At 42.4% G+C, this 72,089-nt stretch overlaps 1 protein-coding gene and 2 long non-coding RNA genes across 3 annotated transcripts; all 3 read right to left on the reverse strand.

The window, feature by feature from the left end:
* Positions 1-12,371: 12,371 nt before the first annotated feature.
* On the reverse strand, positions 12,372-43,646 carry LOC140693299 (uncharacterized). Its single transcript, XR_012069019.1, has 6 exons — positions 43,521-43,646; positions 36,018-36,170; positions 35,153-35,260; positions 15,992-16,051; positions 14,021-14,093; positions 12,372-12,644 (listed from the first exon to the last, which is right to left on the reverse strand). It is a non-coding gene; the product is annotated as an uncharacterized lncRNA (long non-coding RNA).
* Positions 43,647-51,371: 7,725 nt separating this feature from the next.
* LOC140693300 (uncharacterized) lies at positions 51,372-57,435 on the reverse strand. Its single transcript, XR_012069020.1, has 4 exons — positions 57,307-57,435; positions 56,863-56,925; positions 54,556-54,640; positions 51,372-51,642 (listed from the first exon to the last, which is right to left on the reverse strand). It is a non-coding gene; the product is annotated as an uncharacterized lncRNA (long non-coding RNA).
* A 1,849-nt stretch (positions 57,436-59,284) lies between these two features.
* Positions 59,285-68,831, reverse strand: LOC140693204 (N-acetylated-alpha-linked acidic dipeptidase 2-like). Its single transcript, XM_072957220.1, has 9 exons — positions 68,698-68,831; positions 67,123-67,208; positions 66,535-66,655; positions 65,842-65,880; positions 65,173-65,238; positions 64,310-64,373; positions 62,872-62,939; positions 60,786-60,917; positions 59,285-59,392 (listed from the first exon to the last, which is right to left on the reverse strand). The coding sequence occupies exons 3-8, from the start codon at positions 66,649-66,651 to the stop codon at positions 60,870-60,872; spliced, it is 402 nt and encodes a 133-aa protein (XP_072813321.1). The 5' UTR covers positions 66,652-66,655; positions 67,123-67,208; positions 68,698-68,831; the 3' UTR covers positions 59,285-59,392; positions 60,786-60,869.
* Positions 68,832-72,089: the final 3,258 nt, after the last annotated feature.

Raw genomic sequence — 72,089 nt, forward strand, 5'->3', positions numbered from 1 at the left:
GCACTCCCGCCTAGGCTAGCCATCAGTGAAGACAAGTTAATGGATTGTATTAGAACCCAGGCCCTGCTGTCAGTTGTAGGTGCCTCCCCACACTCAGGAAACCTCAACCCGTCTTCGTGTGTGTGCTGGAGTTGGGGAAACAGAGTCGACGCATTTCTTGGGGGGCACATTTGTTCCAAGTTTGGGGATGTATTTTAAACAACTCCACTGCCCATAGAGAGGAACTCGCTATTACTAGTTTTTAGTGCCCAACACCCAACTTCGCTCACAGCCTGGCCAATTGAAACACTCAGGGAAAGCAAGCCAAATGATATTATAAGTTCCCAGTTGCTGATGTCATCAGGAGGTGCCTACCGACACTCAGTATACCAGAACTATTCCTCGTGGGTGTGCTGGAGGTGGGGAAAGAGAGACCACGCATTTATATGGGGGGCAGGTGTTTAAAGGTTAGGGATGTAGTTTTAAAAACCTCCATGCCCATAGAGAGGCACTCGCTATTACTTGGCTTTAGAGTCCAACCCCCACCTTCGCTCCCATCCCGTCCTTGGAAAACACTCAGGGAAGATAACCTAAGGGATCCTATTAGATCCCAGATGCTGCTGTCAGTGGGAGGTGCCTCCCCACACTCAGGATACCAGAACAATTCTTCATGTGTGTGCTGGTGGTGGGGAAACAGAGACCACGCATTTTTCAAGGAGCACAGGTATTCCCAGGTTGTGGGATTTTGGTGAATAATTTCCTCTTCCCATGGAGAAGCACTCGCTAATACTTGGATTTGCAGCCCAACTCCCAATTTCCCCCACACTCCGCCCTTGGCAAGCCATTATTGAAGACAAGTAAATGTATTGTATTAGAACCCAGGCGCTGCTGTTAGTTGGAGGATCCTCCCCACACTCAAAATATCTGAGCCAGATATCGTGTGTGTGCTGGAGGAGGGAAACTGAGTCCACACATCTTTATGGGGGCACAGGTGTTCCCAGCTTGGGGATATACTTTAACCACCTCCACTGCCAAAAGAAAGAAACTCGCTAATACTTGGTTTTAGAGCACATCCCATATCTTCGCTCAAAACCCGGCCAAGGAAAATACTCAGGGAAGTCAATCTAATGGATCCAATTAGATCCCAGGTGCTATTGTCAGTTGCAGGAGCCTCCCCACTCTCAGGATACCAGAACACCACATCGTGTGTGTGCTGAAGGTGGGGAAACAATGTCCTTGCAACTTTCAGAGGGCACAGGTATTCCCAAATATTTGGTTGTAGGTTAAACCACTTCAAATCCCGTGGAGAGGCACTCAATAATACTTGGTTTTAGAGCCCAACCCTCACATTCCCCCGCACTCCCGCCTAGGCTAGCCATCAGTGAAGACAAGTTCATGGATTGTATTAGAACCCAGGCCCTGCTGTCAGTTGTAGGTGCCTCCCCACACTCAGGAAATCTCAACCCGTCTTCGTGTGTGTGCTGGATTTGGGGAAACAGAGTCGACGCATTTCTTGGGGGGCACAGTTGTTCCAAGTTTGGGGATGTATTTTAAACACCTCCACTGCCCATAGAGAGGCACTCGCTATTACTAGTCTTTAGTGCCCAACACCCAACTTCGCTCACAGCCTGGCCAATGGAAACACTCAGGGAAAGCAAGCCAAATGATATTATAAGTTCCCAGTTGCTGCTGTCATTTGGAGGTGCCTACCCACACTCAGTATACCAGAACTTGTCCTCGTGGGTGTGCTGGATGTGGGGAAAGAGAGACCACGCATTTATATGGGGGGCAGGTGTTTAAAGGTTAGGGATGTAGTTTTAAAAACCTCCATGCCCATAGAGAGGCACTCGCTAAAACCTAGCTATAGAGACCAAACCCCACATTAGATCAAAGCCTGGCCTATGTAAACACTCAGGGAACACAAGCTAAGGGATTCTAATAGAACCCAGGTGCTGCTGTCATTTGGAGTAGCCTCCCCATGCTCAGGATTCCAGAAAACTTCTTCGTGTGTGTGCTGTTGGTGGAGAAACAGTGTCCACGCATATTCCAGGGGGCAAAGGTATTCCCTTGTTGGGGGTTGTTGGATAAACACCTCAACTTCCCATTGAGAGGCACTCACTAATACTTGGATTTAGAGCCCAAATCCCACTTTCAACCGCACTCCAGCTTATGCAATCCATCAGGGAAGAGAAGCTTAAGGATTCTACTAGAACACTGGCACTGCTCTCAGTTGGAGGAACTTTACCACTCTCAGAATTCCGGAAGCCAACCTTGTGTGGCGGGGAGATATGGAGCCACAATCCAAGTAGATGAATGGGGTCACACTTGTTTCCCATTAGGGAGAAGTCCTCTAAATAATTCCATATTCCATCGGGGGGCAGTTGCTGCTACTTGGCCTCCAAGCCAAACTCCCAGATTTCCCTCTCAGCCCGGCATAAGGAAACACTCAAGGAATACAAGCTAAGGGATTCTATTAGAACCCAGGCGCTGCTGTCATTTGGAGGAGCCTCCCCACAAACAGGATACCTGAGCACGTCTCCGTGTGTGTGCAGGAGGTGGGGAATCAGAGTCCACGCAGCTTTATCGGGGCACAGGTGTTCCAAGGTTGGGGAAGGAGTTTCAAATCCTCCACTGCCCACAGAGATGCACTCGCTTATTCTTGGCTTTAGAGCCCATTCCCCACCATCGCTCACTGCTAGGTCTAGGAAAAAACTTAGGGAAGACAAGCTGAGTTATTCTATTAGAACGCAGGCGCTGCTGTCATTTGGAGGAACTTCCACACACTCAGGATTCCGGATCCCAGCCTTGTGTGTGGGGGAGGTGTGGATACCCAGTCCACACAGATGAATGGGGGCACAGGTGTTCCACATTAGCGTGAAATCCTCTAAGTACTTCCTCAGTAAATCGGGGGGCACTCGTTGCTACTTGGACTTCAAACCCAACCCCCACTTTCCCCCACTCTCCAGCCTAGGCATGCCATCAGGTAAGAAAAGCTGAGGGATTCTTTTAGAACCCAGGAGCTGCTGTCAGTTGGAGGAGACTACCCACACTCAGGATACCTGAATAAGTCTTTGTGTGTGTGCTGTTGTTCGAGATACATAGTCCACGCAAATCTATGGGGGCACAGGTGTTCCCAGGGAGGGAATGTACTTTAAAAACCTCCACTGCCAATAGAGAGGCACTCGCTATTACTTGGCTTTAGAGCCCAACCCCCACCTTCGGTCCAATCCCGTCCTTGGAAAACACTCAGGGAAGATAACCTAAGGGATCCTATTAGATCCCAGATGCTGCTGTCAGTGGGAGGTGCCTCCCCACACTCAGGATACCAGAACAATTCTTCATGTGTGTGCTGGAGGTGGGGAAACAGAGCCCACGCATTTTTCAAGGAGCACAGGTATTCCCAGGTTGTGGAATTTTGGTGAATAATTTCCTTTTCCCATGGAGAAGCACTCGCTAATACTTGGATTTGCAGCCCAACCCCCAATTTCCCCCACACTCCACCCTTGGCAAGCCATTATTGAAGACAAGTAATTGTATTGTATTAGAACCTAGGCGCTGCTGTTAGTTGGAGGATCCTCCCCACACTCAAAACATCTGAGCCAGATATCGTGTGTGTGCTGGAGGAGGGAAACTGAGTCCACACATCTTTATGGGGGCACAGGTGTTCCCAGCTTGGGGATATACTTTAACCACCTCCACTGCCAAAAGAAAGAAACTCGCTAATACTTGGTTTTATAGCACAACCCATATCTTCGCTCAAAACCCGGCCAAGGAAAATACTCAGGGAAGTCAATCTAATAGATCCAATTAGATCCCAGGTGCTATTGTCAGTTGCAGGAGCCTCCCCACACTCAGGATACCAGAACACCACATCGTGTGTGTGCTGAAGTTGGGGAAACAATGTCCTTGCAACTTTCAGAGGGCACAGGTATTCCCAAATATTTGGTTGTAGGTTAAACCACTTGAAATCCCGTGGAGAGGCACTCAATAATACTTGGTTTTAGAGCCCAACCCTCACATTCCCCCGCACTCCCGCCTAGGCTAGCCATCAATGAAGACAAGCTCATGGATTGTATTAGAACCCAGGCCCTGCTGTCAGTTGTAGGTGCCTCCCAACACTCAGGAAATCTCAACCCGTCTTCGTGTGTGTGCTGGAGTTGGGGAAACAGAGTCGACGCATTTTTTGGGGGGCACAGTTGTTCCAAGTTTGGGGATGTATTTTAAACAACTCCACTGCCCTTACAGAGTCACTCGCTATTACTAGTCTTTAGTGCCCAACACCCAACTTCGCTCACAGCCTGGCCAATGGAAACACTCAGGGAAATCAAGCCAAATGATATTATAAGTTCCCAGTTGCTGCTGTCATTTGGAGGTGCCTACCCACACTCAGTATACCAGAACTTGTCCTCGTGGGTGTGCTGGATGTGGGGAAAGAGAGACCACGCATTTATATGGGGGGCAGGTGTTTAAAGGTTAGGGATGTAGTTTTAAAAACCTCCATGCCCATAGAGAGGCACTCGCTAAAACCTAGCTATAGAGACCAAACCCCACATTAGATCAAAGCCTGGCCTATGTAAACACTCAGGGAACACAAGCTAAGGGATTCTAATAGAACCCAGGTGCTGCTGTCATTTGGAGTAGCCTCCCCATGCTCAGGATTCCAGAAAACTTCTTCGTGTGTGTGCTGTTGGTGGAGAAACAGTGTCCACGCATATTCCAGGGGGCAAAGGTATTCCCTTGTTGGGGGTTGTTGGATAAACACCTCAACTTCCCATGGAGAGGCACTCACTAATACTTGGATTTAGACCCCAAATCCCACTTTGAACCGCACTCCAGTTTATGCAATCCATCAGGGAAGAGAAGCTTAAGGATTCTACTAGAACACTGGCACTGCTCTCAGTTGGAGGAACTTTCCCACTCTCAGAATTCCGGAAGCCAACCTTGTGTGGCGGGGAGATGTGGAGCCACAATCCAAGTAGATGAATGGGGTCACACTTGTTTCCCATTAGGGAGAAGTCCTCTAAATAATTCCATATTCCATCGGGGGGCAGTTGCTGCTACTTGGCCTCCAAGCCAAACTCCCAGATTTCCCTCCCAGCCCGGCATAGGGACGCACTCAAGGAAAACAAGCTAAGGGATTCTATTAGAACCCAGGCGCTGCTGTCATTTGGAGGAGCCTCCCCACAATAAGGATACCTGAGCACGTCTCCGTGTGTGTGCTGGAGGTGGGGAATCAGAGTCCACGCATCTTTATGGGGGCACAGGTGTTCCAAGGTTTGGGAAGAAATTTCAAATCCTCCACTGCCCACAGAGATGCACTCGCTTATTCTTGGCTTTAGAGCCCATTCCCCACCATCGCTCACTGCTTGGTCTAGGAAAAAACTTAGGGAAGTCAAGCTGAGTTATTCTATTAGAACGCAGGCCCTGCTGTCAGTTGGAGGAACTTCCACACACTTAGGATTCCGGATCACAGCCTTGTGTGTGGGGGAGGTGTGGATACCCAGTCCACACAGATGAATGGGGGCACAGGTGTTCCACATTAGCGTGAAATCCTCTAAGTACTTCCTCAGTAAATCGGGGGGCACTCGTTGCTACTTGGACTTCAAACCCAACCCCCACTTTCCCCCACTCTCCAGCCTAGGCATGCCATCAGATAAGACAAGCTAAGGGATTCTATTAGAACCCAGGTGCTGCTGTCAGTTGGAGGAGACTCCCCACACTCAGGATACCTGAACAAGTCTTTGTGTGTGTGCTGGAATTGGGGAAACAGTGTCAACGCATATTTCAAGGAGCACAGGTATTCCCAGGTTGTGGGATTTTGGTTAATAATTTCCTCTTCCCATGGAGAAGCACTCGCTAATACTTGGATTTACAGCCCAATCCCCAAATTCCCCCGCACTCCAACCTTGGCAAGCCATCATTTAAGACAATAAATGCATTGTATTAGAACCCAGGCGCTGCTCTCAGTTGGAAAATCTTCCCCACCCTCAGGATATCGGAACCCCGTCTTGTGAGGGGGTATGTGTGGAGCCCCATTCAACGGATATGAATGGAGGCACAGGTGTTCCCAGTTAGGGTGAGGTCCTCTAAGTACTTCCTCATTGCATCGGGGACCACTCGATGCTACTTGGCCACCAAGCCGAAACCTCAGCTTTCCCTCAAAGCCCGGCCTCGGAAACACTCAGGGAATACAAGCTAAGGGATTCTATTAGAACCCAGGCGCTGCTGTGTGTTGGAGGAGCCTCCCCACTCTCTGGATAACTGAACACGACATATTTTCTGTGCTGAAGGTGTGGAAAATTGTCCAAGCATCTTTATGAGGGCACAGGTGTTCCCAGTTTGGGTATGTAGTTTAAATAGCTCCACTGCCCATAGAGAGGCACTCGCTAACACTTGGACTTAGAGCACAACCCCAACATTCGCTAACCCTGCGGCCTTGGAAAACACACAGGGAAATCAACCTAAGAGATACAGTTAGATCCCTGGTCTTGGTGTCATTTGGCGGAGCCTCAACAAAATCAGGACACCAGAACACTTCTTCGAGTGTTTACAGAAGACAGGGAAACAAATCCCACAAATCTTTAGCGGGATACAGGTATTCCCAGGATGAGTGTTGTAGGTTAAACACCTCCACTTCGCATGGAGAGGCTCTCGCTAGTACTTGGATTTAGAGCCCACAGTCCACTTTTCCTCGCACTCCGGTCTAGGCAAACCATCAGGGAAGAAAAGCTAAGGGATTCTATTAAAACACAGGCGCTGCTGTCAGTTGGAGGAATTTCCCCACACTCAGGATTCTGGAACCCCCCCTTGTGTGGGGGTGTGTGGAGACACAGTCCTCGCCCATGAATGGAGGCACAGGTTTTCTCCGATAGGGAGAAGTCTTCTAAGTACTTAATCAGTCCTTCCGGTGGCACTAGCTGCTACTTGGCCTCCAAGCCCAACCCCCAGCTTTCCCTTGCTGCCCGGCGTAAGGAAACACTCAGGGAATACAAGCTAAGGGATTCTATTAAAACCCAGGGCCTGCTCTCAGTTGGAGGGGCCTCCAAAAATTATGATACTTGAACACGTCTTCGTGTGTGTGCTGGAGGTGGGGAAACAGAGTCCACGCATCTTTATGGGGGCACAGGTGTTCCCAGGTTGGGGAAATACTTTAAACACCTCCACTGCCAAAAGATAGGAACTCGCTAATACTTGGTTTTAGAGCACAACCGCCAACTTCGCTCACAACCGGGCCAAGGAAAATACTCAGGGAAGTCAATCTAATGGATCCAATTAGATCCCAGGTGCTACTGTCAGTTGCAGGAGCCTCCCCACACTCAGGATACCAGAAAACTTCGTGTGTGTGCTGGAGGTGGGGAAACAAAGCACACGCATTTTTCAGGGGGCACAGTAATTCCCAGGTTGTGGGTTGTAGGTTAAACATCTCCACTTCCCATGGAGAGGCACACGCTGATATTTGGATTTAGAGCCAAAATCCCACTTTCAACCATACTCTGGCCTAGGCAAACCATCAGGGAAGACAAGCAAAGAGATCCTATTAAAACCAAGAAGCTGATGTCACTTGGAGTTACTACCCCACCCTCAGGATTCTGGAACCCAACCTTGTGTGGTGGGGAGGTGTGGAGCCCCACTCCACGCAGATGAATGGGTGCTCAGGTGTTTCCCTTTAGGGATAATTCCTTTAAGAACTTCCTCAGGACATCGGGGGGTACACACTGCTACTTGGCCTCCAAGCCCAACCCCCAGCTTTCCCTCATGGCCCGGCCTAAGGAAACACTCAGGGAACACAAGCTCAGGGATTCTAATAGAACCCAGGTGCTGCTGTCATTGGAGTAGCCTCCCCATGCTCAGGATTCCAGAAAACTTCTTCGTGTGTGTGCTGTTGGTGGAGAAACAGAGTCCACGCATATTTCAGGGGGCACAGGTAGTCCCTTGCTGGGGGTTGTTGGTTAAACGCCTCCAATTCCCATGGAGAGGCACTCACTAATACTTGGATTTAGAGCCCAAATCCCACTTTGAACCGCACTCCAGCTTATGCAATCCATCAGGGAAGAGAAGCTTAAGGATTCTACTAGAACACTGGCACTGTTGTCAGTTGGAGGAACTTTCCCACACTCAGGATTCCGGAAGCGAGGCTTGTGGGAGGAGGGGTTTTGTGTATACCCACCCCACGTAGTTTGATGTGGGCACAGGTGTTCCCCTTTAGGGAGAATTCATCTAAATACTTCCTCAGTCCATCGGGGGGCACTCGCTACTATTTGGCCTCAAAGCCCAATCCCCAGCTTTCCCTCAGAGCCAGGCCTCGGGAAACACTCAGGGACTACAAGCTAAGTGATTCTATTAGAACCCAGGCGCTGCTGTCACATGAAAGTGCCGGCCCACACTCAGGATACCTGAGCACGTCTTCGTGTGTGTGTTGGAAGTGGGGAAACAGAGTCCATGCATCTTTATGGGGGCACAGTTTTTCCCAGGTAGATGATGTAGTTTAAACACCTTCACTGCCCATAGAGAGGCACTGTCTATTACTTGGATTTAGAGACCAACCCCCACCTTCGCTCAAAGCCCGGCCTAGGAGAACACTCAAGGAAGTCAAGCTAAGGAATTCTATTAAATCCCTGGTGCTGCTGTTAGTTGGAGGAGCCTCCCCACACTCAGGAAAGCAGAACACTTCTTCACACGTGTGCTGGAGGTGTGGAAACAGAGTCCACGCATTTTCCTTGGGGCACAGATATCCCTAGGTTAGAGGATGTAGGTTAAACACCTCCACATCCCATGGATAGGCACTCGCTAATTCTTCGCTTTAGAGCCCAACCTCCAATTTCCCCCGCACTCCTGGCAGGGCAAGACATCAGGGAAGACAAGCTAAGGGATTGTATTGAACCCAGTTGCTGCTGTCACTTGGAGGAACTTCCCAACACTCAGGACTCCGGAGACAGTCTTGTGTGTGGGGGAGGTGTGCAGCTCCAATCCACGCAGATGAATGGTGACACAGGTGTTCCCCGGTAGGGGTGTTCCCTAAATACTATCTCAAACTGTTGGCACAAGCTGCTACTTGGCCTCCAAGCCCAAACCCCAGATTTCGCTCGCAGCCCGGCCTAGGGAAACACTCAGGGAATACAAGCTGAGTTATTCTATTAGAACGAAGGCACTGCTGTCAGTTGGAGGAACATCCACACACTCAGGATTGCGGAGTCCAGCCTTGTGTGGGGAGGAGTTGTGGAGACCCAGTCCATGCAGATGAATGGGGGCACAAGTGTTCCACTTTAGGAGTAAATCCTCTAAGATCTTCCTCAGTAAATCGGGGGCACTCGTTGCTACTTGGACTTCAAGCCCAACCCCCACTTTCCCCCACTCTCCAGCCTAGGCATGCCATCACGGAAGACAAGCTAAGAGATTCTATTAGAACCCAGGCGCTGCTGTCAGTTGGAGAAGTCTCCCCACACTCAGGATACCTGAACAATTCTTTGTGTGTGTGATGGTGTTGGGGATACATAGTCCATGCAAGTTTATGGGGGCACAGGTGTTCCCAAGGAGGGAATGTACTTTACAAACCTCCACTGCCCATAGAGAGTCACTGGCTATTACTTGGCTTTAGAGCCCAACCCCCACCTTCGCTCCCAGCCTGTCCTTGGAAAACACTCAGGGAAGTCAACCTAAGGGATCCTATTAGATCCCAGATGCTGCTGTCAGTGGGAGGTGCCTCCCCACACTCAGGATACCAGAATACTTCTTCATGTGTGTGCTGGAAGTGGGGAAACAGAGTCCACGCATCTTTAAAGGAGCACAGGTATTCCCAGGTTGTGGGTTTTTGGTTAATAACCTCCAATTCCCATGGAGAAGCACTCGCTAATACTTGGTTTTAGAGCCCAACCCCAACCTCCTCCCACACACCGTATCAGGCAACCCAACAGGGAAGACAAGGTAAGCGATTTTATTAGAACCCAGGCCCTGCTGTCAGTTGGAGGAGGCTGCCCACTCTCAGGATAACTGTGCAACTGTTCGTGTGTGTGCTGGAGGTCTGGAAACAGACTCCACGGATCTTTATGGGGACACAGGTGTTCCCAGGTTAGGGATGTAGTTTAAACACCTCCACTAAACATAGGGAGGTACTAGCAAATACTTGGTTTTGGAGCCCAAATCACACTTTCCCCCGCACTCCCGCCTAGGCATACCATCAGGGAGGACAAGCAAAGGGATTCAGTTAGAACCCAGGCGCTGCTGTCAGTTGGAGGAACTTCCCTGCACTCAGGATTCCGGAACCCATTCTTGTGTGGGGGGGGGAGTTGTGCAGCCCCACTCCACCCAGATGAATTGGTACAAAGTTGTTCCCTTTAGGGAGAAGTCCTCTAAGTACTTCCTCAATCAATCAGGGGGGATTCACTGCTACTTGATCTCGAAGCCCAACCTCCAGCTTTCCCTCACATCCCGGATCAGGGAATCACTCATATTACAAGCTAAAGGATTCTATTATAACCCAGGCGCTGCTGTCAGTTGGAGGAGGCTGCCAACTCTCAGGATAACTGTGCAAGTGTTAATGTGTGTGCTGGAGGTATTGAAACAGACTCCACGGATCTTTATGGGGGCACAGGTGTTCCCAGGTTCGGGATGTATTTAAAACACCTCCACTAACCACAGAGAGGTACTCGCAAATACTTGGTTTTGAAGCCCAAACCACATGTTCCCCTGCACTCCCGCCTAGGAATACCATCAGGGAAGACAAGCAAAGGGATTCAATTAGATCCCAGGCTCTGATGTCAGTTGCAGGATCTTCCCTGCACTCAGGATTCCAGAACACATTCTTCTGTGTGTGGGAGTTGTACAGCCCCACTCCACCCAGATGAATGGCGCCAAATGTGTTCCCTTATGGGAGAAGTCCTCTAAGTACTTCCTCAATTGATCAGTTGGCACCCACTGCTACTTGGACTCGAAGCACAACCCTACGAATTCCGTCACATCCTGGACCACGGAAACACTCTTATTACAAACTAAGGGATTCTATTAGAACCCAGGCGCTGCTGTCATTTGGAGGAGCCTCCCCACAATTAGGATGCCTGAACACGTCTCCGTGTGTGTGCTGGAGGTGGGGAAACATATTCCACAAATCTTTATGGTGGCACAGGTGCACCAAGATTGGAGAAGCAGTTTGAAACACTCCACTGCCCACAGAGATGCACGCGCTAATGCTTGTCAAACCCTAACCCGAACCCGAACCCTAACCTGAACACTAACCCTAACCCTAAACCTAACCGAAAACCGAACCCGAACCCTGACCGTAACCCTAACCCGAAGCCTAAACCGTAACCTAAACACTAACCCTAACCCTATCCCGAACCTGAACACTAACCATAACCCTAACCCTAAAACTAAACCATAACCCTAACACTTAAACTAACCCAAAAACTATCACAAACTCCTAAACCTAACCGTAAACCTAACACTAATTCTTACACTAAACCCTAACCCAAACCCTAATCCTAACCCTAAAGTTAAACACTAAGCCTAACCCCAACCCTAACTCTAACCCTAACTCAAATTCCGATTTGGAGTCAATGGATTCCTAGTCTGTGATATAGACTTGCAAGTTTTCCAACAGGGTGAATGAATGCCATATTCTACCCTACGTCAAAGAGAAATGGCATAAGACTATAACAAAATGTAGCTCTGTAAAAGTGTACTAAGAGCAAAAGAGACAGAATGTAAAGTGCACATTGGGGTTGGTTTCATTTCTAGGAATTTCAGCCCCCATGAAACCAATGGATCCATGTCCTGAGAGTGCGGGTGTTTCAGCAGAAATCAGGCGACGCATATGTATTCCGGGTGTACGGATATTATAGGAACATAAGTCTCCTTTAGTGGGTCTCTGTGTACTGTGAACTGTTAGAAAGTTGAAAGACGTGTGAAACCATCAACTGAAAATGGACACACTTCCCTCCGTTGGTACTGTGCATACAGATCTGAAGAAAAGGAAAGAGGGAAGAACAAAGGCACATGGGACGCTAGTGTGTAGAATCACATTTAGCTAAGGAACCTCTCGTCGGATGCAGCCCCTCCCCCAACACTGACAAGATGCGGCAGCCATTGGGGATGGCAGTTACCGGTTGGATTCCAGGTGGAATGTTGGTGTGTAACGCGAGGCTTTTTGTGGCCGGTGGATCCTAGGTAACCGGGCAGAGTTCAGTGGGTGGATCAGTGTGATGGAGGGGCTGCCGCCCTCTGTGGAGCTTGGCTTAGGTGTTTGGTCCGGGAAGCTGTGTAAGTTCGAGATACTGCTGCTGCCCAAAGACCTGAGTTCACGGGTCAGTTTCCAGAACCTGAAAGGGCAGACAGTGAAAGATCTGCCTGTCATCAGCTTACTGGTGAGACTCCGAGGTAATTTCAGACTTGCCCAGTCCTGTTGAAGTCGACTTTATGGGAGACACGAAGAGAAGCTGGCCGAAAAGCTGGCTGCACGGATTGAGGAGAGATGCGAACACATTGATGAGAGATGTTCTGCTACAAAGGAGAATACTGGCCTGGAGACAGCTGTAGAGTATACCAGGCTCAAAAGACATTCATGAGACATATTGAACCTCGCTGATACTGGCAGAAACATACGGAGTGCCAACGTGGACTTGAGGAAGTTCCTCAATTCCCTGCTCCAAGAACGGGTCCAAGATCCCTGACGTCTAAAAGAGAAGAGATGGCAGAGGTGATCAAAATGCTCATGTTCTTGGAAGAGTTCTTGAGAATCCACACGTCCCAAGGGGCATTTCCAAGCCATTCAGACCAAAGTGCACCAAGCCCAGGTAAGCCTTTTCCCTGGTATGCGCCAAGCTATCAAGTAAAGCTCTTCCCTCACCTCCACTCAGGCATCCATTTTGAAGGATCAGTACCTGAGCTGCAATGAAGCCAGTACGAGAAGGGCATGCCCCTCCTCGAATCAGAGTTCCCCCAGCTTCACACTCTGTGAACAACAGTGAACTCTTTAAAGTTCAAATAGTCTCGACTGAAATAGATAGGAATTGAATACTTAGCTCACACAAAGAAACGATGGACTTCCGCTAGATTCAGCAAATGCTGGGTTTGTGTCTTCTCTGGGGTGAAGGGAGTGTGGTAAGTGAGGGGAATCTTTGACTGAACTTGAATATGTATCAGGCCTCAGTCTTTCAAGACAGTATAGGTAAATACTATAAGTCAGATAGTGAACTGAACTGTAAAAGTCGCCAATGACATTAAAGACACAGCTTATGTGGACCGTCTTTCACTTGAGTCAAGCCCCCGGGGGCAATCTATCATGGGGGTGCAGACTTGGTTGCATTCAAGTGCTTTACCCAACATGATCGGATGATTAAGCGTTCTCATCACTGATAGAAGAACACCTGGTTCTCAATAGCCTAGCATAGTTGCAGCACGGTTCTCAAAGCTATAATGCCTCTAGGTGCTTTTGGATTCAAGCCTAAATGTATATATTTGGTTTGTTTTCTCTTGTATTTTCCTAGAGAGGGATGTTACCCCTTGAAATGCCAACATTGGCCAGTAGGTGTCATTGGGAGTAAAGGGCACCACATGCACAAGTGAATCCAAGGTTGGGGGTTATTTCATGTTTCCAATAGATATTTCATGATTCCTGTTGGTTTTGGAGGCTTCAACAGGAAAGAGTTGACATGACCCCTTTTACAGTTTGGACTGCTACTTTGCATTCTATCTGTCTATGTTTTCCTTAGAGCTGACAAAATGTTACCGAAATTGACAAGTCTGGCTTCTAGGTCGATTTAGTATGTTTCAAAAACTAACTTCATTTTCGTATAGCTCCCAAAACATGGAAATCAATTCTATTAAACTTTTTAAAGACTGCAAATGAGATATCAACACAATGTCAAAACTGGAGTCTTTGGACAATCCCTCCCACCACGGCTGTATAGAAACCAAGAGGTAAACAAAAATCACATATCTGGGAAGTGTATCTGGAAAGTGTTGATTCATCGATGCCCAGTTGGCAGAGGAGCAGTGCAAACTGCGCTCACTCGCTCCCATGTACACAGCAATGGAAACATCCACTCACCCAGCCCTTGGCATAGGACACTTGCCGAAGAGAGGTCTGTTACTTCCAAAGACAGGATGAGGCCTCAGAACACCTGGAAGCAGGAGAAGGCAAAGCAGGGAATGGAAACCAGTGCAGGGTCTGGCCCCTGGTGATGGAGCAGCAAAGTTGAAACTCTCTTGAACTTGGACGCACACTCTCAAGCAGACAGGAGACATGGAATTGAAGGTGATGCGCTGAGTGTTAGAAGAGTGCACAGCAGATGCTTGGCTGACAGAACTCAAAGAAACCAGCACAAAATATCCCCACACTTGATTCTGAGACCAAGATCTGAGCTTCCAAATTTGAGGTAGCAGAGTCAGCGGTCAGGGAGGGATAGGGCTACGGATGATGGCACACGCTGTGTCTCAGGGACCTGGAGTGCATTGTGGGATGTGGTGGGTCCTATCAAGAGAGCAAACCGACCTGTGACCCCAATGAGAAAGCAACCACACTGGCGCGCGAGGTTGAGATTATCGATATGTCCCATGGCCACACCCAGTGCATCTGCAAGACCAGGGAACAATTTGGCATTTTGCCAATAGAGCACTGTGGGGCTGAATCAGAGATATCGTGCATTTGGTCTGAAGGATCCAGGGGGCCTTGGTTTTGATATCAGAATGAAAAGCCTTAGGATCTGCTACATTCATAACCTGGGCTGGGATTATGGTTTGGTTTGAGGCACAGGATGCACAACAGCTCTGTGGTTGTCTTCGTGCACCTGTGCCACAAGAATGAGAGGACAAGGAAGAGTGGTCCAAGTCCACAGCATGAGAAGTTGAAGCATTTCCTTCAGCATTATCTCCAGAATGAAGCTGCTACATTTTGGATGGCACGGTACGGCACCGAGGACACCAAGGTCGGTCTGCGGGATCATTCCAGCAGGCCCTGATGTGTGACATCCATGGATGTGCTTCCACTGGTGTTTCAGTAGACAGAGAAGCTCTGGGAAGCACTGGTTTCATTGGGACATTCCCGTGGCACTACAAAGCACAAGCGCACTCTCAGTTTGCTGTTTAGGAAACACTCCAAAGTGACATAGAGAAGAATGCAGAGCTGAGAACTTTTTGAAGCTTCATTTCCACAAGAGAAAGTGTCCTGTGCACGTTCAGAATTGTGAGATAAGCGTAATCAAAATGAGGTTATACTAATCGAAATAGTACGGGTTGTTCATCACAGCAAAGGCAACACCAGCAATTGGAGATATACCAGACAACACACACAGGAACAGGACATGGCATCAGTGTCTAGGAGAAATTGTCCTCACAGTAATCCCATGGAATTGCATAGAGCCAAGGGTCTAAACTTTTCACTTAACAAAGCCCTTGAAGTCTACATTAGATGCCTGATATTACTTGACCAGTTGAAATGTAGAAGTACAGTAAAAGAAACAGGAAGTACCATTTTCAGTTCCATAGGGATTGAAGGCCCAAAAGATAAGCTTTCAAACAACTAGACTGCAAAATGCTACCAGGGCTAGTATTGAAAACGGAGATGAGGGAAACACTGAAGCACAACCGTGTCTCAGAATCACAAAATCAGAATACCAGAAATGTGGAAGATAAAGTCTAAGGACGAGCCAAATTATATCAGAAATCTCAATGGATGGGATAATATCAGGGTTAAATTCAGTCCTAAGTTGACTAGATAATGCAGAGGGACACGTGAATGAATGTGAATACAGGGGAACAGAAATCCCTAAGTCAGAAGCAGACATAGATAAGCAAGTTGAATACAATGAAAACATTGCTGTTGAGTCCTGGGTTAAGTAAAGCATGTAAGACTAGGATTCATAAGAGTCCCAGATGGAAAAGCAAGAGGTAAAAAAAAAAATTCTGAAAAGATATCTGTAGATAAATTTGACTGAACCTTCCTGAAAACCAAGATAGAATCATGTATATGAATTCAGGAAGTACACAGCATCCAACGGAATTGAAATCCCAATAGACTTACCAGCAGCCAGATGATTCTAATCAACAAAGTTCATGAGCATCCATGTGATTTAAAATGCACCTGGAGGAAAAAAAATGAAAAAAATGCACTTTGAGGAAAGCAACATAATCACAAGGGAACCTCCAGAGCGCTTTCAGCTTGTATCTCAGCAGTAATATTTCAGGAAAGGGAGAAGTGCCAGGATTTAGACCATATCCTGAATGGGAAAATGCTGCCATCTAGGGTAGCCTATGCCACATGACCGCCATTTTTAATAACGGCAAAGCTAGAGAATTCCACAGACCGGCACATCTTAAAAGAATTCAGCAGTTCAAAACTTATCCTAAAAGAATGATTGAGAATTCTTCGCTGATTAGAAAAGCAGCAAGATGAAATGGAAAGAAGAAGACTATTATTGGAAATGCAAGAGGAGCATGAGTTGCAGAGAATAAACAAGAAGAAAGCAAGAGGACATCAAAACCCTATATATGGGAGAGTGAAGCAGGAAATCATAGATGATTGTAAGCACTATCTTAAGTGAATCTGCTTATATGACTCTCTTAAGTGAACGGAGTGATGCATGGCCTAATGTGTTTGCAAAACAAACAAGAAGCAAACAAACAAACAATCAAACAAACAAACAAGCACCAAAAGGGCACGGTTGGCTGACATAAAACAATGGAACCATGAATATTCTCAAGAAAGTACTCAAGGTGATGTCAAGAATCATTCAGCACTCATCGACCCAATATCACAGCTTGCATGTACTCAACACACTTGTATTCAGAAAACAGATGCGTGCATTAATATTCATAAATATTGATTCATAAGAGCATATCGTGACCTAATTCAAATGCCTATTTGGAATAAAATGGATTTATAGTCCGTGATATAAATTTGCAAGTCTCCCAACAGATTGAATGTATGCCATATTATACCCTACGTAGAGAAGAAATGGCATAAGCCTATAACAAAGACAAGTAGCTCTGCAAAAGTGTTCTAAGGGCAAAAGAGACAGACAGTAAATTGCACATTGGGATTGGTTTCATTTGTAGGAATTTCAGCCCCCATGAAATAAATGGATCCATGTCCTGAGAGTGCGGGTGTTTCAGCAGAAATCAGGCGACGCATATGTATTCCGGGTATACGGATATTATAGGAACATAAGTCTCCTTTAGTGGGTCTCTGTGTACTGTGAACTGTTAGAAAGTTTATAGACGTGTGAAATCATCAACTATAATTGGACACACTTCCCTCCGTTTGTACTGTGCGTACAGATCTGAATAAAAGGAAAGAGGGAAGAGAAAAGCCCATGGGACGCTAGTGGATAGAATCACATTTACCTTTAGAACCTCTTGTCTCATACAGCCCCTCCCCCAACACTGACAAGTTGCAGCCACCTTTGGGGATGGCAGTTGCCGGTTTAATTCCAGGTGGAATGTTCGTTTGTTCCATGAGGTTTGTTGTGGCCTGTGGATCCATGGAAACTGGGCAGAGCCCTGTGGGTGGATCAGTGTGATGGATGGGCTGTCGCCCTCTTTGGAGCTTGGCTTAGGTCTCTTTTTTGGGAAGCTGTGTAAGTTCGAGATCCTGCTGCTGCCCAATGGCCTGTGTTCACGGGTCAGTTTCCAGAACCTTAAAGAGCAGACAGTGGAAGAAATGCGTGTCATCAGCTCACTGGTTAGTCTCGGAGGTACTTTCAGATTTGCCCAATCATTTAGAATTTGACTTTATAGGAGACACGAAGAGAATCTGTCAGAAAAGCTGGCTGCATGGATTGAGGAGAGATGCGAACACATTGATGAGAGTTGTTCTGCTACAATGAAGAATACTGGCATGGAGACAGCTGTAGAGAATACCAAGCTTGGAAGACATTCATCGACATTTTGAGCCTCGTTGATACTGTCAATTACATGTGGAATCTGAACGTGCACTTGAGGAAGTTACTGAATTCTCTGCTCCAAGTACGGGTCCAAGATTTCTTCCGTCCAAAACAGAAGAGAAGGTAGAAATGATAGAAGCTCTCATGTTCTTGGAAGATGTCTTGAAATTCCAAACTTCCCACGGGGCATTTATAAACCACTCAGACGACCAAGCACCAAGCCCTGGTAAGCCTTTTCCCAGGGTTGGGCCTTGCTCTGAAGCACTTGCTTTTCCCTCCCCTTCACTCAGTTATCCATTTCAGAGAATCAGCCCTTGAACTGCATTGAAGCCAGTAGGAGCACAGGAAGACCCTCCTAGATTCAGAGTTCCTCCACCTTCACATTTTGTGCACAACAGTGAACTCCTCCATGGTCAACTACTCTGGACTAAAATAGGTTGGTTTGAAATCTTAGTTCACACTGTGAAATGATGACCTTCCCCCAGATTCAGATCATGCTGGGGTTATATCTACTTTGGTGTGAAGGGTGTTTTGTAAGTGAGTGGATTCTTTGCCTGAATTTGAATATTTATTTATCCTCAGTTTTTCAAAACAGTATTTGTAACTATTATAATTCTGTTATTGAAATGAAGTGTAATTGTTGACATAGATATGTAGTGACACATTTTTTGTGGACCATCTTTTCCCTTCAGTCAAGTACCGGGTGCAGGATATAATGTGGTTGCCATATTTGTCGGATTTAATTGTGTTTCTCAACATAATTGGACGATTAAACATTCTCATCTTTCATAGAAGAGCACATGATTCTCAATAGCCTAGCAGAAGTGCAGCAGTGTTCTCATATCTATAATGTCTCTAAGTGCTATTGAAACCAAGCCTATATAAAAATACATTGTTTGGGTTTCTGTGTGCTTTCCTAAATAGTAATGTTGCCCCTTGAATCGCCAACATTGACCAGTATGTGCCATTATTAGGAAAGGGCACCACATGAACAATGGAAACCCATGGTTGTGGTTGTTAATGATTCTAAGAATTATTTCATTGTTTTTCTTAGTGTTGGAAGCACCAAAAGAAAAGTGTTGACCTGCCTCCTTCATGACTTTTGGCTGCTAATTTATATTTTCTGTGTATTTTTCTTATTTGGGTATTTCAAGCTGATACCTAAATATGGCAACTCTGTCTTGTACTTAGATTTAGTATATTTCTAAAACTATCTTTATTTTGATACATTTCCCATAGTATGTAATTCAATTCTGTTAACTATTTGAAAGTCTGCAATGAAGGTATGTACACATTGTCAGACTTGGAATCTTCAAACACATCCTTCCACCATTGATATAGAGAAAAATAGCTAAACAAGGATCAAGTGTCTGTGAGTTATGTCTAAATTGTGTTAATTTATCCATGCCAAACTGGCAGAGTACCAGTGCAAACTTCGCTCACTCTCTCCCATGTATACAGCTAGATAAACATCCACTCTCCCGGCCGTTGGCTCAGGATCCCTGCTGAATAATGGCCAAACATCTCTTACATCAAAAGTCAGAAAGAATTCTCACATAACCTGGAAAGAGTAGAAGGCAAGTAGAGAATGGAAATCAGTGCAGGACCTGACCTTTGGTGAAGGAGCAGTAAAGGGGAAACTGTGTTTTACTGGGATGCACACTCTAAAGTGGACAGGTCATTTAAGATGGAAGACGATGTGCTGAGGGTTAAAAGAGTGCATAGTGGACGTTTGATTGACATAACTGAAAGCAATAATCACAAAATTTCTCTGCAATTGATTCCCAGACCAAGACTCCATCTGCCAATTTTGAGCTAGGAGTGCCTGTGGAATCTGTGTGTTAGGGGTGTGGCTGATGTCACAAATTTATTCCCAGGGGTTTGGAGATTGTTTTGGGCTGTGGTTGGTACTATCTAGAGAACAGATCTGCCTGGGTCCTCTCTTAATATTAAATCTGCTGGCATATGTGTTGTGGATTAGCTTAGTAACCCAGGGCCTTAGTCACAGCCTTTTCACATCCACAGTATAATTGCTCATTTTCTCCATAAAGGAGAAATGGTCTCAATCAGAGCCATCTTTATCTGGTTTCTAGAATCCAGGGCAATTTAGTGTTGAAATAAGATTCTATAGCCAAAAGATCTGCAACTTTCATAGGCAGGATTGAAATTTCTTATTGTCCAAAGCAGAGGTTTTTGAAATGCTCCATGCTTGCCTTTGAGTTCCCATGCCTTATTGACAAGAGTTTTTGGAGCAGAGATCTGCTGAAAAATAGGGGAATTTGAAGCCTTTCCATCAACCTTGCCTACCACATGCTAATGCAACTATAGTTGTGGTGCTGACCCAGTACTACACTAAGGACCCGATTGTGGCACTGCAGGATTGTTTCAGCAGGTTCTAATGTGTGACATCATTAGATTTGTTTCCACTTTTGTTTTTGCTTGGAGAGAACCTGAGGGAACCCATTATAAAATTTTGACTTTTCCGTGGCAAGAGTAAGGACGAATGCACTTTCATGAGAGTGTATTGGAACCATTCCCTCTCCACATATCCAGCCTGCAGCCCAGAAACCATTTGGAAACCTCTATTCCAGCAAAAATTACTAGTCCCAGCACTGTCAGAGCTATGATAAACTTTTAACCAAAATGACACTCTGCTAACTTTACTAGAATAGGTTATATTCACCACAACAAAAACCACAGTAGCAATCATAGATATAACAGGCAACGAACACAGAAGGAATGCATGGCATCATTACATACCAAAAACAATCCTCACAGCATTAAAACTAAATGTGCACAGAAATGATTTCACTTACAAAAGCCGTTCAAGTCTATAATAGATAACTGATAATCCTTAACCCATAGCGATAGAGAGATATAATAAAGTTAAAAGAACTATTCCAAATTTTCAAAAGACAGGAGTCTCCTGAAAGAACATCCAATGTATTAGACCCCCAAAATTTACTAGAACATGACTTGAAAAGGGAGGACATAAAAACACTGAAGGAAATCTTGAGTCTATGAATACAAATTCAGGCTAGTATAAATGGAAAGAGAAACACTTTAGATGAGCCAAATATAATCAGAAAACTCATGGTGAGAATAGCTAAGCTAAAGACAGTCCAAATCGGAGTAGATAATGCACAGGAACAAATAAATGACTTAGAAAACAGGATAACCACAATCACTCAGTCAGAACACGACATAGAAAAGCAAGATAAAACCAATGCAAGCAATGCAACTGAAACCTGGGATAAGAGAAAACATACCAGTGTATGACTCATAGGGATCCCACATGGAAAAGAATAAAGACAAATGGTTTGAAAAGGTATTAGAAGAAGTCAGATTGAAATTTTCTTAAACCAAAGCTAGATCCGGCCATCTCAACACAGCAAGCACAGAGCGTCCAAGCATAACAAACCCCAGTAGGCCTACAACAATATATATTCTAATTTAAATGGCAAAAATTGATAATAAGGAAATGATTCTGAATGCACCAAAATAGAAACAAGTGCATTGCAAGAGAACTTTTTAATGTCTTCAGCTGATTTCTCAACAGATAGATTGGTAATTTTTTCTTCCCTCTTTCCTTTTGTGTTGATCTCTATTCCAAGAACTGATGAAAGGCAGATTCCTTCAGTCTAAACAAGATGAGTTGGCAGAGATTCTAAAAGTGTTCAAGTTCTTGGAAGAGGTCATCAGAATCAACACATCTCAAGGGGCTTTTTCAGACAATACAAGAGACAATGCACCAAGCCCTGTTTATCCTTTTCCCAGGAGTGGGCCAATGTATTAAGACTTGCTGTTCCTTCACACTCAACCAGCCATGCAGGTATACCCTCAGTCTGCTACTGCAAGAGAATTAGAGCCAGGTCCAATTTTACCAATACTGTAGGGAGAACATGAACCTGCTACTGCAGGAGACACAGCACTGTGTCCCATTTCACCAATCTTTCAAGGAGACCCTAAGCCTACTCCTGCAGGAGACTCAGAGCCGAATCACATTCCACCAGCTGTGTAGGAAGACCATCATGCCTTCACTTGCAATGGATCCAGGAATGTGTCCAATTACACTAGCCTTGTAGGGAGACCTTGAGCCTGTTCCTGCAGGAGAAACAGATCTCTGTCATATTCCACCATCCCTCCAGGAAGATGCAGGAGACTCAGGAATTGGTCCAATTTCACCAGTCCTGCAGGAAGACTCTGAGCCAATTCCTGCAGGAGACCCAGGACTGGGTCCCATTCCATCAATCATTCACTAAGACCTTGAAGTGGGTCCAATTCCACTAGCCTTGTTGGGTGACCCACAAGCCTGATCCTGCAGGAAAATTAGAGATATGTCATATTGCAGAAGCCCTGCAGGAAGACTGAAAGCCTGCTTCTGCAGGAGACCCAGGAATAGGTCCAAATACGCCAGCCTTGCTGGGAGAGCACAAACCTGATCCTGCAGGTGATACACAGTGAGGTACAATTCCAACAGCCCTGCAGGGATATCCTGAGGCCACTTTGGCAGGAAACACATGACTGGGTCACATTCAAATACCCCAGAAGGGAGACCGTGAGCCTGCTACTCCAGGAAACCCAGAACTTCGTCCCATTCCACCAAACCTGCAGTCCAACACTAAGACTGCATCTGCAGAAAACACAGTGCGGGTCACATAACACCAGCCCTGTAGTGAGACTACAAACCTACTCCTGGGGGAGATCAAGCCATTCACAGAGAACATGAGCCAGCTCCTGCAGAAGAACAAGAGTTGTGTTACATTCTACCAGCTCTGCAGGTAATCCATACGCTTGCTCCTGCAGGAGACAGACATCCCAGTCCAATTCCATCAGCCTCTCCAGGGAGAACCCCAGCCTCCTCCTGCAGGAGAGCCAGAACTAGATCCCATTCCACCAACCCTGCATGGAAACACTGAGCTTGCTCCTGCAGCATACCCACAGCCAAGTCATATTCCATAAACCCTGCAGGGAGACACTGAGCCTGCAGTTGTAAGAGACCCAGGACTGGGACCAATTCCAACAGCTCTCAAGGAAATCCCTCACCTGCTCCCATAGGAGACTAATAGCCATCAGTTCTGGTGGGGTCCCTGAGCCTGCATCTGCAAAAGAACCACAGGGTGGAGTCACATTCCACCAGCCCTGCAAAGAGAACAGAACCTGCTACTGCAGGAGACACAGGACTAGGTCCCATTCCACCAACATTGCAGGGATACCCTGAGCCTTGGACCAAGGAATAGGACAAATTCTGCTAACCTTCTAGGGAGACCATGAGCTTCTCCTGCAAGAGAACCAGAGATGGGTCATATTACAGTATTCTTCCAGGAAGACCCAAGGCCTGCTCCTGCAGGAGATGCAAGAACAGGCCCAATTCCACCAGCCTGAAGGCAGAGTCCAAATCTGTTCTGGCAGGTGACCTAGAGAAGGGGCCCATTCCACCAGCCCTGCAGGGAGACTCTGAGCCTACTACTACAGGAGACCCAGGAATGGGTCCCACTAAACCAACCCTGAAGGGAGACACAGAATCTACACTTGCAGGAACCACAGAGCCAGGACACATTTCATCAGCCCTGTAGTGACCCCTGAGCTGGGTCCAATTACACTATCCTTGCAAGGAGACTCTGTTCCTACTCCTGAAGCAGAACCAGTGATGGGTCATGTTCCAACAGCCCTGCAGGAAGACCTGGAGCTGCTTCTGCAGAAGACTCAGGACAGGGTCTGATTCCACCATCCCAGCAGTGAGAAAACTAGCCTGCTCCTGCAAGTGACCAAGGTCTGAGTCATATTCAACTAGCCATGCAGGAAGAACATAAGCCTGCTGTTGCAGGAAACTCAGAACCATGTGCCATTCCAGCAACACTGCAAGGAGACTCTGAGCCTGCCCCTGCAGGAAACAGAAACCCAGTCACATTCCACAAGCCCTGCAGGGATACCAGAGCCTGCACATGCAGGAGACCGAGGCCTGGGCCAATTCTACCAACCCTGTGGAAAGACCCTGAATCAGCTCTAGCATTAGACTAAGAGCCATGTCACATTCCACCAGCCCTACAGGTAATTTATCAGCCTGCAACCTACACCTTCAAAAGACCCAAGAATTGGACCAATTCCAGTGGCACTGCAGGGAGACCATGAGCCATGTCCAATTCCACAAGCCCTGCAGGAAGGCCCCGAGCCTACTCCTGCAGGAGAACCTGAGATTGGTCATGTTGCAACATGAGCCTGCTCCTCCAGGAGACACAGGACTATGTCCCATCCACCAGCCCTGCAGGGAAACCCTGAGACTGTCCCTTCAGGAGAACCACAACTGAGTCACATTTCACTAGCAATGCAGGGAGACTTAGAGCCTACACCTTCAAGACACCCAAGAATCAGAACAATTCCAGCAGCACTGCAGGGACACCATTAGCCAGGTCCAATTCCACTAGCCCTGCATGTAGACCCTGAGCATGCTCCTGTAGGAGACCCAGCACTGGGTCTCATTCCACAAGGCTTGCAGGGAGAAACTCTGCCTGTTTCTGCAAGAGACCAACAGCTGAGTCACATTTCACCAGCCCTGAAGGGAGACCCCAGTTCTGCACCTGCAAAGGACCTAAGACTGGAACAAAATCGACTAGCCCTGTAGGGGGACCCTGAGCCTGCTTCTGAAAGAGAATCAGAGATGGGTCATATTCCAACAACCCAGCAGGGACAGTCCAAGCCTGCTCCTGCAGCAGATATAGAGCAGGGTGAAATTGCAAAACCTTGCAGGGACACCCTGAATCTGCTGCTGCAGGAGAAAAATGATGGGGTCTCATTCCACAAGCCTTACAAGGATACCCTGAGCCTGGTCTTGCATGAGATCCTGAGCTGGCTCCTGCAGGAGACCCAGGACTGGGTCCCATTCTAACAACCCTGCTGGGGAACCCGAGCCTGCACCTGCAAAACACACAGAACCGTGTCACATCCCACCAGCTCTGCAGACTGTAAGACTAGCCCTACAGGAGACCTAGAGCCAGGTTACATTACCAGTCCTGCAGGGAGACCCTGAGCCTGATCTTGTAGCTCCCCCTGCACCTACACACATACTTCTATGAGACCCAGAGCCAATTCAGGCATCACCACCCTTACGGGCTGAGATGTCTCTGCAACCACCAACACTGTCATCTAATTCTAAGAATCAACCCACTCCCAGACCCGAACTTTACTTCCCTTCTCCTGGCATCATTTTTGTTTGTTTTTTCTGTCATTTCCTTGTTTTCTTTCATGTCATTTAGAGTAACATCTATTTTTATGTTTTAAGTTTACCATAATAAAATTTAGATGTTTTTCCATTTTAAATTGTGCAATTCAGGAGCATTAAGTGCATTCACAATGCTGTGTAACCATCGTCACTGTCTAGTTTCAGACTGTTTCTTTCCTCAAAATAAAACCCCGTATCCAAAGCACACATTCTCTTTTCTCCCTCCCCCAACACCTGACAAGCCCTAATCCTCTTTCTTTCTGTGTGTCTTTCCCTACACTGGATGTTCCCTATCAATGAAATCATACAAAAGGTGGCTGTTTGTGTCTGCTCTCATATTTTAACAAGGGATTGGTGTTTTTTTTTTACTTGAAGTAGCATTTTGGTTATTTCAAAGGGAAATCCAGGTGGATTAAATATGAGATATACAAAATGAATATTTTTGTAACTATGTGCATAATCTCGAGATAGGCACTGCTATTCTATGTGTGAAACCAGAGCCAGGAGGGAGATGCTTAGCTCTTCCTGTGGCAAAACATAACCTAACAAAATAAAAAAAATAATAATAATCAAAATCCATGAAAGAGAAACCATAACATGGAAAAATCATTTTTCATAACCTAAAGTCAGAGAAAGGTTTCACATTCCTGTGGTCCAAAAATATCTTGAAACACTGTGTTCTAAACAGAAACAGAACAAACACATGCAATTCCAGCAAGAGGCAATGCAGGTGGCCAGTGTATATTAGAGATGCTCGACCTCTCAAGTGAGGATGCACGAAGATGTCCACACTTCGGAGACAGCATTGGTCAACATCACACTGGCAGGCCTTTAGCCTGGTGACAACCAGCTCTAGTGACAACATGAGGAGGCAGAGGCCACAGTAGATCCCCTGGAGGGAAGAGTGAGCAGACTCTCCTCTCTGGGAGAACATTATGCAGGATACATCACAGTTCCACAAGTGCACCACTTTCCGAGCAGTGCTGATGCTTAGTGTTGATCATAGTAAAATTCTTGCACAATTTTTCAAAGATGTCTTTTCAAGGATGTTCATCACAGTCCTGGTTAAACTACTAGGGAAATGGAAGCAACACTAATGTTCATGGAGAGGGGGTGGGATTCATCAGTTCTGGTTCACATGGAGGAATGATTGTTGTGCAGCTGGAAAAATGAGTGCTAGGTCTTTACCTGATGTCAAGGAAGCCCTCAGTTTGGATGCCTGTTAATCCATCATCTACATCCCAGATGCCATCTCTATGACCACATATGTGTCAAATCATCATAGATGTAAATGAATCTTGTGGTGTGTGAGAGACAGAGGCAGAGAGAATGAGAGAGATAGAGACTGAGAGATGTTCACCAAACCATTAATGACGGTCACTTCTGGGAGTGGGATTTGCAAATCTCTGCACTTTTCCTTTAGGCAACATTTCAAGCGTTTATAATGTATCTATATTGCTTTACTAATTCTAAGGTATTAAAAGCATATGTTACTTGAGATTCATTCATATTTCATCTATAGAATAAAGTTTATTATTTTTATTTTAAAATATATGTTACAAGTACAATCAGCATTTATGAGAGTAAAATGATAAATTCTAAAGAATTAAGAATCAGATAAAGAACAAAACCTTTTGGTGATTCAGACACAGGCCAGCTAGTTGGCAGTAAATGGCAGGGTGGGACAGGTTTCTCCAGAAGGTTGTGTATGTTCTGAATCAGCCTCCAATAGAGGCAAGGAAAAATTACAAGACATGTACGCTGAAAACTACCACAGCTTGTTGAGAGTAATTAAGAAAGAACTAGCCCTAATTTAAAATTTTAAGGAGCCAAAATGGCAGAGTAGACAGACTCACAGCTTGACCTCTCCCACAAATACTCAAAGAATTACATCTACAAAAACATTGAATTGCACAGAAACCTCCTGAACTCTGGTAGAGTGTCTCTTATTTTGAAATACAGGAAGATTCTCACAAAATATGGTAAGGAATAAAAAGAGAAAAGAAAAATTAAGTGCAGGACTGATCCTGCAGGGAAAGAGTAGCATAGGAAGAAAGGCACCCTCATACTGGGACACAACCTCTCTAGCTGGGAGATCAGCCAGGAAAGAAGCAGAGCTTCCAAGGTTTGGAGGTGACAGTGGCAACTGCATGGCAGGCAGAACTGGGGAAAACTGACACAGAGGGTCCCTGTGATGACCAGCCCTAGACATGAGCTAGCAGGGATGAGCCAGAACAGGCTACTGGAGTCAGTGAAGAGCCCAGGCAGAGGGCTGGGTCACACTGCAGAGAGGCAGCCTCAGGAAACTAGAGGGCAGTGTGAGCTCTGGCTGTGTGTGTGGGGGGGGGAACAGAACAGACTGAAACTCTCATAAAAAAGCACCAATGTTGGTATAATGGGGAGGAATGAAACACAGCTGTGCCAAAGTCAATTTCTCCACTTGGCTCCATTGCTGGTGTGTTCTCATGAGAAGAGAAATGGGGCTTGGTGAGAGCCAACACTGCTGCACAAAGGCAGAGCTGAATGTTGACTCCATAACCTGTGCCATTGCAACTTCACAGGCGGGACTGAGATTTGTTTACAGCCCCAGGCAAAGAGGGTGGATTTGCTGTATCTGGTCACTTTGTGGATCCACATCTCTGAGACTTACAGGTAGTGAGTGGAGTTCTTATTCAAGAAGGGTGGCCAGTGAGGGTATTTACAACAGGGTGGTGTATGGTTCCATATGTGAGTGCGGGATTGGGGTTTGAGCTGAACCTGTAGTGGACCACAAATTCATGTGTGTGACTGCACACTTGCTAAGGCAGGTCCAAGGGACTGACACTGCTGGATCTGCACTGATGTTTCCTGGGGCTCAGAACCTGAGTGGCACCAGAGTAGGTGGCTGACATTCCCATAGCTAAGGCAGGGATAAAGCCAAAATCAACAAATACTACTTTGTAAGTCTGCATAACAAGTGACAGGCAACACCACAGAGAGAACTCCCCAGTGAACATCTTCTGCCTATTTTTCTTCACAACTGAAGTGCTCTAACCCTGCCTACTACATATCACAGCTCAGAAACAGGTCTAGAAGAAATACATAGAGCCAGAGAAATATAAGTAAAATAAAGAAGCCAAGGAACCACTTTCAATTAAAAGAACAAGAGAAATCCCCTGAAAGAACAATCAGTAAAATAGACTTTGATAGTCTACTAGACTTGTAAAAGGGAATGATCAACTCACTGAAAGAACTAAAAGAGACTATCAATAGAGACAGAAAACTTTAAAAAGAAAATTTAAACTATAAAGAAGAGCTAGTTAAAAATAGAAAATTCAAATACAGGCAATCAAAGAAGACTAGATAATGCAGAGGAATGAATAAATGACTTAGGAGACAAGATAAAAGAAATAACCCAAAAAGAACAGCAGACAGAAAAGTCAATAAAAACCAATTAAAGCAAGATAATATAATGTGTGCCACCCTATGCATAATGGTGAGTCTCAGAAGGAGAAGAAAGAGAAATGGGGATTGAAAAGATAGTTAAAGAAATCATGACTGAAAACTTTCCAAACCTTAAGAAGGAAAGAATTATCCAAGTACAGGAGGCACAGAGGGTCCCAAACAAGGAGAAACCAAACAGACCTACACCAAGACATATTATAGTAAAAATGGTTAAAGTTAAATAAAATATTCTAAAGGCAGTGAGAGAAAAACAAAGTGTTTGTTACAAGGGAGTCCAATAAGCATTCAGCAGATTTCACTACCTAAAAACTTCTGGCCAGAAGGGAGTGGCAAGATATATTCAAAGTCCTGAATAAGAAAAGGCTGCAAACTAGGATATTCTATCTAGAAAGACTATCCTTTAGAACAGAAAGAGAGAAAGAATTTCACAGACAAGCAAAAACTAAATGAAATCAGCAGTACTAAATCTATGCTAAAAAAAATTTGAAAGTTCTAATCTAAATAAAAAATAAACAGGAAGCTATAGAAATTAAGAAACCATGATTGGAATTGCGATAAATACAGTGAGTTGCAAGGGAAAACATGAGGATATAAATAAGTCAGTAAGTCAATAAAGAAAACAAGAAAGCAAACAAGAAAGAGAGAATAGCAAAATCATAAAAGGTGGAAGAGGAGAGCAAGAGAATATATATTTTTTTCTCTTTTTTATTTCTTTTTTCTCTTTGTGTTCTTTCTTTTTAGGATGCACTTGAGTCCACATGACTATCAACTAAAACCAAACAGATGAAGTAAGGGGTTACCATACTTGAATGACAAGATAACCACAAATCAGAAGTATATAATAGAGTCATAAAACCCAAAAAGAAACCAAGCTAAGAGAAAAGGAATTTATCAAACCACAAAAATAAAAATAATTAAAAGAAGGAAACAAATAAATACCAAAATCAACTGGAAAACAAATTTCAAAATGGCAATAAACCCACATCTATAAAATAACTACTATAAATGTCAATTGACTAAATGTTCCAATCAAAAGAAAAAGAGTGATGGAGGAGGAAAGATGGTGGAGTAAAAAAGATGCTCAGAGCTCACCCTCTCCCACAAATTCACCAAGAGTGACATCCTCAGACACACCCACCACCCAGAACACCTGCTGAACTTTGACAGAATATTGGCTTCTTCAAAAGATAAAATTTTCCACAAATCTGGTGGGAGAACAGAAGAAAAGAAGAAAAAGGAAAATAGTTCTGGACCATTTCAATGGGGAGGGAGCTGCAAAGGAGGAATAGCATTAATACACTGGGTCTCCCCAACTCCAATGGCGAGTTCAGCAGGATGGAAATGGAACATCAGAGGTTCAGATCTGTATAGAATAGACTTTGACTGACAGAACTAAGTTAATTGGGCACAAAGGGTCCCAACGTTCCCCAGCCCTAGACACGAACAAGCAGGGGTGGGATGGGACAGGCTGTCTGATTTGAGCAGAGGACTCGGGCTGAATCTACAGAGGAAACCTTGGGGGACTGCAATGTTCTGTGTGCCATGGCTTGGAGAGTATACAGAACAGCCTGGGTCCCCCATAAAATACAAAAAAAAAAAAGGCAAAAAACACTGCTGGTGTGCCCTGGGGGGAAGGGGAGCCATAGCCTTTGTGTCGGCAGACCCACAGTACCATTATTGGAGACTTCTTGGGAGAAGAGTGTCAAGGCTCAGCCATAGCCACCATATTTTCTGGTGCATGGTTCCCAGGTAGAGGAGGGGTTAAAACCCGAATCTCTACCTAGGGGCTCCACAACCTCATAGGTGGGACTGAGATTTGTTTACAGTCCCAAGAAGAAGGGACCATTACACACCTATGCCTCTCTGAGTTGGTTCTTCTAAGACAAATGCACAAGAATCAGTGTTCTGGAACAGAGCAGGGGTGAGGGCTAGTGCAGCTGTTTCCTCTGAGTCCACCTACAAAGCATGGACCTAATGCGGCAGGGGAGCTACCTGCCAACTACCTTGCACAAGTGTGGTCCTGGGACCAGGCATCTGGTGGGGGGTGCAGACCACCCATTTACAGATGCTGGGACACAGACCAGGGGCACGACTAGACGGCCTCTGGAACCAGCAAGTGGGGTTTTCACAGCAGGATATGGGCAGGAGTGTGACAACCACAGGAAAAAAAGGAGCTCCTGCTCAATAGCCAGGGCAGATTCAGGCCACCAGAACACCAGCCACACCACCAACAAAGGGGATAACAGGCAAAAGGCGTGGAAGGAAGACTTGGCAACCACCCATAGTTAAAAATAACCTTATGACAAAAGTATTAAGAGTGTATATTCTTGGAGAAAGGCCAAGATAGTGGAGTAGAAGGATGCTTGTATCTTATCCTCTCCAATAAATTCACCAAGACTGACATTCACAGACACACCCATCCACTCAGGACATCTGCTGAACTTTGATAAAACATTGCCATCTTCAAAAGACAAAATGTGCCACCAATCTGGTAGGAGAAAAGGAAAAAAGAAGGAAGAAAGTGCAAAATGGCTTGGGGTTGGTCCTTTGAAGAGGGAGCAGCAAAGGAGGGATAGTGCTGGTTGATTGGGTCTCCCTCTTTCCAACGGAGAGGTCAGCAGGATGGACAGGGAACCTCTGAGGCTCAGATGTGTACAGAACCACCCTTGACTGACAGAATTAAGTTAAATGGGCACAAAGTGTGTCAACAACCCCCAAACCTAGAAGTGAATCAGGGATGGGAAGGGACAGGCTGCTGGATCCAGGCAGACTCTGGTTGACTGTACATAGGTAACCCTAGGGACTGCAGTGTGCTGTGGACAACTGCTTGGATTGTATACAGATCAGAACAGCCTGGGCCTCCCATAAAATAAGAAAAAAATAAAGCAAAGCAATATTGCTGGCTTGCCTGGGGGAAGGGGTGTTTCATCCTTTGTTTCTGCTGACTCACGGCAACATAACTGGTGATTTTTCAGAATAAGAGAGATGAGTCTCAGCCACAGCCATCATACCCACCCAGGCAGACATGGGGTTGAAACCTGAATATGTACCTGGCAGTTCTTCAACCTCATAGGTGGGACTGAGACTTGTTTACATCCCCAGACATATAGGAAGTTTCTGTCCTGGTGCCTCTATGAACTCACACCTCTAAGACAAATGAACAAGGAGCAAAGTTCTAGCAAAGAGCAGGGACTAGGGCTGGTGTGGCCATTTGCCTCAAGCCCACCCACAGAGTGTGGAACAGATGTGGTGTGGGGAGTAGCACTGAATAGGGGAGCAACCAACCCAACTACTGTGGAGGACTGCTGCACCTGGACATGGCATTGGGAAGGGGCACAATCTGCCCACCTACCATGCAGGAGTGCAGCACCAAGATGCAGCACTGGGAGGAGAAGTTACATGTCTACCTACAGGCACTGTGAGCAGCACAGACCAAGGGTGTGACCAGAGGGTCTCTGGAAACAACAAGCTGAGTTCATGAAGCAAGGCAAGGGCAGGAGCTTTGACAACCACAAAACAAAGAGAAGTCCCCATTCAATAGCCAGGGTAGGCTCTGGTTAACAGGTTAATGGCCACATCATTAACCAAAGGGATAACAGACAAAAGGCACAGAAGTAAGACTTGGTAACCACACATATTTAAGAAGGACTTCTTGATAAAATTACTAAGGGCACACAATCTCCACGGGAACATACTCTTTTCCTTTTCTGTTCCATTTTCTTTTACTTTTTAAATGTTACTTCTTAAATAATTTTTATATTTCTATTTTTAATCCCTTTTAAAATTTTCTTTTAAAATACTTTTATTATTATCTTTCAATTTGTCCAATTTCATTTTTATCCTTGTTTTGTTCTTCTGTTGTGATTATACTCTGTTCTCAAATATTTTTTCTTCCTTTAATATTTTAAAAATTCATCCCAACTCAATTGTTATCTTGTTTCAATATGTTCTTCTGTTATTGATTATACTGCTTTTAAAACTAATTTCTTTGTGCTTAGTTTTATTTCTGCATCCACTTTATATAAATAAATAAACTCTTAAAAGACCACAGTAGACAATTGATACTCCATAAGCCATAGTGCCAGAGAGATATAAGCAAGGTAAAAAAGCAGAGCAACCTGTCTCAATTAAAAGAACAAGATAAACCCCCTGAAAGAACAATCAGTGAAATAGACATTGATAGTCTACTAGATGATTTCATAAAAGGAGTGATCAAAGTACTGAAGAAACTAAAAGAGATTGTGTATAGAGACAGAGAATATGTCAAATAACGAAATTGAAACTCTAAAGAAGAGCCAGTGAAAATTGGAAAACTCATTTGCTGAGAGGAGAGTTGAGGTTAAGGCTGTAAAATGTAGGCTGGATAATTGAGAGGAATGAATATGTGACTTAGAAGACAGGACAACAAAACAGCTGAGAGACAACAAATAAAAACCAATGAAAGCAATATAAGAGACCTATGGAATAACATAAAGCATGCCAACCTACTCATAATGGGGGTCCCAGAAGGAGAAGAAAGAACAAAGGAGATTGAAGAGATATTTGAAGAAATCATGACTGAAAACTTCCCAAACCTAAAGAAGGAATCAGATATCCAAGTACAGGAAACACAGAGCGTCCCAAACAAGGAGGACCCAAACAGACTCACACCAAGACATATTACAATCAGGATGACCAGGGTTGAGAATGGGAAATGATTCTAAAGGCAGCAAGAGAAAAACAAAGAATGAGATACAAGGGAACCCCCATAAGATTTTCAGCTGATTTCTCTACAAAAACAGTACAGGCCAGAAGGGAGAAGCAAGGTATATTCAAAGTCCTGAATGAAGAAATGATGCAGCCTAGGATACTTTATCCAGCAAGGGTATCCTTTAGAATACAAGGAGAGATAAAGAACTTCACAGAGAAGCAAAAACTAAAAGAAGTTAGCAACACTAAACCTATGCTAAAGGAAATATTGAAAGACCTACTCTAAATAGAAAAGAAGCAGGATGCTACAGAAAGGAGAAAACCATAATTGGAAAGGTGATTGCTACAATGAATTACAACAGAATAAACATGAAATCATGAAAGAGGGCATCTAAATCATTAAGGGTGGGAGAGGCGAGCAAGAAAATATGCAGGTTTCTCTCTCTCTCTCTTTCTCTCTGTCTCTCTCTCTTTTTTGTTCTTGGTAGGATGGGTTTGAGCTTATATTATTATCTGTTTAAAACAAACAGATATAGTAATGGGTTAATATATGTACAAAGTAGGGTAACCACAAGCCAAAAAGTTACAATAGAGTCACAAAACTAAAAAGACACCAAGATAATAAAAAGGAAAATTATCAAACCACAGAAAGAAAAAGTAAGGAACAAAGAGGAAATACAAAATGAACTGCAAAACAAAGTTCAAATTGTGATAAACACATTTCTATTAATAATTACTATAAATGTCAATGGACTAAATGCTTTAATCAAAGGACATAGAGTGCATAGTGGATAATAAAGCAAGTATCTACAATACGCTGTATACAAGTGACCCACGTTAGGGAGAAGGACACACATAGATTGAAAGTGAGAGGATTGAAAAAGATATTCCACACAAATGGAAATCACAAGAAAGCAGTAATATCAACAGTGATTTCAAATAAAATAGACTTTAAAACAAAGATTATTAAGAAAGATTAAGAAGGACATTTTATATTGATTAAAGGAGTCATAGATGAAGATATTACACTCATTAACATATATGAACACAACATAGGAGCACCTAAATATATAACAGATAAAAAGAAAATACTAACAGATAAAAAGGGAAAATTTGATCGGAATACAATCACGGTAGAAGACTTTAACAATCCATTAACATCACTGGACAGCTCTTCCATACATAAAATTAATAAGACAACATAGAACTTAAATGATACAATAGAACAATTTCTCTTGGGTAATATTTTCAGAACATTATATTTCCCTAAAATAGAACATACATTCTTCTCAAGTGCACATACCACATTTTCTAGGATAGATCATATACTTTGGCACAAAAGAAGCATTAACAATTTGAAGAAGATAGAAAATATTTGAAGCAACTTTTTCTGACCACAATACCATGAAACTAGAAATTAACTACAGAAAAATAAAGGAGAAATAAATGACAGTATGGAGGTTAAACAACATACTACTTTAAAAAAAAATGGGTGGATGATGAAATCAAAGAAGAAATAAAAAATACATTGAGATAAATGATGATGAAAACACAACCACACAGAACCTATGGGATCCAGAAAAGGCAGTGTTTAGAGGGAAGTTTATAGCGAGAGAATCAGGTCTACCTCAAAAACGAGGAACAACTGCAATAAACAATCAAACTTACCACCTAAAAGAATTAGAAAAAGAAGAGCAAAAATAACAAAAGTAAGCAGAAAGAAGGAAATAATAAAGATCAGGGAGGAAATAAATAAAATAGAGATATAAGAAACATTTGAAAAAATCAAGCCAAGAGATGGTTTCTTGAAAGAGTAAACACAATTGACAAAATTATGTTCTATGCTGGAAATTGACACAACAATGCAAACTGACTATAACTCAATAAAATAAAAATTAAAAAATAAATATATTAACAAAAGAAAAAAGAAAAGGTAGTTTCTACTCACCAGACTGGAGGAGGGGACTGCAACCTATGCGGGGTCACACCCCATGGGAAAGCCTGGGGTCAGGATCGGAGGAGCAGGGTGCTGTGGACATGATCTGTCACAGGGTTTCTGCAGGAGGGGAGTGTGAGGCATGTGAGCAGGCTGAGGACTGGCCATTTGAGTAAGTTCATGGGCTCTGGAGTGGAGGGGCTCCCCCAAGTGTCTGGACTTGACTCTGGGTGAGTTGGGCAGGTGGACAGTGGCTCAGTGTGAGTCCAAGTCCAGTGGAGGAGGTAGTGAGTTAGATCTAGAAGGACTCCTTCTGGGGTGGGAGGGCCCACAAGGGAGGCAGGAGGCCAAGTCCAGGTGACTGAGAACAGGGTGTGTCCTGCATAGGGCTGCAGGGCAGATGAAAGCATCCAGTCTACAGAAGGTGGAAACACGGTCCATACAAGGGCTCAGCTCAGATGTCACCTCCTCAGAGGAGCCTTCTCTACCTGCACAGTCTACAGGGACAGCCTCCTCCACGCACATCTCCCCAGCAGACACCTGCTCCATTTCCTGCATAGAACTCAGGACCCGGGCCCCTGCTCCGTACCCAGCCATGGTTCCGCTGCCCTGAGGAAAAGCCCTCACAGGAGCCATAAAGCCCTGCACGACCTGGGCCCCACCTCTCTGTCTCCTCTGGCACCACTGTCTCCACCTGGCCCTCTTCTCCTCCACTCCTGTACTCCTGACTTTCCCCAGCCCTGTGTGCTCTCCAGAGCACATGTCCCTCCTAACATGCTGTGTGTGCTCACTGTGTCTAATCCACTGCATGCCTCCCACCCAGGTCAGTATCCAACACACAGTAGGGCTCAGTAAGTAGAGAATGAATGACTCTTACCATGACTGCTGGGAAGACTTTTGTCTGTGGCCTACAGTGATCACACACCCGTCACACAATCTCTGAGGTCCTACTGTGTGTTGGGTGGGTTCCAGATACCGGGCACAGCAGGTAGTGAAGCAGTCAGGTCTCCATCCTCATGCAGCAGACAGCCTGGTGGGGGACACAGAGAAAATTAAGTAAAATATACATAATGTCCAGAGGTGATATGTTCCATGGAGAAAAATAAGGTCAGGGAGGACATTTGAGCAGATTCCTGGAGGTGTTTAAGAAGCAGGCGGAGAGAGATCCTGGCTGGAAAAGCAGCCATCCCAAAGGCCCTAAGGGCAAAGTGGGATGTATGTGGAGGGTCTTAGTTATCCGTGTGAGTTCTTAGTCCTGCCTTGAGTATGTATGTTGCTTTTATTTGTAAACCTTGATTTCACCTTTATAGCAAATTAACCTGCATCATCAATCTGCATAATTTAGCCAACTCTGTTTCAGGTGTTGTGGGCACAATGGCAGGCTAATTACTTGGGTTGGTAAAGAAATACCAGCGTCTGAGAAGGGTTTAGGAAAGTTCAATAGGGACACTGCTATAGACAACATCAGGCCACACAGGCAAGGGGTGCCTACCCGAGCGCCAAGGTTGAGTGTGTGGGGTCTGTTATTGGGGGGGTGCTGTGCACACAAGGAGGAGGGGGCTGCATGATCAATTCATGCACAGGTACCTGGTTGGTTGTGAGATCTGTCAGGGGCTTCTCTGAACAAAAGGCTTTACCACTTTAATAAGGGAAGGATGTGAGGCCTCTCTTCCTGGGGCAATGAGGTTTCATAGGGGAAACACACAGCAAGAGAAGATGTTTTATAGCTTGTGGAAATGCAGGTGTGCAAAGGGTCCTGCAGTGGGGAGTGGGAGGTAAGGGGCCACTGGGTTCTAGGCACACAGAGAGCCCAGGGGTGATGGTGTATGACTCTGAAGAGTGCCTGCTGGCTTCACACCAGGGACTTTATGTGGAAAGAGGAGAATCTAGGTTATCGGCACGTGTCTACTCAGTGACCTCCCTAAGCCTAACTCGGTCAGGCACCAGGTGGCTGTGAAATGAACATGAAGGTCCCCACCCTGAGGACCCCAATGAATGAACATCTTGATATCCCCAAGCCCCTTCCCCTGCACCACCGCCCCACCTCATCTGGGTCTCAGGCTTTGACCCTGACATCAGTGGCATGTTCGTTCCCTACATCCAGCTCCTCTGGACGTCTCTGTGATGAGCTGTTCCATGTCAACAAGCCCCAAACTGAGCTCTGCCTTTCCCCATGATTGCTTCCACCCTGTGAAGCCCCTCGTGAAGGAGCCACCACTAGCAGGATCCTACAGCTCTGAGGCTCTGCCTTCCCCACCCCTCTGATGACTGCCAGCCAATGATCCCCTCTGGAGGTCCCTATTATCCTCTCCCTCCCACTTCAGTCTTGGGCTGCACATCAAATCCCTCTTCAAAATCTCCCACAAGACAGGTTCAGGTCCACTTGGGGACACTGAGGTGACACAGGTGGGTGTTGCTGGGAATGAAGAGCAGGATACTGAAGCAGAGGAGAGGAAAGGGCTCCCAATCCACCAGAACACACGCTAAAGTGGTGGCAAGACACCCATAAAGGGTGAGGCAGACATCACACTGCAGCCACGCCCTCTGCTCCCCCAGGGTGCCCTGTGTTTCCTGCTTTGGCCTAGGGGACTCCCCCCCTCACTCTCTGTTAGAGGGGTGCCCATTCATTCATTCACACCCTCATTAACCATGTACATGGGTCCTGCTCAGTGCCAGGCCTCAGCTAGATGACAGCTCATCCTTGGGGACACAGCTCAGATCTCACCTCCTCCATGAAGCAATTCTGGATTCCCACCCTCCCTGAAGCTCCTCTGGCCTCAATTGGGACCACTAGGGCTGTGACCACACTCTGATTACATCCCAATTCTGTGATCTCTGTGAAAGCCCTGGGCCCAATGTAGAAAGAGACTCAGAAAAATGGGGCCAAAAGGGGCTAAGAAAAATGTTACTAGTTCTCTATTACAGAGAAGGGCACTGAGCAGAGGGAGGGCAGTGTCCAACCAAAGCCACAGAGGAGGGTCTCAGTGAGCCCTCCCATAGCCCTGTTACTAGTTCTCTGTTACAGATGAGGACACTGAGCCACAGAGAGGGAGCAGAGCCCTGCTATAGCCTTGGCCCCACGGCCTGTGTCCTTTATGACTAGCTCCATGCTGCCAGCAGGGGTGTGGGCCTGGAATGGACGTTGAAAGCTGCCTGACCCCCAAGCCCCCTTCATACACAAAGTCAGTCTCAGGAAACACCCCTCAAGACCTTCCATATACCCCTGGGATTGGGACCTGATTGCTGTTCTGGAAGCTGGCTGGGCTTCCCTGAGAATTGCCCCAGGAGATGCTTGGGACAGCCACAGGGCCCCTGAGGCTTCCTGTCCCCAGCTGAGCAGCTCTGGTCCCCTTGACTGTCCCTGGCCCAGGCCTGATTACACGGGGTTTTGGCAGGGTAGCCAGCTGTGGATATGAGGAAGTGGGGGCAACATGCAGGTACATGCAGAGGTTCAGGTATTCACTCAACAATCATTGATTCAGGCTTTGCAGTGTGGCTGGCCTGGGCCCAGGCCTGGGTGTCCAGTAGTAAATACAGTCAACCTCTTGAGCCTTCTGGGAAAGCAGTCCTCAGAGAAACCGGCCCTCAGTGCACCCATCCTGCTCCCCATGAACAATCACACTGAGATGAGGCTGCGGCCATGGGTCCCAGTGGAGGATGAAGGGAGGATGAAAACCCAGACTGGGCACTGACCATGAGCCTGGACACTGGAACCAGATGACCTGGGCTCTGTAATCTGGGGTGGTCACCTCACCTGTTCTCTCTGTGCCTCAGTTACTTCTGTAGAAATGGGTGATAATGCCTGTCCCTGCCCCACAGATTTTCGTGAGGAGTCAGTGAGCTTCTCTAAGGCGTGTAGGACAGTGTCTGGCTATGGGTCAGGATCCTGCTCACCTCACAAGAGTCTGTCCCACTTTAAAGATGATAAAGCCAAAGTTAAGGGGTTTATGAGACCAGCCTGGGCTAGCCCCCTTCTCATGGTCTGCTGTCCAGGTCTCCTGCTTTTACATCATACCTCTGCCCCCATATCCACCCAGAAAAGTAGGTGCTGAGAATCTGAGCAAATCAGAGTATGAATGGAGGCACACCCTCTCCCCATCTTGGGCTCTTGGAGTGGTGGGCAGGTTGGGGATATCGGGCTCCTCCAGACTGTCCAGGAGGCCCAGCATGTCGGTCACCTCATTTCCACTCAACACGGAGTAGGTGTGTGGCCAAGGGCCAGAGGGTGCTGGAGTAACCCAGGGTGGGTGGATGCTAGGTAGGTGTGGGAGGCACAGAGTGGCCCCTGGAAGACAGTGTCTAGGCAGCCAAGGTGCGATGAATGAGGGTCCCCAAAAGGGGCAGAGGACAGAGTCCAGCCTGGACACCACCCCCTGCTGGACCCTGATCTGGGGTGAGAATTGGGACAAGCCAGGGCCCCGCTGGGACTCCTCATCCAGCAAAGAGGTGAGGAAAAGTTAAGGAGAACGTGCTCCCTGTGTGAGGGTGCTGCTTCCAGGATCCTGGAGGTTCCTTAGACCCTTGTGAAGTGGCTGCTGTTTCCAGCCCCATGTGGGCAGAAGAACTGAGGCAGGGAGGACAGAGTGACTCAGGACAGAGCTAGGATTCATCCAAGAGTGTATGCTGAGCCTCTTGCTAAGAGCAGCCTCTGGGCATCATGGACTCAGGAAGTGCCTTGTCGCCCCTCTTAAGGCTCCTTGCATGTTAGGCAGGAAAGGTCCCAGTGCCCATACCTGGGCCTCTCTGGGTGATTCTGACATGTGGGATCATGATGGTCCTGGGAAAGGAGAGAGAATGTGGGCTGGGCGTCAGGTCTGCATCAGACCCTAATGATGCGCCTAATGTTGTGTGACCTGGAAACTCCCTGACCTCTCTGTGCCTGGCTTTCCAGCCCTGACTCAGAGGACTGCTGTGATTGGCACACAGTAGGACCTCAATCAAAGGAAAAAGCCAGCCCTTCCCCAGGAACCTCTCCTCTTACATTCCCAAAGCTAAGCCCATGTTCCACACATCACCAGAGCTGAAACTTGACAAACAGGGCAAGTGAAATCCAGCAACTCCTCCCTCCTGCCTGAGGCCCTTCGCTCCTCAGTGACAGTGGCTCAGAGCAGGTCTCTGCATCCCAGAAGTCTGAACTGAGCCTTGTGACCTGGAGGAGTCCCTGTTCCACACAACTTTGTTTCCAGGTCCTTCCAACAAGACACAAGAGCACCTGGTCTGTGTCTTAGCTGCAAGGTCCTCCCTTTGCAAATTGCCCCATCACATCTGGGCTAGTTGATGTGAGTTCCAGAGCACATGACCATCCAAATGATGACTTCAGGGAAACATCCCTGCCCACACTGCTCTCTTCAGAGCCCACCTTCTAAAATAAGGGGTAGTGACCCACGGTTGTGCACACTTTTATCAGAACACAGCCCTCACCCACCCACCATTGGAAACACGTGAGAAGCAGAGATTCCCAAATGCCTGGACCCCTGTCATCCAGAAAGCAGAGGGTAGGGTAACAGACAGAAGGGGAGAAAGTACTTTCAGACTATATATCTGATAAGGGGTTAACACTCAAAACATATAAAGAACTCTTACAATTCAACAGCAAAAAAAAAAGCAATCTGATTTAAAAAGTGGGCAGAGGAACTGAATAGACATTTTTCCAAAGAAGGCACACAGATGTCTAACAGGTACATGAAAAGGTGCTCAACATCACTCACCATCAGGGAAATGCAAATCAAAACCACAATGAGATACCCCCTCTCACCTGTCAGGGTGGGTGTCATCAAAATACAAGAGAAAACAAGTGATGGTGGTGGTGTGAAGTAAAGGGAAACTTGTGCAATGTTGGTGGGAATGTAAATTGGTGCCATCACTCGGGAAAAGAGTAAGAAGGCTCCCCCAAAATTTAAAATTAGAACTTCCATATGATCCAGCAAGTCCACTGCAGGGAATATATCCAAAGGAAATGAAATCACTATGTCAATGAGACAACTGCACCCTCATGTTCACTGTATCATTATTTACAATAACCAAGATATGTAAACAACCTAAGTGTCCATCAGCAGATGAATGGGTACAGAAAACGTGATGCATATATATGTATATAAAATGGAATCTTATTCAGACATTAAAAAAGTGAAATACTGCCATTTGTGACAACTTGGGTGGAGACAGAAAGACAAATACCTATGATCTCATTTATATGTGGAATCTACAAAATAAACCGAAACACATAGAAACAGAGATCAGGTTGGTGGTTGCCAGAGGTGAGTCAGGGGGTGATTGAAATTCGGGAAGATAATCAAAATGTACAAACTTCCACTTAGAAGATAAACAAGTCCTGGGGACATAATGTACTGCAAGGTGACTGTAGTTAACAGCACTGGGTTGTGCATTTGTTAGTTAAGAGAGTACCTCTTAAAATTTCTCATCACAAGGAAAATAGTGTGTGACTATGGGTGATGACAGATGTCAAGTAAACTTAATGAACTGATCATTTCACAATATGCACATGTAACAAGTCATTATGCTGCACACCTAAAGCCAACAAAGTTATGTGAAAATTGTATCTCAGGAATACTTATGTCAGGAAGCGAGGGTGCGAGCCTGGACTACCTACTGCAGGAGCTGCCTTTGCCCTCCAACAGCAGAGGGTGGTAGTTGTGACAGAGACTGTAGGTCCCTCAAAGCCTAGAATGTTTACTGTCTGGACCTTCACAGGGACAGAGTGCAGACCCTGCCCTGGAAGACAGTGGTCATGGCAGCAACAAAGGCCTACCTGTATGCAGGCTCAGCCCAGACAGCTCCTATGCTCTGCTGTCACCGCATTTACTTCCCTCCACACCCTCAGAGGGAGAGGCTTCAAAGTTCTCATTTTACACATGAGAAAACTGAGGCTCATTTGCTTTGAATTATTGACAAAGTGGTCGGGGAAGCTTTGAACTCCAGTGTTCTGATTTCAAAGCCACATCTCAGTCCTGATTTTTAGAAGGTGGAGTTCCAGGCCCTGGGGACCCTCCACCTTCCTCACTTGTAGTCGTACTCCAGGGCTGCCACCCCCAAGGCGTCTGGGTGAACACATTTAATCCGCTTACTCTGCACCAGCTGAGCCCTTGGCTGCCAGTCTGTTGTCACTGCCTGAAACCAGCTGAGGCTTTACAAGTGAACCATCACCCCCTGCCAGCCCACCTGTCCTGCCATGTGGAGCAGACCCCTCTTAGCCTGGACATTCTAAACCCTTAGCTCACACATTTGCAAAACTGCATCAAAAGGGCCCTACTCCCTGTGTGGAGATATCAACAAGGGGAAGGGAGGGGAGTTTGGGGTGGCCGCTTACTGTGAAGGTGACACATGACAGGGACATGTTCATGTCCATAATGGCACTCAATTTGAAGCTTAGAACATGGTCACAGCGAGGGGTAAAAGCTGAGAGGCTACAAGGCTGCCTAGAAAGGGGCTTGACTATTGAATTGTAAATGTGTAATTTAATTTAAAAATTAGCCCCCTGGGTGATAAGAATTTGCCCCTAAGGCCAGAATTGGCCACCTGACCCCTGGGAACCCCTCAATTCCAGGATGTAATCATCTGAGCATGGAGGGGGCTTAAATTGGAGTGCTGTCCTCTCAGTCATGGTGCACCTGCCCACGTGTGCACCCATGATCTGCAGTGCTCACACATCAAGGAGGTCCAGGTCATAAGGAAGGGATGACAGACTGTGAGGTCACACGTGTGCCCCTGCAGGGGTGAATGTTGTATAGAGAAGAGCCCCCCACTCTCACCTCCAGGAGGGGTGATGGAGGGAGCAGGACTCCTGAGCCCCTAGGCTTAGCAAGCATCCTGGCTGAGGGTGGGGAGGCTGTCCACTCCGAAGTCATAGGTCAGATGGTAGATTGGGGTCCCACCCTCACATCTCACCAGTGAGAACGTCTAGTCTGTTTTCTATGTAAACTGGAACCCAGTCACCCTCACCCTCAGAACTGGGGGCAGCCTGTGTAAATTACAACACAAAGCCCTGGGCTGTTTCAGGTGCCCGGGGGTGTCCAGCCCCCCTAGGCCCGGCAGGTGGGAGAGGAGAGGTGTGGGTTAGCAGGTGTGACAGCAGAGCTGAGACTTGGCTGAGTGCATGCACTCTAATATCCAGGAACTGGGAGCTACCAGTAGCAAATCTGTTCACTGAGGCCATGTGTACTCTCCCTTGTCATTTACAATCCCCTGTTTGAACAGAGGCCTCTGGAGTCTATTTGCCACATTGTTGCCTGTCACCTCACTGTTGCAGTTCCAGGGTCTCCATTTAGCCAGCTTGAAGGAATAGTCAAACTTTTTCTTAAAACCAGTGACAGAAAACCAAAGTGGCTTTAAGAAGCAAACAGGGCAGGGGAGAATGACTTACCTAACTGAGACGTCCACAGGGAGATAGCTTCAGGCAGGTCTGTACCTGGTGCTCAGTGACATCAACAAAAGTCACCCTTCCCCACCTCTGGGCTCTGGCACTGGTGTCATCTTCACATGGCTCTGCCTTTATGAAAGCAAGATAGTCACCAACTGCCACAGGCTGACATCACCACCCCTCAACACCCAACTGAAATAGAACTTTTCTGCTCTCAGGATTCCAGCAACTAGGCCTGACCTCCGTGGAGCCTGATTGGACTGGTGCCCAGCCTTGAGCCAATCACAGTGGCCAGGGAGGATGGAAAATGCTGATCGGCCAGATCAAGGCCATGTGACCATCCTCTCCAGGAAACCTGTGAGCTGTTCACCTGTTTCCAGCTTGGGAGAGTGTGATGTCTCCCAGAGGATCCTGCTTCTAGCACAACCTGCTGGTGGCACAATGAGCTGGAATGAGCCTGTCTGCTTGGTGACAAGTGACAGGTCTCTTTTGGTTCCTTGCTCCAGGGAGGGAGGCATGTCCACACAGTATTGGGGCTTCAGAGCCAGAATGTAGTAGAAAAGCCTCCTGGTCTCCCAAAAGGTGGGAAAGTGAGCAGTGACACTGGAAAGGCACTCCTCTCTGTGGCCCTTGGCTTTCTCCTTGTTACAGTGGAGAGTGCAGTGCTGCCCCTGACAGCCCACTTCCCTGCTTGGAGGCCTTTGCAACAGGTGGAGAGTGCTTGGAAAAGCCCATTTATTCTGAGGAACTGTTATTGCTCCTGGTGGGATTATTATTTTCATGTCACTTGTGAGGTGGGCCCTGAGGGGTCCCTGATCTGGGGGCACAGACACCCACAGAAACTTGGCCCGGTATTGCTGTTCATTCAACAATGTCTTACCAAGCACCTACTGTGTGCCAGATTCCCAGGGTAGAGCAGTGATGTTGACAGCACAGGTCCCTGCCTCACCTCATCTCTGCATCCCAGGTGGGGTCACCAGAGTGGGAGTTCAGGAAGCAGAGGATGTGGCCGAAGCCTTGTGGGAACCCCCCCTGGGTTTTTCTCTGTGCTGAGGGCCCTAGCAGCACACCGATTGTGGGACTCAGTACCCGCAGGACCCAGCATTCATGGGTAAAGGAGAGGGGCATTTCTACAAGCCCATCCTCACTAACCCCAGGCTCTGGAGGGCAGCTCCAGTCTGCTCAAACCCAGGGGGCATCTTCCGCCATCCTGATCACCCTCTGGTATTACTCCCCGCTCAGATGCAATTTTCCCTGTGGTAGCTACACTCAGAATATGTGTTTGTTTCTCTCCCATGTGTTTAAGTGGACTTCAGATGCATGATAGCGATGGAGTGGCTAAGCCTCTGGGCAGATTGCTGGGTGACCCGTGGAACTTGCTGCACATGTTAAGCTCCCTTCTGCCAACCAATGGGCCAGGCCCCACCACTGTTCTGTCTGTTCTACCTCACTTAATCTGCACAGACACTCTGTGCGGGACATCCTGTTATCCCCCATCTTTGCTGACCTTGGGTGGACAAAGCTTGGGTTTGAGACAGTTGCCCAGGTCACATGGTTGACAAGTGGGGAGCTGGGGATTTGCACCCTGGTCCCAGGAGTCTGGATCATGGAAAGGGCTGGGTGGGGCAACTTATTGCAAAGGGAAGTCCTTCCGAAGCCCCTTCCATGAGAGCCCACCCAACAGCACATCTAGGAGAGTCAGCGTTTCCTGGACCAGATGGACAGAACCTCAAAACTTCTTTGCAGATTGTTTCCATGCTCTTTTGCAAGCACAGAAAGGCCGCAGGCCAGGGAAGGATAAGGCCAAGAGTGTTTTCACTGGGGAGAGTGAAGGACAAGTGTGAAGACACACAGCACTCCCAGCAGCCCTCTCGGCAGAGCCTGCCACTGGGTGAGCAGCTACCGTGACTACCTACCATAACCCTGTGAGGTTCATGCCTGTACAACTCTGCCTGTGAGAAGAGCAAAGTGAAGCTCAGAGAGGTATGGGGACATTCCAAAGACAAACAGATAAGGTGGGATCATCACCACCATGCTGTGCAGGTGTCACACTGTCACACTGCTCATGCATGGCCTGCTGGGAGTAGTGAAGGCCTGATAGGAGCACAGGAACACTGTGGTGAAGGTGACGTTTCTACCTGGGACAGCTGGTACCGGGGACTCTAGCTGGTTCTTCATTGTGCCTGCTTTGAGTGTCAGCGTGTTGCAGCCTCATGTAGGGGAAGGGCTGTCTCCTTTCCACACCGGTGCAAAAGGAAGAGCATGTACACACTGGCATCACCATAGACCACCGGCAGGATCAGGATCTGGAGCTCAGAGCAGAAACTGCCAACACCTCAGGAACTGGTGCAAGAGGAGGACCTGAGTGCCCCCTGAAACATTTCTAGTTTTAAAAACATACTTCATTAGTGGGAGGTGATAAACAGTTGATCCCTTCAAAATATTCTGTTATCCAAGGAACAATAGCACCTCAGCATTGTAAGAGGTTTAACTCAGTTATCAATAACCATCACTATAGGTATGAGAAAACAGAGTGTTAGGAGTTACAAAAGGGTCTCAAGATCATGCAGGTCTGAACTGAGAACCATCCAAAGCATGTGCTGCATGATAGCCTCTCTAAGCTACCTGAGGCTTGGTCTGCTCCTGACACAGGGCAGATGGTTCTGAGAAAACCACACTCCTCAGGGGACCCCAGGGAGTTAACAGAGTTGAGTTTGGGTTCCTGGTCATCTTCTAAGTCTGGAATTTTGAGATTCTTCTGCACCTGTCCTTCCCCCAGAACAGAATCTGATTCAGGCAGGATTCCAAGGACTGAGGCATGTGCCAGGCAAGAGAGCAGGCATGGCTGGATGAGAGCATCACCAGTGCCATTAAAAAAGAGGCCAGGGCACTGAGATTTCCAGTGATTTAGCATCATGGCTGGGAGGGGTCATGTGTTCTACAGTGAGTTCCGAGTATCCTGCACCGCCCTCGAGGACCTGCAGGGGGCGCACGAAGCCAGCGTGCCTTAGGTGGCGGTGCGCATGCGCAGTCCGCGTCAGCAGCCAGCGTCTTCCCTGGGGGCGGAGTTTGCTTTCCTCAGGGCTGAGCGGGCGGCGCCAAGGAGGCTCCGGGACAGCGCTGCCTGCGTGTCTGCGGGAGGATGCTCCCCGCTCTCTGTCTGAAGTTACGCCGGTTTCCCACGGCCTGAGCCCGCTTCCTGCCGGGGTGTGTGTGGACCTGACCGAGCTGGGGCCCCGGCCAGCAGGGCAGGAGGGGACGGGTGCGCTGGCGGGCCCGCTTCGACTATTCTCCTCGCCCGCCGGGAGCGGGTGAGTGTCCGTGTCCATCGGGGCCGCTGGGGTGTCCGCGCCCCTGGTCCTCACCGCCCGGGTCCCCCCTTCCTCCGTGTGAACGGAGGTGTGTACACCAAGGGTCAGGAGCGGGGACGCGGGTGTAATGGGAAAGGGGCTGAGAAAGTACTGAGAGTTAAAGAGAAGTGTGTAAAATTACATTATGTTAATTTTTATATTTTAAGTGTGTCAAAGTCAGAGTTTATCATGCTTTTACTTTCTTGTCTTTAAAGGAATGCAATCATTTAGTTTATACTTAAAATATGCTTCTCAGCTTATCTCATTTTCAAGTCAAAATACTGCCACGGTTGACATTTTCTCATAATACAGTGACAATCTTAAACATGTGTGAATATAAACTCATTGAAAAAATCTTGCAGTATTCCATGGTGAGTTGTCTTGTTAAAAATAATATCCAGGCCATTGCTAAATTATTACAAAAATATAAATTTTTTGAAGCACTTTTAGAAGTTCCACGCACAGTGGTATTTTTAAAACACCAACCACTGCATAGTGCTTAAGATCATTTAAGATGAAATATATTCAAACCTAAAACTTTAGAATACTCAAAAGGCAGGGTAATGGCTGCTTTTTCATTGCAAATACATTTTTTTCTTCATAAGTGCAAAATACGAAGGTATTCAGCTAAATTTTGTATATCTTTATTCAAAAGGTGAAATTAGAATATAATCTCCTTATTTTTTATTTTAAGGCTATTTCCCATAAAAATTGGTATTTTTATCTGTAGGACCTTAATTGTCTATTCATTTGTTTTTTTCTTTTCGTTTATTTTCTTTAACAGAGAGTGCATTCTTGTGTCTTGTTAGAGTTTTTAATTCTCCTAACTTATTCCAAGACTTTCTGACACTGATAGTAAATAATGGGAAAGGCCTTATAGTAACTGCATCTTTTCATGTAGTCAGGATTTTTTTTTTTTTGGATAACATTTTTTTTACAATTTCCACTTGGTTCACAATATTATCCCATTATGACAACTCAATAAAAAATTGTAATCTGTTTACACCAAGACACTTATGTCAGCACACTGCTTTTTCTGATATGATTTTACATTAGATTATAATATAATATTTGATTTGATTTACATATAGACTAATACCTATTTTATATATTTACACACATATATGAATATCTGCTAAATGCCATTAATTTGCATGGCGTGGTAGCTGATAACATGTGATCTTTCTGACCATTGGCTATTCTTATGTGTGTCTAACGTACTACTTAGAACAGATACTAGAACATCACACCTCTCATTATACAGTATTTTAAAGGTTATATTTTATTTTACTTATTTTTAAACATTTTTTATTGAGTAATAGTCATTTTACAATGTTATGACAAATTCCAGTGTACAGCACAATTTTTCAGTTATACATGAACTTACATATATTCATTGTCACTTTTTTTTTTGCTGTGAGTTACCACAAGATCTTGCATATATTTAAGATTCCACACATGAGTGATCTCACATGGTATTCCTCTTTCTCTTTCTGTACTGCTCCACCTTGAATAACATTCTTCAGGAGCATCCATATCTCTGCAAATGGCGTTATGTAGTCAGTTTTTGTGGCTGAATAGTATCCCATCATATAAATATCCCACATCTTTATCCAGTCATCTTTTGATGGACATTTTAGGCCGGTTCCATGTCTTAGCTGTTGTAAATAGTGTAGAAAAATCAGCTGAAAACCTTATGGGGGTTCCCTTGTAACTCACTCTTTGTTTTTCTCTTGCTACCTTTAGGATCATTTCTTTATCCTTGAATCTGGCTATCTTGATTAGGATATGCCTTGGTGTGGGTCTGTTTCGGTTCTTCCTGCTTGGGACCCTCTGAGCCTCCTGTGCTTGGATATGATTCCTTCTTTAGGTTTGGGAAATTTTCAGTCATGAGTCCTTCCCATACCTTTTCAATCCGCTTTGTTCTTTTTCCCCTTCTGGAACTCCTATTATGCATACATTGGCACAGTTTATATTACCCCATAGGTCCCGTATATTGTTTGGTTTTTCATTTGTTTTTCTCTCAGCTGTTCTGATTGGGTGCTTTCTGTTGTCCTGTCTTCTAGGTCACTTATTTATTCTTCTGTATTTTCTTGTCTGCTTTGCACAGCCTTTAGGTCAGCTCTCATCTCAGCCAATGAGTTTACTAACCCTACCTAGTTCTCCTTTATAGTTTCTATTTCATTTTTGATACATTTTATATACCTAAACACTATTTCTTTTAGTTCCTTCAGTACTTTGATCACTCTTTTTTGAAATCTTGATCTAATAGACCATCAGTGTCTATTTCTTTGTTCATGCTTTCAGGGGATTTCTCTTGATCTTTTCATTGGGAGTGGTTTCTCTGCTTCTTCACATTGCTCATATCTCTCTGGCACCGTGGCTTAAGGAGTAGCAGTTACCTACTTATCCTGGAGATGGTGTGCCCTTAATGATTTTATCGAGAGGTCTTTGTGTCTTTGCCCTGCTTCATGAACTCAGCTTGCTGTTTCATAGGCCTTCTGTTGGCACCCTCATCTGTGCTGCTCTCAGTGGCTGTTGGCCAGCAGATTGTGCCCCCTCCTAACACTAGTCAGGAGCTGAGCTCTTATCCAGTGGGTGGGCAGGTCACTCCCCCTCCTGATGCCACAGTCAGATGCTGTGCTTGGGGGGAAGCGTGGGCAGATCACACCCCATCCCAGCACTGTGGTCAGGTGCTGTGTTCCTGCCAGGAAGGTGGGTGGCTGCCCACCTGCCCTCTCCTGGTGCTGGTCGCTCCGCTGCTCTGTGCAGCTGCCTGCTCTGCCTCGGGTAGGCGGTCTGTAGGTGGGCTCAGGGAAGACCACGGAACAGCCCCGCCTACGCTCTGTGCCAAATCTGAGCTCCTTGTTTCCCTTGGCGGCACAAGTTCTCTGAGGTGTCAGGGTAGAAAAATCCTCTCTGCCTCAGGCTATAAACAAGTCTCAGTCCTGCCTAAAAGGTTGTGGGGCCCCCACGTGCAGATTCAGGTCTCAGCCCTGCCCCCGCCCGGGCACTATGCACAGGACAAGATGGTAGCTGTGGCTGAGCCCTGCCTCTCTTCTTGCGAGATGTGCCAGTAATGGCACAGGTCTGAGGAGACAAAGGCTTCAGCACCCCTCCCCCCAGGGCACATGCCTGTTTATAGTTTTGTTTACCTTCTGAGTTAAAATTTACCTGACAATGAAATGTATAAATTAGGCTTTTGAGGTTCATCCTTGTATCAGTAGTTGATTCTTTTTTATTGTTGAATTGTATTCCATTGTTTGAATATACTATCATTTGTTTTATCCATTCTCCTACTGATAAATACTTAGGCTTTGGATATCTTTTTTTGCAAGCAAACATTTTTTTTTAAATGCAAATATAATATACATGCTTAAATGTGAACATATCTTAAGTATACAGCTCAGTGATTTTTCACAAAGTAAACACATCTATGTAACCTTCATCCAGTCAAGAAACAGAACATTGCTGTTCCACTTTGGGTTTCTTCCCAGATACTATGTCACCCCTTTGATGGATTCACCATCCTAAATTCAGCCACCATGGATTGGTTTTTTTGCTTTTGAAATTTTTAGTCCCGTACATTCCACTCAACATTATGTAAGATTCATCCACTAGTGTTTTCTGTAAACTAGTATATTTATTTTTATTGCTTTAAAGTATACAACTTGTATGCATGTGCCACCACTTACGGTTATGTATTTATTGTTGACAGGTCTTTGGGTCATTTTCTATTTGGGGCTATAACAAATAGTGATTATGAGAATTTTCTGGATGTCCTTTTGTGCTCAGATGTAGAAGCTTCTGAAGGGTACACAGGGAGTGTGTGTGTGTATATATGTATATGTGTGTGTGTGTATATATGTACACACACACACATATACATATATAACTTTCATTCAAAAAGCCTACTTTCAAAGTATTTGAAAGAATTTATATTCCCACTGGCCATGTGTAAGAGTCCCCATTGCATGTTACCCTCACCAATGCTTCATATCACTTAACAACTAACTATTCTAGTGGATGTCTAATGGTGTTCCAAGTGTGGTTTTAGTACGTATTTTATTATTACTAAAGAGCTCAGCCACTTTTCATAGCTTATTTGGATTTTTCTTTTTGTGTGTGGAGCACCTGTTCAATTTTTTTGCACATTTTAATATTGAGGTTTTGCCTTTTTCTCCACTGGTTTTTGTTCTCTATATGCCCTAGATACAAGTCTTTTGTTGGATATAGGTATAGCAAATATATTTTCCCACCGTGTGGCTTTTCACTTTCTTAATGGTATCTCTTGATAAAAATAATTCTTAATTTTACTGAAGTCCAACTTAAATCTCTTCTTTTATGTTTAGTGCTGTGTCCTGTTTAAGAACTCTTTGCCACTTCAAAGTCATTAAAATATCTCCTACACTATTTTCTAGATGCTTTATTTTGGTGGGGGATTAGGTTATTTATTTTAATGGAGGTACTGGCAGTTGAACCCAAGACCTTATGCATGCTAAGCACACATTCCACCTGAGCTTTACCCTCCCCCAGATGCTTTGCTTTTTGTTTCAAATTTATTAGATTTATAATCTATCTAAAATTACTGTTCATGTATGGTACAGGGTTTAATTCAATACTGTTCCATTGGTCTATATGTCTAACTTTAGGTAGTTATCACATAGACTTAATATTGTTTTATAATAAGTTCTTTAACATTGTTCTTTAATATCAGCTTGGCTATTGTTGGCTCTTCAAGCTTCTCTATGTATTTAGAATCAGCTTGTCAAGTTCTACAAAAAAACAGTAACAACAATTAAGTTTTGGGGATTTTGATGTACATATATAAATCTTTGAATCAGTTGAAGGGGAACTGACATCTTTAAAATGTTGAGCCCTCCAATCCATAAATTTGGATTACCTCCCCTATACTTATTTTTATCACTGCTGTTACAAATTATCACAAATTTTGCAGCTTAAAGCAACACAAACTTATTATTTTATGGTTCTGTAGGTCAAGTCAGGAACAGGTATCACTTGGCTAAAAATCAAGATGTCAGCAGGGCTGTATGCCCTTCTGTAAGTCAAAGGAAGAATATATTTCCTTGTCTTTTCCGGCTTCTAGTGTTCACCCACATTTCTTTACCCATGACCGTTCCTCTATCTTCAAAGCTAACAGCTTTACAGCTTTCTAATCCTTCTTCCAAAGTCATATCTTTCTGACCACATCTGGGAAAGATTTTCAATTTTTAAGGACTCCTGTTGTTAGACTAGGCCAATGTAGATAATCCAGGCTAATCTCCCTGTCTCAGAGTCCTTAACCTGATACATCTGCAAAATCCCCTTTGCCATGTAAAATAACATATTCACAGATTTCAGGATTAGAACATGGATATAGGTAGGGGTCAGTGTGGTGCACTATTCTGTTTATCAAACTGTTTAACATTTCACGCTTTCTGACAAACGTACAAGATAGAAGTTCCTGATCATGTTTAGAATGCTTCCTCTGCAAAATATTGGGCACTGAGTTTATTTGAAAGGACTGAAAATAATATTACCACAGGAATGGTTTCCTAATTCTACTGACATTTACTTACTTTATACTTAAATACCCAAAATGGTCAGCCAGGAGTGGGATCTTGGCAAATAAAATAAAAGTATAATTCAAGCTTTTATCACTGAATTTATTAGCTAATTCTATTTTAGAAACAGACAGAAAATAAAACAATTTAGAGTAAGTCTGCTTACTTATATATTAAGTGAAAATAAAGTTTTAAAAGCATGTCTGAATATGGGATAAAGTGAGCATCATAAAATGTAATGTTAATATTTAGTACCTGGAAATCTCAAACTCCCAATTTATAAACAAGTTCATACTGTATATCACAGGGAACTATATCCAATACTGTTTTGTAGTAACTTATGGTGAAAAAGAGTATGAAAATAAATATATGTATGTTCATGTATGACTGAAGCATTGTGCTGCACACCAGAAATTGACACAAAATTGAAAACTGACTACATATATATATATATATATATATATTTGAAAGGACTGAAAGGACTATATATACCAAGAAAAAAATTAGATTGCTAACCAATAAAAAAATCTGTCAGTAATATTATGCTAGAAACCCTGAGACACAAAAGAAAATTTCAGGCATACATCTGTTTATAGAGTCATAGAAAAATAGTGCCTATGCAAGTCCCTGATAAGCATGAGAAAATAGGAAAGGCAATATAAAAGTTCAAAATGCTTTGCTATGTAAGAGCTGCAAGATGACTCAGACACAAACTTAAGTGGTCAAAATATCTATATAATTAATGATAACATAAAGTAATTGAGGGCATCATTTTAAATGAGATAAAAATAGCTGCTCAATTTTCATATTACTAACCAAGTCATTTATGTTTATAGTAGGTTTATATTATTTTTAAATGTATTTATATTTTATAAAGACATATCAACTTAGATCCTGGCAGATAACTGACAGTGGAGCAACTGATTGATTTAAATGGGCATCACAGGCTTATCAGATTTCATATGCTTTAAATATACATTAGATATTAGCTGTCAGGAAGAGTTCAAATTTCATTTATTCTAACATAGCTGTGCCACAGGCAGGTTACTCTGTATTCACAATGGAGGATCATGATAGATATGAAGATATCAAGCCTTATTGATCTTCATAGGGGTGCTTTTATAAGAAAAGGAGAATAAAATAAAAAAAATCTAAAATACTACTTTTTTTTATAGTGTTCTAACAGTTATATCTTTTATTTTTTAACTGAGTTATAGTCCATTTACAATGTTGTGTCAATTTCTGGTGTACAGCACAATTTTTCAGTCCTTTATGAATATAATTATATTTGTTTTCATATTTTTTCACCATGAGCTACTACAAATTCTTGAATATATTTCCCTGTGTTATACAGTATAAGTTTGTTTATCTATTCTATATATACCTGTCAGTATTTACAAATCTTGAACTTCCAGTCTGTCCCTACTCACACCCCTCCCTCTGTAAAATACTATTAAATCAACATATATTTTTGAAGAATTATGAAAAATGGGAAACTATAAGTTCTTTCTTTAAATTGGAGCAAAGAGAACTACTTTAACTGGGAAAATACTTAAAATCTGGCAAGTTTTATGATTTCATGTTCACCCGACAGCTTTTCTTTCCTCCTTTCTCCTTCAATCTTTATTGGACCTTCTAAAGAATTAAATTACAAAAAAGAAAAAAAGAAAGAAAGAAAGAAAATTAAGAAACAGCTCTGCATCTAAAATAACCTCCTAACTGGAAAGATGGTATACTTTGTGAAAAATTTACAGCTGCCAACTTCTATGTCTTTGTCCACACTGCCTTACTTGTTAGGGAGGGTCTTAAAAAAAAAAGTAAAGAAAAATAGCAAATTATAATGACTTTTACATTTTAAATTCTTTTCTATGTGTCTACAATCTGCTCTATCATGAGTTATTAAGATAAACATTATCAGCTATACTCTACTTTCCTATCATGCACATTGTGACTCTAAGAAGCACCCACGCTCTAACTTACCATCTGCAGGTGGTGTACAGGTTAATGCAGTTCTTTTGACAATATATGGTTTTGTAGTGTAGTTGTCTAACTACTACATAATGGAAAAGATGTAGAACTACTGGTACCACTGCCCTCGGTCTCTGTCATTTACCTTAAACATACCTGGAAAAGTAGATTCAAAAACTCATTGGCAAGAACATTTTTCACACTCCAGATCTGATATTCTTCTAGAGTTAAGATGGCCATTCTGAAAGAGAAACAATATTTAAGAATATCTTAAATCTTCATTTTCTTATATTATTTGAATTAAATTTGTTTTATTAAACTTGCAATGGTCATTAGTCTGAAAGAAAACTAATGATTTAATGTAGATGCTATGTATTCATCTGAAAGTAGGCCAGCAAGAATAAGTTCAAAAGTAACCAAACTCTGAAGTAGTCAGTCATAACGTGGGCAATTTATCACCAAAAATCTTCCTCCAGTAAGACCTGGGAAATAACTCACAGTATCTTCTGGTTCAAGGTGAAGTTTACTAACAGAACCCACAAAAGGTTCTGGGTAGAGAAAAAGGACTATTTACTAACTTTGAAAGCATTTTTCCAAACTCTTTGGATTATGCCCTTTGACCCTAACAATTTTCTAAGATCTTTAAAACATCTGGCAATATTATTAGACTTCTTAAGAGATTTAAAAGAACTAAATATATATAATAAATGAGTATCTATATTAACATTTCCTCAAAATAAAATGTAACATTACTTTCACAAGTTGAGTAAAGCAGTATTTTTTTTTTTTGGTGTCAAAGTGTACCAAAAATTACATTTATATACAGTAGACAATATTTCTCGGCAGGCAAAAATATAACCAAATGCTTCTTACTTCATGTTTTGAACAATCACCTTAACAATCCTAGATGAATAATAATGTTCTTAGCTTTTATTACTTAATTATATTTTTATTATCTAATGATTTATTATTTAATGATATTTAATAATATTTATTATTAATGATATTCATGTATTCATTCAATATATATTACCATTTTTTATAAGAAAAGATTTTAAAGCACTGTGATGGTAATTATTGGCTTTCATGATGCAACTTCCATTGAAGTATATTAACACCAACGTAATGGTACAAAATAATGGGTAATATTGTCACCGTCTAGTCACCAGTGAATATGGGTAATAGGTTTGGTTGAAAGGTCCAAAATCTATTCTAAATTTTTACCATTTCATTATTATGGTTACACGGAGATGGAGCAGCTAAATGATTTTTTTTTTAATGTTCAAAAGTACAGCCATAAGAAGAAACTCGGTCTTATATAAAAATAGACAGCAATGATAACCTCCATACTTATCAAACACCCAGAAGAAAGGCGATGGAAATTGTATCTCTACATAAGGTATTTCCTAATAGAAACTTTCCTGTGTTTCTGTTTTCATATATACTAAATAGAAATGGCTACCTTAGTTTTGGGCAGAAAAGTAAATGAAGACGGTTATCTGAATTGCCAAACAAAGATCAAGCCCTGAAAAATTCATTTCTATTATTTATTTCTATTGAGTGTCAGTTAATAAGACTATGATGATTTCTTCTGGATTTGTGATTGAAAAAAATGTTACTTATTTTTCTAAGCCTGTGTAAGGCCACTATGGTCTACATCCTACCATTTGCAACTTGGTACATGTCAACATTTGAATAGAAAGGGTCAAATTAACTCATATGTGTCTCACATATATGGATTATCTTCAGTTTCACAGGGATACATAGACATTAAGGCAAACCTATTATAATATCTTTAATAAATGTTGTGAAACTAAAAAAATTCAAGGCTTTATTCTTTGTAAAGTACATGCTTGTTTCTGCTATTATACACTTATTCTGGCTGCTATTAAAGAACTTAGGACAGACCCTCACCAATATTATTGAAAAAAAATTTAAAAACTATATACACCACCCAGATTGAGGTGAAAAATAATTTCCATCATCCCAGATGTCCTATGGTCCTTCTCAGTTAACTCACCCATCTCCAAAATCACTATTGTAACACTTATTAACATTAGTTCTGTCTCTGTTCTAGAACTTCATATAAATTAAATTGTACAATGTGTTCTTTTATTGTGGCTTCTTTTGCTCAATATAAGTTTTGTCTTACCATAATGTATTAAACTGGGAGAAGTAAAGATTATAAACTACAGATGACAAGGGCTGTCTCTACTTAATTTTTACAAAATGCCTAGCTTATAAAATATAATGTTTTTATGTAAATAACACTTAATGGAGTTGTTTAAAGGTCGAATAGGCTTTCCTTAGGGACAACTTGGAGTTATTGTAACCACAGGTCCAAATAAGCATTTAGCAGGGATGATGCAGAAGAGATTCAAGTATGTATATGTTACGTATGTATACCAATTCAGAATATAATGTATTTTTAGAAAAGAATAAATTAGTCTCTGCTAGACTCACCTTTGTGGTGTCATGTGCATTCTATGTGTCTTCTACAATGTTGGATAGATCCACAAGTAATTCCTTTAAAACCAGAAACCCAAATCAGTAGTTAGGAAAGAGAAGGTATCATTTTTATTAGACAGTAGCTGAAGTATAAAATATTTTTTCGGTCAAGTTTTTTTTTTTTAATTCCAGAAATAGATTGCTTGTTTACCTTAAAAATTTATAACAATTTTCCAGTGGTTTCATTTTTTTTTTTTACATAATACATTCAGTTTATTAAATTTTCTAAGGCAAATTCTCTTCCCAATTTTGCATCTTTGGCTATGAATATTTTGAGTAGCATAATATAGAACCTAGAAGTAGTAAGAAATCTTTTTCTCAACCTCTTTTAAAAAATTCTTCACTCTATGTTCCTGTTGGAAGTTTACATGCAAGAAGATGTATACAATCAGACTTTACCAGGGTATCATCGGTGCAGTTGTCCTTCCAGACCTCTGTGCAACCACGTGTCTCTCAGTTCAAGCCTAGAGAGAACTCCATCACTCCATCACCGTCAACATCAAATACCTTGAAGCAAACTAAAGAAAAGAAACTCTTATGGAGGAAAATTACTTTTATATTCTGAAGTATAATACATTTTATTACAACCTGTCCTAGTGAAATTACTTAGTTCCTCAAACAACTACATTCTGGATTAAGTTCTTATTTGGAGGAGATTGTGTCATTAAAGTCCTTTGAACTTGTAGGAATTCCTGTACACTTCACAAGTCTCTCTCCTTATATAATTAGCCAGCTTAGAGAACTCTATCCTTCATCTAAATCTAAAGTTAAATTTCTTGCAAACTGAAAAAGAAGGGCCAAGTTACTATACAATATCTCACAGATTTTGAGAAGGTAATTCAAGCTTTAAAATTAATTTCTAATATTTATAACTGACCACTTCAGAGTTGATTCTTACAATGCTGAAAATATTCCATCTACACTAAGAATCAACAAAAAGCTGGTACAGTCAGCTCCCCGTATCCATTGGTTCTGCATTCACAGGTATAAACAATAGATCAAAAGTATATATATATATATATATAAATTTTCCCAGAAAGTTCTCAAAAGCAAAACTTGAATTTGCTATGCACTGACAACTATTCACATATCATTTACATTGTATTTACAAATAATTACATTTTATTAGGTACTAAAAGTTATCTAGAGATGATTTAAAGTATACAAGAGGATGTGCATAGATTATATGCAAGTACTATGCCATTTTACATAACGACATGAGCATCCATGGACTTGGTATCTGAGGGGGTCTCAGAACCAATCCTCAGCAGATAATGAGAGATGACTGTATAAAGATTTTGCCTCTCCAATGTAATTAATGTGCACCCAATACTTTTGCCTAAGAACAATTTCAAATCTTCAATGAAGTTTATATACAACAAGCTAAAAACCCAAAGTATCAGCACTTTGCTAATTAACAACAATATCAGCAAAATTGCTAGTTAGTCTAGTTGGTTAACTTCCACTAGTCCACTGGCAAAAAAATAAATTTAAAAAAAATTTAAGACAACAATTACCCTCAATTGAGAAACAAAGACTTCAGCCTCTTTAATACCAGAACTTTAATGTGAACAAATAATCTATCACAAAGTCAGGTTAGAGTAATGGCATACTATCAGGGAAGATAAAAGAAATCTAAATTTTTAAGATTAAATAATTATCTACTTCACACACCCATGTAATAATTATGCTATTAAGTTAACTGAGTGCATCACATTACAACATTACTAAAGAATATTGAACTATTAAGTATCATACCCAAAATATGCAGTATTTGTGAAGCTGTATTTTAGAAAGATGCAGAGATAATGACCCTAATGAATATGTAAGAATTAGGTTCCAATTAAATGTAAACTGCTGCATTTTCCCAAACAAATATGGTTAAGATTTAGGTATGTAATATGCTTATAAATTATGCCATAATATTTTAGTAAGGTTTAAAAGATAAATTTAGTATTTAATAAAATTGTTTTATCATAAATTTAATTTTGCTAATAAAATATCAATATACATAGTGATAGAAAATAAGTTGGAATTCAAGTTAAGCAAGACAAATTTTCTATATAGACTATGAGAAAATATTTTCTATATGCTTAACATTTTCAAACACATCATGACTGATGTAGTTCATTTATCATGAATTGTACATTTATCTGGAAAATCAACCATCATTAATAACAAAGATCTTAAATTACTCCACAGTAAAAAAGAATAGATGATTGAAATTTTACACTGACCTCAGTAAAACCTTAGCAAGAGATTGCTGTTTGCAAAAGGGATGAAAACTCAAGCCTTAAACAGATGATTTTTTACATGAATGGATGCTAATTTTTTTCTCTGTATAGCTTCCAAATTTTGTGATGTTTAACACACTTATATTTCTGTCTTTCAGCCAGAGGTCCTCTGCAACAAGCTGATAGCCCACAGGATATCTCCTTAAAATCTATGTGGCTGTCATGATTTTCACCAAAAGCATTAAATAAACCTGTAAAATAGGAATACAGACAGAATAAATCACTGCCAACCAACTTCCTGTTAATAATGACATGCCTATGAAAGGAGGCATGACTCGCATAAACTGATTTAGTTTTTAAAAGTTATCAGTAGTTTCCACTGTCTTAGGAAGTTTCCCCCCCCTCGGCATAATTATAACCAAAATTTAACTTCCTAGAAGAAAATACTATCATTTAGTGTTTGGTTTTGTCTGTATACCTGTCTCTACCTTACATTAATTCCAAAAGTCAAAAGTGATTGTAGAATGTAAAAAATAAAAATGTATTTTAAAAATTTAACTGGAAAAATGTCAGAGACCACAATTATCCTAATTTGGAAAGACTAAGAAGAAAAAGGAAAAAAGAAGAAGAAAAGTTGAACTCTATCAAAGATATACTGTGTTGTTATTAAAGAGCTTCATACAGCTCCTTCATGAAGCAAAGAAAACTAACACACTATATTATAAGAGACAGAAATTCTGTACTGCAGTCTTCATTGTACCACTTAATCTGTATAACTAAATATATTAAATTTCAGAAATAAAGGGCAATTTATAATCTAATCCTGTGGTTTTTAAACTTTTCATAAAAAATAAATGGAATCATTTTATTTTCAAATGAAATGATTTCTCAATCTCTAATTATAAAAAGGTAAAAACATAACTGCACTGCTGAAGTGGAAACCCTGTCTGTTCTAGCTCCCCTAACAAATAAATATTTCTAAAACACACTAGAAACCTGAAGAATACAGACTGTCTATTTCAAGAATCTAATTCTGTGCCCTCAAAGAGCAGAAAATTGAAGCTAAGAAGTAGTTAAATGACTTGCTAAAAGTAAGAAATTTTTTTTAAAAAGGTCTGAATCAGAAGAAGAACCCAAGCTTTCAGATTTCAAATACAGTTTTTGTGATTATCACCCACAACTGCTCCTTGTAAACCTCATTTAAAAAAATATATATATATATATATATATATCTCCTCATATATATATATATGTAATTATAGTAGTGAAAAGTTTAGAGCTAAGTGGGGACCTTAGAGATGGTCTAGTGGTTTCTTAATTTTTTAAGGGTGGGGGAAGTATACAGCAGTGGAACCTTCTTCTATATAAAAGAAATACAATAGACACTCCTCAGCTGAGGAAGAGGTGGGGTCATGTGTGGAAGCTAGGGCTTTGCCTATTCAGTGTCCACCACCCTGACCCTGCACCAGATGCTGAGGTACCACACTGGAGCACACTTTCATAATGATTGTCTTGGTCAAACTGATTTTATATATGAGAATATTCAAGTGCAGAAAGGTAAACCGACTTACACAAGGCTCCAAAGGTGGAACAAGGCTCAGGTGTTTAGCAAAGAACATTTGTAGAAAATAGAAGGATTCCCACCTTCACTCAGAGATGGACGAATTGGTGGTGAAGCCAATGGGCCAAATGTCTCTAAATCAAATAATCCAGTTCGGGATTGAGCCCTCAGCAACCAATAGCATTTCTCCAGATGAATGATGTCTGATTCTTCCACTGACAATCAAATCAAACAAGATTATAAAATCTCACTCTTCTCTTCTGGACAATTAATTAGTTCATCCTGATAATGTAACTTCTAAATATACATTTTAATTTCCCAGTTAAACTGTTAAAAAACTACCTAAAACAAAAACTCTGAAAGACAAATATATTGTATCTAAAGTGGCATGAAAATTAAAATCAAATTAACATAAAAGAGGCTTTAGAATGGGAAAAAATTTACAATTTCCCATTAAGAAGGCTGTTTAATTCCAACATGTAAAATAATAAACTAAGATACTTATTTTTTGCTTCCCACACTTTTATCTGTATACCCTTTGGTGATTTTAATCTCTATCTTGGATTTGAAAATTCTTGATCATAGTCTCTCCTGGCTACACAGGTAACACACTAATAGCAGAAACTATGTTTGATTTATCCTGTCACTATGGTAACCACTTACACATTTAATACTTATTAAATAAATGTACAAAGGGGATAGACCTAAGCTTCTCCTTCTTGGCCCTAAAATTCTTACTACCCCTCCTATAAAGGCAGGAGCCTCCTCTGTAGGACAGAGAGTAAATGTATCTCATGAGAAGGATTCCCCAACAAGGGCTGTCTTTTCAGCGTGCTTTTAGATGTTTTTATGGGACATTTCAATAAAAGGATCAAGGACCTAAGCTTCCCAGTATGGTGGGCGTTGTGATGGGCATGGGAGGATGCTCACTTAGGAGGATGAGATGTTAAAGACACTAACAGTGAAAAGGACAGGGCAAGATGAAGGGCGATTGGGAAACAGGACCACAGGGATGTGACATCTACTTCCCACTGTCATCTAAGTGATACCTACTTGAAAGAAACATTTCTACAGTTAAATTCTATAATAGGGGGTTATTTAAATGAAGCACACATATACTCAATGAGTAGATCACATGATTTTTAGAGATTCAGAGTGCAGTAGCATTTTCAGAGTACTTTTTACATCAATAACTATTATTTATAAATTAATGTGTGCTAAACAAGTATGTGGAATTATTTCCATTTTGCTTTTAGACTTACTACAGCTTAACGTATTCACTGCACTGATACAGAGTAATTTTTCTAATGAATAAAAATGATAATGTACAACATTGTTAAAGATTCTTTAATTTCACCATCACCAGATTTATGAACATTTAGGCCTATGTGTCAGGCCCCATTTCTTACCAGCTTTTTCACCAGCACCTTACATTGAGGTTATATTGCATTACCCAGAGGTCAGGAAATGTTCTTTCACACATCCACATCTTTATTAGGTCCTGTGTCCTCTGAGGAGAAACATTCTCCCCACTTTCACATCCTTCCATTTTACAGCCTAACCACTAATCCTTCTCTAAACACCTTCTAATGATTTCCAACCTCACCAGCTACACCAGGATTTTAACTTCTCTCTTCTGCAACTGTCCTCCACTGTATATAGTATCCAATATTCAAGTGAAGTATGAGTCCTCATTTACAGGTCTGTGGCCTCTCTAGATTACAAAGTATTTGGATTCAGTAACCTTGTCCTTTTATCACTTTTGCTGCTAGAGTTCCTTTCATAGGAACTGATACATAGTAACCACACAATAAATACTTCCTGAATGAATGAATGAATGAATAACCAAGGCAATCTTCACAGCCAAGGCTTCCCCAACCCAGGTCAGTATTCTTTCTGTTATATCAAAGAGACTCTGCCCCATGAAACAATAGACCCTGCACATTTTAACAAATGTATACAATTATTAGGAACTATTATTAGAACAGAGACTAGCACTACTGTTCTCATAGTTATGTCACGTAAGTAGTGTATTAAAGCTCGTTCTGATTTCTTGTTTATACAAATCAGCTATGTCTGTCACCAGTTTAAATATTAGTAATTTAGAAAACAAAAGTTAATTGATTTATCTACTCATCAGAAATCATTACAACAGATCTATTTACATACCTCTTTTGTCAGTTTATATACCAACTGGAAAAGAAGGGGTGTACAGTCAACTCTGAGAGTATAATTGCCTGCAAAATAAATAAGAGAGAATTTTAATACCTCCAAATGGACTACAAACCTGTATTTAATTCTAACTTTATTTTCTAATTATAAACAATATATAACAGATTTCAAATTCAAGGCATCATTCCTGGAGAATTAAAAATAGGGTGGACCTTACAGATTATCATATTCAGTGAAGTATGTCAGACAGAGAAAGGCAAATATCACATTCTATCACTTATATGTGGAATGTAAACAAACAAAAAAATGATACAAATGAACTTATTTACAAACCAGAAATAGACTCATGACATAGAAAAGAAACTATGGTTACCCAAGGGGAAAGGGGGAAGGGAAGAGATATGTTAGGAGTTCAGGATTAACAGATATACACTATTATATATGAAACAGATAACCAACAAGGACCTACTGTATAGTACAGGGAATTATATTCAGTATCTTATAATAACCTATAATGGAAAAGAATCTAAAAACAATGTATATGTATATGTATATGTATATGTATATGTATATGTATATGTATATGTATATGTATATTTATATAACTGAGTAACTTTGCTGTACACCTGAAACTAATATTACAAATCAAATGTACTTCAGTAAAAAGAAATAAATAAAATTTTAGAATAGATAGATAGGTAGGGAGATAAATAGACAGACAGGCAGACAGTCTGGCTAAAACTAAAACACAAGGTGGAAATAACTCTTCAAGAGCCAGAGAGGCTGCAGCACACACTCAGGATAGGAGACTGCAGAGGCGGACTCTGCTGCTAAGGCTGCAGCTCCTGCAGTAAAAGGGTCATTGCTCATTACGGCAGCAGTACCTAGGGTTCTTTGGCAAAGGAAGTGGTAAGGCCATAATGTTCATGTTTTTATTCATTCATTCAATTCAATATGAAGACTTTAGACTAGAGCATGTCAGTAACTAACATGTGTCCTGTGACACTTACCTAGAAATAACCATAATACGATGAAAGCCTACAGATGCACATGCCACAAGTCAGGGTCAAAAGGAAGTCTGTAGTGGGTGCTTATTTCAGAGTTGTTCCAATACATACAGGAACTATTTCTGTATGAAATATTTTAGTCCAACTTTTAAAAATAGCTCCACAGGAAGAATGTCAAAAGTACTAAAGTTTTAAGTAGTAATCCAAGATAGGCAAATGGTAAATATACTAAAGAAATTAGGATCAATAGCTTAGTTATGAATCATATTGATTCATTTGAATCATAATAATGTTCTCTCTGGTAAAATGGAGAAATGGAGTTATTATTGAGGCATCTCATAGAAAGAGGATAATCCTAGTTTATGAGTTGGAGTTGATAGACTTAAATACTGGTATACTATTTAATGACAATCTGAAATAAAATTTACCTTCTGTGTATGAGTCTGCATTGATATATGCAACCTCTCTCTCCTGGAGTGTTATCACATTCTCCTGTAGTTGAAGCAAAGCAGTCACTTAACTCACAGCGTTTACAATTTTGGAAATACAAGCAAAACAAATTAATTCAGTAAAAGAGTGGTTTGCAGATACCATTATAAATCAAACACCTATGCTTTTGACCATAATTTTAAGAAAATGCTATTAACTGGTTGATAATATTAATGCAATTAAAACAAGAAAGAAAAATATTAGTGATGCTGTAGCCACTGTTCATAGCAACAGCAGGGAGACCCAGAGGAAAACTGCCCCTGATACCCTGCACCATAATATGAAGGGGGAAGGCTCGGAGACGCTCAGCCTCACCCTGGATCTACTGGAAGAGGACTGCTCAAAATAAGGCCTGGAAATCTGTATTTTTAAAAGGTGTCTCTGGAAATCCTTACAGACATTAAAGTATGAGATCCCTTGATGTTGGGGATCCAAGTAACTTTACCATATTAAAAGTGAGGAAGTTGGAAATTTGATTTATCAAGAATTTTTTGAAAGAGAAGATATTGATGAAAAAGAAAAATATAGGAGGGGAGGATAGAGAAAAAAACTAGAGGGAGAGAAGAGTGGCTATTAGGACAAAGACAAGACATTTCTCACACATACATGCACACACGCACACACATTCTAGAAAAATACAGCAGAAGAAGACTAATGCCATCACACAACATGGGAATATGCAGAGAGAACTCTTTTCTTCTCTCTGTTTCTCTCTCTCTCTCTAGCTTGCTACCTTATAAAAGCAGTTACAGTAAAAACATTTAAAGCTGTGAGTGGTCATCCCACAAATGAGAATTTTCACCTCTGCACTTGACCACATGGGATAGATGACAGCTGATTCTGCTGCAGAGTTTCCATTATGACAGAGCTACAGTAGAAATAAAAAAGATTCCTTAATTATATGTAAAGGTAAATGTGCTGCTGAATATGATCAAGAAGCTAGTAGAAAATGGGAAACAATATTCAAATTGTCTTTTAACTCACATGAATTTAAATTAATGCAAGGCATATTATCTTGTATCTTGGATTTATTTTATCTGTATTTTAAGCTGCTTAAATTATAAAAAGACACATGTATTTCTATATACATGTATTCACAAGAAATTACATATTTCTAAAAGTAAATGACCTTAATGAATAAGCTCTGATTCATCTAAATAAGTGTATTATGAAATGCATGTTCATAACAACAACATAATAATAAGACTTTGCCATATAAATGGAATCAAATGTGATACAAGTAACTGTGATTTTATTCCCATACTTATTTGATTCATATTATTATTTTAAAGTATGCAGAAATGAGTCAGAAGGAAAGCATTTTAAAAACCATTCACAATAATAAGAAAGATATGACATTCTTTAAATCAATTCTATAAAATTTGGACTCATAAATGATGAACAAAACAGAGGATAGTCACAGGAAACTGCTTTTTGGTGCGCCTGCCTTTAAAAAAATACACAAGCCTACCTTGAACATGTAAGAACTTAGAGTTACTGGACAGAGAGCCTAAGGGAAGAAGATGAAAGAAGGGGGTCTATGAGAGACACTTTAAAATAAAGCATTAAGAGCCAGTGACAAATGAAAATTAATCATAATTGAATTAAAAATAAATCCTTGAAATTTTAGAGTAATTCAATTTACAAAATCATTGTATTACACTTCCCAACCAGGCAGTTTTGTAAATGGTAAAATATACCTATGGTTACAATTTAGTGTTGAATCCATAAAGGAGAGACTATAATCAGAGTATAGTCACCTAAAAAGAGCATGTTGTTTTCCTGGATAGAAGAAATCCAAGGAAACTTTAAAAACTTGAAAATTAATGCCAAGGATCTAAATCAGATTTTCAATAGGCTAATTCACTTGTCAGAAGCAGCTTCCTAGGTTTGACTATTTTCTGAGCTTTCAGATTTTACTTACTTATCACAAAACCAATATAAATAGAAACTAAAATATTTTAAAATAATGAAAAAATTGGTTTGTGCTTAGTAATTAAGAGGTTGTTCTGTTTTGCCAAACTGATGTAAAAGCAAAAACAAACTCTATTTCTTAAATTTTCTTGTTTTTATCCAAGTTAAAACAGTATCAGGTAATGGAACACATCTGTGATTACCCTGAGATACATGTTGACCAAGAAGATATGTTTACTGTCTTAGTTACCTCAGCCCATTTGTGGAACCCAGAAGTCCAAATTTTTCTGCATCCCAGCTGGCAAAAATGGCAGTTCTTCTCAGTCTTCAGCTTGTAATCATTGTTAACATACATGGTTAGGTACATCTGCCTAAAAACAAAGGAAAATTCACTGAAGTCACTTTCTGTCATCACTTGCCATGGAAACATTATTTACCTCTACTAATCAGTTTTCCAAAATTCTGGACAACTTCTTATAAATCAGCAGTTCCACTGGTTAGGTCAATACCTCCAAATACCAAGAAGTCCTAATGATCTCCCAGAATAACACATCTGTCTGGAAAGGAAGGCATTCAAAAGAATGACAACTTAGAATGTATTATAAAGAGCAGTAATTTATGTTTTTAAATTAAACTTCCTCCTGCTTGAGTTTCCTCCATAGAAAACCATCAAGGTAGTGTCTCCTTTTAGAATTTACCTTTTTTTCCCCACATTTAATTATATCACATCAACCAGGAAAAAAATATTAAGAGTTGATTAAGATTTACCTTCTCTTACTCCAGTAATCTTTGTAAAAACAAAATGTTTTAAGACATTTTAAAAAATTCACCAACTCACCAAGTTTCACAGATCCTCAGGTAGTTCTGATTACATCATAAATGCTTGTGACTTTCTTGAAGTTATGAACATGCATTTTAACCTTCCTAGAATTTCACAAAGGGAACAAATTACTTCACATACAGCATTATGTCTAACAGGTTCCTTCCAATGTTTTATTATAAGTCTCAGAAATACAGAAAACTGTTTAATAGGATGATAAATTCCCATATGCCCACCACCTAAATTCAATCATTGTTAATACTGTTGAACTATTTGCAAGCGAGTTGCGCAAATCATGACAGTTCTCTCCTATGTATTTAAGAATGCACCTTACGGTGAAATCAAATAAAAAAATCAGTATTTTATATTTTTCCTCCCTCATAGCTCTATTGTTGGTATTTATTTAAACTCCAAAATTATTACTCAACATGAAAAAGAATCTTGTTCTTAGCAATTTTTTTTTTAAAAAAAATGTGTATTTTTCCATTTAGAGCTCAAATCAATTAAGGGATATAAGCCCCAGGTGCTTTTTTTTTGATATTTTGACCAGGGAAGATTTCTGTTTCTGACTTTTCTCTTAAACTGTTACTGAAGCTACATGCTCTGTTTTCCTTGTGTCTGTATGTATCTGTTGATAAATCACATTTTTCATTGTGTACCTCTAGAGGGTATTAATACATGAGATAATAAAGTCTCCTATGTTAAAAGAACTCTGTTCTAATTGAGTTAAATAAACACTTTTTTAAAATTCTTATAAAATAAAACTGAACTTCTAATACCTTAAGAGTTCTGAAATTTTAAAACAAGCTTCTTACAGAACTTATAAAATACTTGCAGAATCCAAGTTCAAATTGCTAAGGCAAATCATTAATAAACAAGGCTCATTCAACCATTTTAGTTTAATAAAAAAACAGCTATCTCCTCTCTGATTCATCAGTGTGAAGTTTCCCTTTCCCTCTACATTTCAAGCCAGTCAAACTAAAGTTCTGATCATGCCATGCTCTTTCCCAGCCCTTCACAAGCTGTCGTCTGCAGCTGGCGTTTACTGCCTGTCTTGATTCCGTGGAAAACTTACTGTTTGTGTAAAATTAAGCTCAATGAGCACATGTTCTGTGGTCATGCCTCCTTAATACCAGAACTGTCTGGGGTTAGTAACGGTAACGACTATGATGGTAAGCGCACTGGGCCATGTAGCAGTTACGCGTTCACCACTGTGACCACTTAACCCTCCCCCGCAGAAGTGACCGGTGAACTTCGCTCCTTTCCCACTTCTCTCCTACTCCTTCCCTTAAGTTAACCTAGTATTTTGCATGCAGTGTTTTGACAGTTATCTGAAACACTGTTTTAAACCGTCAGTTGAAAAGGGAAGACAAAATGTTACACCTGGCCCAGAGGAGGAGAGGGGTGGGGAGTGGCTCAGAGGAAGTCAAACAGGACGCGCGGCCTCGGATCACAACACAGCCCCGTTCCTTCCCGAGTTTCGCAGCCGGGAAAGCAGAGGCGTGGGGCCCGGACAGCATCGGGGCCTTCGTGGGAGGCCGAGGGAGGGACGGAGACCCGCGCAGGGTTGGGGAGGGGCCCGCAGGAACTCACCGTCTGTGCAGCGGCTCCTAACCCACAGCTGGGCGGGCGGCGGTGGCGGTTGAGGCGGCGGTGCCGGCTGAAGGGGCTGAGGCGGCAGCAGTGGAGGTACCGGCTAAGGGGGCTGAGTCGGCGGTGGCGGCGGTGCCGGCTGAAGGGGCCGAGGCGGCGGCGGCGGCGGTGCCGGCTGAAGGGGCTGAGTCGGCGGCGGCGACGGCTGCTGGAAGGACTTGAGGGACTCGAAGGCCTTCACCATCTTTTCCAGGGTCGCCATGGCGGCCTCCCGCCACGCGGGGACAGCCCCCGGAGTCGCCGATCCGACCGGCGGCTCCGGTCAGCAGCGGTGGCAGTGAACGGGGCTCGGGGCCGCCAGCAGGTGCGGACCCCAAGCGCGCGGCCATCTTGGAGCCGTTCAGACAGTCCCCGCGTCCCTGCGTCCTGCCACACTCGGCCGGTGGGGCGAGGCCGGGCCGCGGGATTCACAGCCGGAGGCAGCGGCTTCCGCCAATGGCTGCCTCGCTCGCCCCTTGGGCTCAAAGAGCCGCCACGGCTGCTGGAGTTACTGCCGTTCTTCCCGGCGAGGGACGGGGGGTACTGCACGGGGATCGGGAGGGCGGTTCGGGGGCGGGGTTGCAAGGCACGGCGAGGAGGGTGGGGAGGGCGGGTGACTTGTGATTGAGGGTCTCTCTTGGCGAGGGGCGTCCCCGGATGACGCATAGCATGTGGCAGGGAGGCCGGGCAGTGGGCTGGGAGCCCGAGACCCCTGCGGGGCGCTTGCCCACCCCGCGGCGCGGGCGGAGGGCCGGCTCGCCGGACAGCCTGCTATAATATGTTGACTGTTACATATTTGGCCTTACCCTTGTTAGCAGACTCAAATCACTCCTTGTTCACCTTCAGGATCATTACCATAGATATACTTCTGACAATCCTCGTACTTAACTATGTTCCCTCATGCTACAGGGGCATGCACATGCTATTCTCACTCTTAGAAATAATCTTTTACAGATCAATCCCCTACTCCCCTCAAGGGATTTGCCTATCTAATTCCAATCACTCTCATTGCTCAGCTAATTTGTGAATTCATAAAGCCCATTACATTGACATAATTCCTTAACACCATGTAATTCTCCTTTATCACAATGATTAAAGTATACTTTATAATAACATAAAAACTCTTCCATGCATGAAGGTTGATATTCAACAATTAAGTTCACTGTATGAAGTTGTAAGTACATATACTGTATATTATGAAAAATGTTAAGGAATTACATACTATAGTTAAATTCATTCATATTTTTTCATAGAAATATGGAAATATTTATTCCAAGTTGGATCATCACTATATGTGTGTGTGTAAATATGTATATATCTTTCATCCTTCATTCACATTATAAGTTCTGATAAAATATTGCCAACAATTAACTTTTATACCAAGGAAGGAAAGAAGGAAAGAGGAAGGAAGGAAGGAAAGAAGGAAATGGAGGGGTTTTAGAACTCTTGAGATTGAGACATATTAGATAAAAACTCAGATCTGTACATTTGTATATGATAATTATTTTCCTGAAATTATATAAAAACGCATAAAGAAAACTGAAAGCTAAATATAAAATTATTTACTACCCAAATTTGAGGTTAATTTATATCCTCAATTGATATGCATTTTTTTAAATTTAATACTACACTGTTCCATTGCTATAATCAAATTCATAAACAGAAAACTATATATGATATATAATCCTCTCACCATTTATAACATCTCTGAAAGCATTTTTGAAGTAGAATATTCTATATTTAAAGTTTTTATCATTAGAAAGGCTTTGAATATTTTAACACTATTAGATTTAATTTACTTCATCATATTATTTTTTCCAATACATGTGAAATAATCTTATATGGTTTTGATTCATTCTTTAAGTAGTTTGTTAACATTGTGTAATAAGTGAATTCATGGAATATTGTTATAGAGTTAGACATTTTTATTTGAAGATGTCATCTTTTGTAGTATAATAATAAGGCCATTATTGTAGGAATGTGAAGAAGTTAGACATTGCTTTTAGTAAAATCATCACTCTAACGGGCATATTGGCAATAGCAGCATGCGGTTAAGATCATGTCAATTTTTTGTAAATCTTTAACAAATTCTGAAATCACTCTGGTTGCTTGCAAATTTATAAAACACAATTACTTAGTGGAAGAACAAGGCTGTAGTCAGTGCATGACAAAGGAATGCTGCTTAATAAATAAGTGAGAAGAATTAAGTTTAATTCAAGGAAAGCAGCATTCTTAAAATATTTTGAATTGATTCGAGAAACAGATTTTATGATTATTTAGCAGAGCTTATATAGACATTTATGTGTGTGTGTGTATCCTTCATCTCTGTATCAATTCAAATAAGATTTTGCCAAAAAAATAAATTTTAGAGCCAAAAAACCCAATCAAAAAGAAAGAAAAGAAGAGGGAAGGAAAGCAGGAAGGCAACTTAACATCAAAAAATTTCATCATTATTTAGAGTAAAGATCTATATCAACTAAACATTTGTATTGTGACCTCCACATTCCACTTAAACTTATGCCATTTACCTACAAATATAAGCTTTTATTTGCTTCTACAATAAATAATACATAAATTTAATGAAACTGCAGCTCAAAAGACGGAAATAGCATTAGAAATTCAGTCATCCAGTGCAGTAGCTAAAGCATGGGTATGACCTGACTCTAAGCAATCAGAGAACAACCAAGAAAATGTGCCAAACTGTTGGATATCCAGACTTGTTCCCAGGGCAGGGAAATAGGCCTATCAAGATAAGTAAAAGAATATACCATGTTTAAAGCTTAATTATAATGCAAAATAGATATATATCTATATTTCAAAATGTTAAATTTAAAAGTGGACCAAAAAAAAAATTACTTCTATAGAGAAAACAAAGAATAGCCTTGTCTTCTTCTATTAAAGACTGACTAGCCACCAAATATTATGGAAATAGCTATAAAGCTTTAAGAAAAAATATTATAATTCTATAATTGTGTTACCACTAATGTTGTTATGTTCGTAGTTAAGCCAAAGTAATACCAAGACATTCAAAGAATCAGAAGGAATGGTAACTATATATTTATCCTAAAAAATAAATATAAATACTAAGAAAAGGATACATTTTTTAAAATTTAAGAAGTACGATATGATTATATAAATGCTATGTTAAAGGGTATTGAATCTACAGGTAGACAAAATAAGGATCACGTCTATTTTGAAAATATTTCAAAATAAATGCCAATAAATAAAAGTAATTCTTAAAATGATACTTCCGTCTAACTTGTTTGATTTTGTAAATGCATGTTACTTTATATCAATTTGCATTATTGATTATTATATGGTTAATAACACAGATACAATTAAAAGAAAATTAT

This window comes from Vicugna pacos, unplaced genomic scaffold, assembly GCF_048564905.1.
Source record: "Vicugna pacos unplaced genomic scaffold, VicPac4 scaffold_19, whole genome shotgun sequence".
In the NCBI taxonomy this organism is placed as follows: domain Eukaryota; kingdom Metazoa; phylum Chordata; class Mammalia; order Artiodactyla; family Camelidae; genus Vicugna; species Vicugna pacos.

Coding starts and splice junctions, on each gene's coding strand:
- LOC140693204 (XM_072957220.1), bottom strand. CDS start 66,651: ATGTACCTAACCATGTATGTTAACAATGATTACAAGCTGAAGACTGAG. Junction 64,374..65,172: donor CCATGTGGTCAAGTGCAGAG/GTGAAAATTCTC, acceptor CTTCAACTACAG/GAGAATGTGATAACACTCCA. Junction 62,940..64,309: donor TGCAGACTCATACACAGAAG/GTAAATTTTATT, acceptor TTTATTTTGCAG/GCAATTATACTCTCAGAGTT.